Here is a 72,089-nt window from a genome sequence, read left to right as displayed (position 1 = left end):
GTATTGGCTTCAACTTCAAGTCGCCAGCTGCACAGTCCCTCACAAGAGAGGCAGCCTGTTCTGTGTAGCTATGAAGCCAGGCATTGACTTCTCTTTTCCAGCTGTTGAACTCCTAGATGGCATCTTCTTTTAATAGTAGGCTATATCATTTATTTTGAAAATCTGTGGTTTAGGGTAACAGCCTTTATTAATGATCTTAGCCAGATCTTTTGGATAATTTGCTGAGCTTCTACATCAGCACTTGTTGCCTCCCCTTGTACTTTTAAGTCATGGAGACAGCTTCTTTCCTGAAACTTTATGAACCAGCCTCTACTAGCTCAAACTCTTTTTTTCCCTGAAGCTTCTTCACATCTCTCACCATTCACAGAATTGCTGTAGATTAGTCTTTGGCTTAGGAGAATGTTGTGGCTGGTTTGATCCTCTATCCAGACCACTAGAGCTCTCTCCATATCAGCAATAAGGCTGTTTCACTTTATTTTTGTGTTCACTGAAGTAGCAATTTTAATTTCCTTCAAGAACTTTTTCTTTGCATTTGAAACTTGGCTGACTGTTTGGCACAAGAGGCCTGGCTTTCAGCATCTCTTGGCTTTGACACTCCTTTCTCACTAAACTTAGTCATTCCTAGTTTTTGATTGAAAGTGAGAGACATGTGATTCTTTCACTTGAACACTTAGAGGTCATTGTAGAGTTATTAATTGGCCGAATTTCAATATTGTTGTGTCTCAGGGACTAGAAAGGCCTGAGAGGAAGGAGAGAGTAGGGGGGATGACCTGTCACTGGAAAGATCAGAATTAAGCTCACTCTCTTTATGAGTGCAGTTCATGGCACCTCAGAACAATTAGTAGTAACATCAAAGATCACTGATTAGAGATCACCATAACAAATCTAACAATATTGAAAATTTTGAAATATTGCAAGAATTACCAAAATGCGACACAGAGACACGAAGTGAGCAAAGGCACTCATAGACTTGCTCGACATAGAGTTGCCACAAACCTTCAATTTGAAAAAACACAGTACCTGTGATGCACAATAAAACAAAGTCCAATAAAATGAGTTATGCTTGTGTATTAAGAAAGAATTGAGGCTGCATGTATATTCACTGGTATGTGTTTATCATCCTGAATTTAGACCTAAGTGTTCTCGGTTTTTGAATGTTTAAGCCTCAGAACATAAGAAAGGCTGTAAAGGATTACAAAGCAGCTGACTTTGTGGGGAAATATAGATGTTAATTTCATATTAGGCACCTAGCGCTCTCTGGAGAGAAGTCCTCTGCCAATCTAATGAATAAATAAAACACAAATAAAGCTTCACATTCAAGTCTGTATGCCCCAGGGAGATTAGTCTCTTGGAATTCAGTCATCAAGATGCCTGGAACTCTGTGCTGGGCCATCAAGGAGACCAGGCTGCATCGTCGGGGCCCAAATTCTCAGTGCCTTGCGGCAGCAAACCTGACCCCAAAGAAAGCAAATAATTAAGCAGGTCATTAGGAAGCCTATAAAAGTACGGATATGCAGCTACGCCCTGCCGTTAACTTCAAAAGGTGACCAAAAGGCAGAGATACTTTGTAGCAAAGGAAAAAGCAATGGAAAAAGTGAAGTCTCGTGACACCTAAGGGCTTACCCGGGTAGGAGTTCATCCCATAAAAATCTGCTCTAGCCCAAGCAGACCAGTGTCTTCCCCATTTGTTGGTCTGTGCTTTCAGAGTCCACCCAGGCTGCCGCTGAGGTCTGTTCTACTTCATAAGTAAAGAGGGGCTGGAGGAGGACAGGGCTCCCCACAGGAGGCCAGCAGACCTGGGAGCCCCAGAGCTTGCCCTTTGGCCTTGGCGGGGCAAAGCTATGAAGTGTGTGCCTCTCTGTTTCCTTCCTTTAGGGCCCTTCCCACTTACACGCCTGGTGACCTCAGGTGCCCAGGGTCTTCTTGTTTGGGCAGGGGAATAGAAACGATTAAACTCACTCACACTCAAATGTAAATGACCCTATCTTCTTTATCCATTCTTCTCTTGATGGACATCTAGGCTGCTTCCTTGTCTTGCCTATTGTAAATAGTGCTGCTATGAACATTGGGGTGCACGTATCTTTTTGGATTATAGTTTCCTAGAGACGTGGATGGACCTAGAGACTGTCATACAGAGTGAAGGAGTCAGAAAGAGGAAAACAAATATTATTTGTTAATGCATATATGTGGAATCTAGAAAAATGGTATAGCTGATCCTATTTACAAAGCAGAAATAGAGACACAGATGCCGAGAACATATGTGTGGAAAGGGGGAAAAGCGTGGGTGGGAGTAATTGGGAGATTGGAATTGACATATATACACTATTGATACTGTGAATAAGTTAGGTAACTATTGAGGATATACTGTATAGCTCAGGGAACTCTACTTAATGCACGGTGGTGATCTGAATGGGAAGGAAGTCCAAAAGGGAGGGGATATATATGTATGGCTGATTCACGTTGCTGTGCGGTAGACACTAATACAACATTGTAAAGCAACTGTAATCCAATAAAAATTGATTTTAAAAAAGCAAAAGTAATTTGTTACATGTGACTAGGGGGGAAAAAAAATGTAAGCCAAGTACCCTGTTTAGGCTCACTCAAAATTTCAATAGTTCTCCAGAAAGAGGACAATATTTAATGATAGAATTTTGGGTACCATGGGCCTTATGTGGGGGATAATATTTTAGACTTAGAAGTCTGTTTTGTCTTGTCCCCACATCATGTTTCCCATTCAAGAAAGGTGAGGCCACGCCTCTCTGCCCTAACGGAATGCATACTCAGAGCTCCAGGTCAGCGTGACTGTCTCTGGGTTCCTTCATCATGGGCTTAAAACAAATCCTTGCGGTTGGACTGGGTCGTATTGGTCCTGGGACATCCTCTTGTCCCTCTCAATTCTAATCTAACCCCGTTTGGTTTGGAGATGGTGAAAAAGAGTGTGAAACAAATAAGAGTGAATTAATTTGATTGAGGTGAAGCTACTCTAAGTGATCATTTGGGAAAATAATCAGAGTAGTTTCATTAATTCTTCCTTCTTCTCTGTCCGCCCTCCTGCCAACCACTGGAAATAGCATTTCCTTGGTACAGTTTTTCACTTTTAGAAGACCTGTGTTCCTTTACTAAATTTATTTATCTAGTAGAGCCCTGATGCGATGTAATTTTGAGGTAGGACAACACTGAGTTGGTGTAATTATTTCTTAATATTTAAAAGCTCCCTTGGTTAATGTGTTTTTGGGAACAAGCTGTTAAATCATTAGGGATGGTGTTTTGCAGCCTCTTACTAAGCAGCAGCTACTGCTGACTTGAGCTGCTGGGCTTAAAGACCACCCCAGCCTGAACTCCCCATTAGCGTGCTGGTAATGGAATGGTCAGCACCTAACAGGTCAATTTACTAAAACTCTGCTTGATGGATGTAATCATAATTGAACATTTTTGTTTAAAATAGAAAATGAAAGGAAGTTTTCTCGTCAAATTTTATGGTGTTCTCTAGGAACTGAGAGAAAGAGAGGAAACTTCTAGAAGGTAGAATCCACACGTGACTTAAGAACTCCTCCAGGACTTCCCTGGTGGTCCAGTGGTTAAGAATCTGCCTGTGAATGCAGGGGGTCATGGATTTGATCCCTGGTCTGGGAAGATCGCACATGCCACGGGACAACTAAGCCCACCAGCCTAAACCACTGAGACCACGTGTGCAACTACTTAAGCCCAAGTGCCCTAGAGCCGGCACTCCACAACAAGAGAAACCACTGCAGTGAGAAGCCTACAGCCATGAAGACGCAGTACACTCCAAAAGAGAAGAATCATTTAAAAAAAAAATCTCCTTCAGCTGTGCTTATTTATTGCAAAGAAGTAAATGATGGAGTTGACAGACGTTTGAGATAGAACAGGACAAAAATGATCAGTTGTGGTTCCAGAGAGGAGAAAGGAGCTAAGTATGCTAGACACAGGGAGGGAAATTTTAGCTCTCTTTGAGGATGACTTTTCCTACAGACAGGCTTCCCAGCTGACACAGGGAGGTGCCCCTGTGATAGGGAATTCCATGTCATGAGTGGTGTTGAGAAGAGTCGAGAAGAATACAGCCCTTGTAGAAGAAATGTTCATATCGAACAGGAACTTGGAGGGGTTTACCTCTGATTTCCTTTCCAAAGCTGACGTTCCCTTAAGTATTCTCTGATTCAATATAGAAAGGGGGAAAATGGGAGCCATGGATTTAGATTGAGTTATCAGCAGAGGGATCATTACCATGGATAACATTCATGGTCAAGACTACTTGCTTGGGCAAATCTGTTGATGGGACGTCATAATCTCACTGTGCTGTTCATATGTGGGTCATCTGGATACTGCGGGCAAAGAATAGTTCTCCTGATGGACTAGATGGGCGAAAAAGAGAGGAGCCATAAGCTGTGGAGCAACACGGTTCAAAAGTGTCATTCAGTTCAGTGCAGTTCAGTTCAGTTCAGTCGCTCAGTTGTGTATGACTCTTTGCGACCCCATGAATCGCAGCACGCCAGGCCTCCTGTCCATCACCAACTCCTGGAGTTCACTCAAACTCACGTCCATCAAGTCGGTGATGCCATCCAGCCATCTCATCCTCTGTCCTCCCCTTTTCCTCCTGCCCCCAATCCCTTCCAGCATCAGAGTCTTTTCCAAAGTCAACTCTTCGCATGAGGTGGCCAAAGTACTGGAGTTTCAGCTTTAGCATCATTCCTTCCAAACAACACCCAGGGCTGATCTCCTTTAGAATAGACTGGTTGGATCTCCTTGCAGTCCAAGGGACTCGCAGGAGTCTTCTCCAACACCACAGTTCAGAAGCATCAATTCTTTGATGCTCAGCTTTCTTCACAGTCCAACTCTCACATCCATACATGACCACAGGAAAAACCATAGCCTTAACTAGACGGACCTTTGTTGGCAAAGGAATGTCTCTGCTTTTCAATATGCAATCTAGGTTGGTCATAACTTTTCTTCCAAGGAGTAAGCGTCTTTTAATTTCATGGCTGCAATCATCATCTGCAGTGATTTTGGAGCCCCAAAAAGAAAGTCTGACACTGTTTCCACTGTTTCCCCATCTATTTCCCATGAACTGATGGGACCAGATGCCATCATCTTCGTTTTCTGAATGTTGAGCTTTAAGCCAACTTTTGCACTCTCCACTTTCACTTTCATCAAGAGGCTTTTTAGTTCCTCTTCACTTTCTGCCATAAGGGTGGTGTCATCTGCATATCTGAGGTTATTGATATTTCTCCCGGCAATCTTGATTCCAGGTTGTGTTTCTTCCAGTGCAGCATTTCTCATGATGTACTCTGCATAGAAGTTAAATAAGCAGGGTGACAATATACAGCCTTGATGTACTCCTTTTCCTATTTGGAACCAGTGTTATTGGTCTTTCTTAAAAGACAGGAAACCCTTTCATCTTTTCTTCTTTTAATCTCAGAGGCAGCAAAACTACTGCAAAAATTCAGTACCTGAGCTGGGGGAGGTGATTTCAACTTCTACCGAAGTCTTACTTGCTCAGCATCTTGTTGTGATTAGAAGTGAACCAATGTTTTTCCAGACACATGATAGTGGACTTCAGCTGATGGGGCGGGATGACTTTATGAAACTCACACTGAAAGCCTCCTGAGAGAAGGTAGCAGTCTTGGCATGACTATTATGGCCCAAGGTGTTTCTTCCTCACAGACCTGGGGTCCCAGCAGTCTTGACTCCCACTCCTTTGTCCCAGGGAGCTAATGTGGGGTACAGAGACTTCTGCTGACTTGAATCTCTCTTCATCACCTGGTTTTTCTCTTGAAATTGCTGTCATCTTGTCATCTTAGTGGCATCTTAATGCAGTCCCGTCTGCATGGATCAGTGACAATGACATGATTCTGGTATTCTTTCAAGAGATGAAATTGTATCCAAGGGAGAAAGAAGGTAGCCTTAACTCTTGAAGAAATATACACAACCTCACACATATGAAATAAGTTTTAAAATTTTCAGTTTATTTTCCTTTTATCACATTTCAAAGTCATAATTGTGATTCTGTTTCCTTTTCCATGTAATGTTGTAAATAAAACCTTGATTGAATTTATGGCATGTATGTATGGGATTTTCCAGGCAAGAATACTGGAGTGAATTGCCATTTCCTTCTCCAGGAATGCCATATATAGGATGGTATATATGTTACAAATTGAATATACACAAATACACAGGAAGAAAGTAAGAAGAAAGGATAAAACTCTCTTGAAATAAGTTGCATTGTTAGGGAGAAAGAAATGACACAGGCAGGTGGATAAAAACCGTATTTAGGGTTTTCAGAGCCCATCATTACATAAGACAGTCTTCTCTGAGCTGTGCTTTGGGAAGAGAATGGACAACATGAAGAGAGGAAGGGACTGGTTAAAGATGAACTTGCTAAGACATTGTGTGTTGGAAAACATGTAGGGAAGACAACTGCCCGCTAGATTAGATTGGTGGTAGCGGTTTAGTCGCTAAGTCATGTTTGACTCTTGCGACCCCATGGACTATAGCCTGCCAGGCTCCTCTGTCCATGGGATTTTCAAGGCAAGAAAACTGAAATGAGTTGTCATTTCCTTCTCCAGGGCATCTTCCCAATCCAATGATTGAACCCATGTCTCCTGCATTACAGGCAGATTCTTTTCCACCGAGCCACCAGGGAAGCCCCCTGGATTTAATTATTTGTCCCAGATTCAGTTTTCAAACAAGGGCAAGATATGTGAATGTAAGAACTGCAACATGTATTCAACCACTTTGGTGACAGTAGTCCCAGTTATTTTATTAGTCGGCACCATGCCACAAATTGGGAATTTGAATACAGGACAAGTAATGGTGACTCTTTAGCTATGAAGAAGGAGGTATGCCTCTCTAATGCATTCTAAGAAACATAAAAAGCAAATGATTGGGAAAGACAAGTTGTGTACCAACTGTAGTGGGGATGGACCTATGAAATTGAATACACCAGCCGTGAGCAAGGAAACGCCAGATTAATTTAACTGCTGCCATTTTATGTATTCTTAAGTCATCTCGTACTGGAAAAAGCAAATCCAATGAACTTAGAAAAGGAGTGTTTAGAAATTCAATCTGTTGTTGCTGCATTATGAAGCTAAACATAAATGATTTTTAAACTGTTTACTGCTAGAGATTTTCTGTACCAGTAAGACTTCCAATAGATTGATAATAGAAAATGAACTTGATCTTCTTTGTAGAGATACACCTTTGGCTACCAGAGAAAATATGGATATGTGTATCATCTTCCTGGCTGGCAGAGCTGTATCTCATTTTCATGGCATAGATTTTTGTGTTTAGGGAGTATCATTTGATGCCTTTGGGGTACAAATCTTTATCAGTTCAGTTCAGTTCAGTCACTCAGTCGTGTCCGACTCTTTGCAACCCCATGAATCGCCACACGCCAGGCCTCCCTGTTCATCACCATCTCCCGGAGTTCACTCAGACTCACATCCATTGAGTCAGTGATGCCATCCAGCCATCTCATCCTCCGTCGTCCCCTTCTCCTCCTGCCCCCAATCCCTCCCAGCATCAGAGTCTTTTCCAATGAGTCAACTCTTCGTATGAGGTGGCCAGAGTACTGGAGTTTCAGCTTTAGCATCATTCTTTCCAAAGAAATCCCAGTGCTGATCTCCTTCAGAATGGACTGGTTGGATCTCCTTGCAGTCCAAGGGACTCTCAAGAGTCTTCCCCAGCACCACAGTTCAAACACATCAATTCTTCAGCGCTCAGCCTCCTTCACAGTCCAACTCTCACATCCATACATGACCACAGGAAAAACCATAGCCTTGACTAGACAGACCTTAGTCGGCAAAGTAATGTCTCTGCTTTTGAATATACTATCTAGGTTGGTCATAACTTTTCTTCCAAGGAGTAAGTGTCTTTTAATTTCATGGCTGCAGTCACCATCTGCAGTGATTCTGGAGCCCCCCAAAAATAAAGTCTGACACCGTTTCCACTGTTTTCCCATCTATTTCCCATGAAGTGATGGGACCAGATGCCATGATCTTCGTTTTCTGAATGTTGAGCTTTAAGCCAACTTTTTCACTCTCCCCTTTCACTTTCATCAAGAGGCTTTTTAGTTCCTCTTCACTTTCTGCCATAATGGTGGTGTCATCTGCATATCTGAGGTTATTGATATTTCTCCCGGCAATCTTGATTCCAGCTTGTGTTTCTTCCAGTGCAGCATTTCTCATGATGTACTCTGCATAGAAGTTAAATAAGCAGGGTGACAATATACAGCCTTGACGTACTCCTTTTCCTATTTGCAACCAGTCTGCTGTTCCATGTCCAGTTCTAACTGTTGCTTCCTAACCTGCATACAGATTTCTCTAGAGGCAGGTTAGGTGGTCTGGTATTCCCATCTCTTTCAGAATTTTCCACAGTTTATTGTGATCCACACAGTCAAAGGCTTTGGCATAGTCAATAAAGCAGAAATAGATGTTTTTCTGGAACTCTCTTGCTTCTTCCATGATCCAGCAGATGTTGGCAATTTGATCTCTGGTTCCTCTGCCTTTTCCAAAACAAGCTTGAACGTCAGGAAGTTCACGGTTCACGTATTGCTGAAGCCTGGCTTGGAGAATTTTGAGCATTACTTTACTAGCATGTGAGATGAGTGCCATTGGGCGGTAGTTTGAGCATTCTTTGGCATTGCCTTTCTTTGGAATTGGAATGAACACTGACCTTTTCCAGTCCTGTGGCCACTGCTGACTTTTCCAAATTTGCTGGCATATTGAGTGCAGCACTTTCACAGCATCATCTTTCAGGATTTGAAAGAGCTCAATTGGAATTCCATCATCTCCACTAGCTTTGTTCATAGTGATGCTTTCTAAGGCCCACTTGACTTCACATTCCAAGATGTCTGGTTCTAGATTAGTGATCACATCATCATGCTTATCTGGGTCGTGAAGATCTTTTTTGTACAGTTCTTCTGTGTATTCTTGCCACCTGTTCTTAATATCTTCTGCTTCAGTTAGGTCCATACCATTTCTGTCCTTTATTGAGCCCATCTTTGCATGAAATGTTCCCTTGGTATCTCTAATTTTCTTGAAGAGATCTCTAGTCTTTCCCAATCTGTTGTTTTCCTCTATTTCTTTGCACTGATCGCTGAAGAAGGCTTTCTTATCTCTTCTTGCTGTTCTTTGGAACTCTGCATTTAGATGCCTATATCTTTCCTTTTCTCCTTTGCTTTCCGCCTCTCTTCTCTTCACAGCTATTTGTAAGGCCTCCCCAGACAGCCATTTGCTTTTTTGCATTTCTTTTCCATGGGGGTGGTCTTGATCCCTGACTTCTGCACAATGTCACGAACCTCCATCCATAGTTCATCAGGCACTCTATCTATCAGATCTAGGCCCTTATATCTATTTCTCACTTCTACTGTGTTAAAGGTAGCAACTGGTATCAGACTTTATTTTTTGGGACTCCCAAATCACTGCAGATGGTGATTGCAGCCATGAAATTAAAAGACGCTTACTCCTTGGAAGAAAAGTTATGACCAACCTAGAGAGCATATTCAAAAGCAGAGACATTACTTTGCCGACTAAGGTCTGTCTAGTCAAGGCTATGGTTTTTCCTGTGGTCATGTATGGATGTGAGAGTCAGACTGTGAAGAAGGCTGAGCGCCGAAGAATTGATGCTTTTGAACTGTGGTGCTGGGGAAGACTCTTGAGAGTCCCTTGGACTGCAAGGAGATCCAACCAGTCCATTCTGAAGGAGATCAGCCCTGGGATTTCTTTGGAAAGAATGGTGCTAAAGCTGAAACTCCAGTACTTTGGCCACCTCATGAGAAGAGTTGAATCATTGGAAAAGACTCTAATGCTGGGAGGGATTGGGGGCGGGAGGAGAAGGGGATGACAGAGGATGAGATGGCTGGATGGCATCACAGACTCGATGGATGTGAGTCTGAGTGAACTCTGGGAGTTGGTGATGGACAGGGAGGCCTGGCGTGCGGCGATTCATGGGGTCGCAAAGAGTCAGACACGACTGAGCGACTGAACTGAGGATTTATCCAGGACATTGTTTAAGCTGGTTTCTCTTTGCCCTTCTTCATCTAAAATCTTCTCATTTCCAAAGGCACTAGGAAATTATAACAAACCCCTTTTAACCTTCCTATGTTTTCATGGAAAATGCACAGTACAGCATCTGACAGAGAATAAGCACAAATAAAGTAAGTATAATTTGGGAAGAACCTGGGGTTCATTCATTAACTTTCTTTTCCCTGTTGCAGCCCACCTACATTCCTTTCTAAAATATTTATTTATTTCTTCATTTGACTGCACCAGGTCTTAGTTGCAGCTTGTGGGATCTAGTTCCCTGACCAGGGATTGAACTTGGGGCCCCTGAATTGGGAGCCTAGAGTCTTAGCCACGGGACCACCAGGGAAGTCCCCCAGCTGCATTCTTTACTTTGGAAGTGGATCCTCCTTGTCTGAAATCTAGATCTACATAAAAACAGAACTTCCATGGAATCTTGAGTATTGAGCTCTTATATTATCAGGAACTCTGGGAGAATAATTCTTATGGAAAGTGGTATTTTATGTCCCATTGCCTGCACCCTCCCCCTCTACCCCCCCCCACCCCCACCCCCTTTTCCTCTGTTTCTGCATATCTATGCATGAATCCTGTTGATGGATTTCTGGTTGAATTTGACACCTAATAGTCATCAACTGATTGCATTCAATTAGCACCCATTATATTCTTCAGTTACTGTCTGTTTAGACATGAGTTTATTGATATGGTAAGATCTTATTCTTCAGAAACATAAATGCCATGTCATTTAATTTGGCTTCACTACTGTCTCTAAGCACCACAGGAGAGGCATTTAAAGAAGCGGTGTATGGAGGGGGGAAAGGCTATCTCTCTTTTTCTAAGAAGAAGGGGAAGAAATCGGGTTAAGCTTTGATCACTATCATCTCACCTTTGGACTTTTATTAAAACTGTTTGACACAGTCGTGCTGGCAGATAGAGTAGGAAGATAAATGGGCCTGTGTGAATAGCTTTAATAACAACCGTGGATATGAGACATGGCAGGTTATTTCATCCAGGAAATGTTCACGTCCTACAAGATTTGCAGGTTACTGTTAGTGATCCTTTCGGGCTTGGGGGGCCAAAAGGTGAACGTGATTGAGGTACCTTTTGCCATGAATATTTCACAACTTGGGTATCCTTTTTTCACTTGGGGCTGTGCTGACTGAGGCCTTCTTCAGGATGAGTCCTCAGTTGACTGATGAATACAAAACGCCTCTCTGAACAAAAGGCATTCAAGATTCGCTGAAGACAAGACAACCTACTTTGGTTTCTGTGTCTGGTACCGGGGTATCAGCGGAGATAAAACACTGAGTGACAGGGAAGCGAAATACAGAATAACACGACCTATTGTTCTCCCTTTGACTGTAAGGATAATGGGAAAGTTAGCGAGTCACCGTAATGTCATGGACCGCTGTGAACTTGGGAGAGCGCAAGGATCAGAAAGTAACATGAAACAAGGAGGGAAACGGAGATAATATTGGGTTACTGAGCATTCTCAAATTGTACTGAAACGCATCCCGTCCCTTTGGAGGGGGCATGTTTTTGACAAGGAAGACAATGGGAAGAAACTGGCGGCTGTAACAATATCACCATTTTCTTTTACAGTGGGCCGTAATGTGAACTTCTTAGAAGACACCTTCTTTCACCACGGCTTTGTTGTTTGGTCTATTGAGGAGCCCGGAGACCAAAGTCGCTGCCTTGTTCCGGGGCCGTCTAAAACCAAGGAGCCTGGTTCTCCCAGCCAACGACAGCTGCTCTGTTGTGAATGACAGAGTCGATTTGCAGCCAGGGGCAGAGGAAAGGAATTGAGAGGGAATGAGAGAAGCAAAGACAGGGAACAGCAGGGGGAAGAATTTGGAGCATACAGGACAAACTCTAGGAAGGAAAAAGTTAGGAATGAGAAAGGAAATTTTCTTGGTAAGTGGTGATTGGGTAGGAGTTAAAGAGTATGGCTTTACATTCCAGGGTCTGAACAAGGTTCCCCTCGAAAGAAATAAAAACAACAGCAAGAACAGAATCGCCTTTGGAGTGATTTTGTTGGAACCAGAAATCCACCTTTGGATTAACTATTTTCTGGGAGAAAGTCAGCTAATACTTGGTAACTTTTTAAAAATCTGTGATATTTTCTCACTAAAGCATCCTTGCTAAGCACCTACCATGGAGAAAATATCTACTTATCCTGAGTCTTGATTTAAGGTCTACTTATAACTAACAATAGTGCTGATGAAGGTCATGGACTCTTTTCTTGCAGGAAAATAAGCATAAATATACAGATACAAAATTCTGCACACTAACTCTGTGGGTTCATGTGCTCCTGAAGTCCATTCCTAAATCTCTCCGAATTCTACAGACATAGGTTAAGAATTGCGACTTTAGAGTATCTAACAAAGAACTTACATAGAGTAGATGATTAATAAAGTCTCACTATTCCAAATTATGGAGAAGGCAATGGAGCCTGTTAAGTGAAGTGAAAGTTGTTCCGTTGTGTCCGACTGTTTGTGAATCCATGGACTACATAGTCCATGGGATTTTCTAGGCCAGAATACTGGAGTGGGTAGCCTTTCCCTTCTCCAGGGATCTTCCCAACCCAGGGATTGAACCCAGGTCTCTGCATTGCAAGCAGATTTTTAACCAACTGAGCCACAAGGGAAGCCCATAATTACTGAATATTTTAGTTGCCCAAAGTTTACCATATGTGCCTTCAAAATAACTGATTTTCAAGGAATTAAAAATAAGTGCAATAATTTCAATATCAGAAGTATACTCATTGCCTTGTTATCTCTTGTGGTTTTGGTTTTTGATGATTAACTGCTGCTAAGTCGCTTCAGTCGTGTCCGACTCTGTGCGGCCCCATAGACGGCAGCCCACCAGGCTCCCCCATCCCTGGGATTCTCCAGGCAAGAACACTGGAGTGGGTTGCCATTTCCTTCTCCGATGCATGGAAGTGAAAAGTGAAAGTGAAGTTGCTCAGTTGTGTCTGACTCTTCATGACCCCATGGACTGCAGCCTTCCAGGCTCCTCTGTCCATGGGATTTTCCAGGCAAGAGTACTGGAGTGGGGTGCCATTGCCTTCTCCGTTGATGATTATCTAATAAGGGCTTTTCAGGTGGCACAGTGGCAAAGAATCCATCTGCCAATGCAGGAGACACGAGATCTCTCCCTGGGTCTGGAAGTTCCTCTGGAGGGGCAAATGAAAACCCAATCCAGTATCCTTACCTGGAAAATTCCACGGACAGATGATCCTGGTGGGCTACAGTCCATGGGGTCACAAAGAGTCAGACAAGACTGTGTGCACGTGCTGTACATAGAGAAGATGAGTCAGATGGATCTGAATCCAATGTTAGGGCTTTTCCAGTGGCTCAGCAGGTAAAGAATCTGCCTCCAATGCAAGAGGTACAGGAGATGCAGGTTTAATCCCTGGGTCAGGAAGATCCCCTGAAGGAGGAAACAGCAACCCACTTAAGTATTCTTGCCTAGGAAATCTCATGGACAGAGGAGCCTCGTGAGCTACAGTCCAAAGGGTTGGACATGACTGAGAGACTAAGCAAGCAATTCAATATTACCCTAATACATTCTCTAGAAGTAATTTTTCTTGATTAATTCTACTTATCAGTGTTTTCCCTTGCGTCTTCATCTTTCTTAGTAAAAATGGAGTTGAGAGTAGCTTTGCATTTTAGCTGTTAGCTAATGTAAGTATTGGTTTAAAAAGGGTGTAAATACATCACAAACTGCCTTTCTCCTCCCCTCCATGAATAGCAACCCTTCCATCCTCCACCCTCACCATTTGATCTCTTATCATTGGAACTGAGAGACATTGGAGGGCCTGACTGTTTAATGGTCAAGATAACTTAGAAGTAGGCAGGTTGCTTCCTGGAGAGTTAACTGTGGCACAGAATGAGTCTGAAGCATGGCTGAGAAGGAGAATGTCTGAACTAGCAAAGCAATTGTGGAAGCTGACCTCAGTGAATCAGTAAGACGTGTCAGTAATCCAGGGAGGAGGACTCATTCCTGGGGATACCAAGAACACATAGAAAAAAAAAAAAAATTTAGACAAGACAGAGAGAGAAGTGTCAAAATTATTCATAAGAGTATCACTCTTGTCCCTCACTGCATGCTTTGCCCTGCAATGGGTCATCTAGGTTTGATGACACAGAACTTGGTTGAATAGGTAAAAGGAGATTCAGAAAACTATGATGAAATGAATTTCTTTCTGGCTTACCAAAATGCTACAAAGGGTTAGCTAAGTATGGAAGCGGGAAGCTCTGGAAGCTAAAATTGCAGATGCTTCTCAAATTATGAAGGGGATAAATTAACAAATGACCACATCAGGGCATAAGCACCATTAGTAGAAAGTTCATTTTAACTTTTAGGTGTGCTTAAATTATAACATTTACTCCCATCACCATCACCACCATCACCACTACCAACACTAACCAGGGGGCAGCGGCTGGATTCATTTATTTTCTATATTAATTTAATTCATATGTTAACATAATCCTCATTATAGCCCATGAAGTAAATAACACCATCTTCATCTTACAAATGAGGAAAATGAAGTTTACAGGTAATTAATTCTCTTATCCCGAGGCATCCAGCTGAAAGTATTAGTCGTTCAGTCATGTCTGACTCTGCGATTCCATGGACGATAGCCTGCCAGGCTCCTCTGTCCATGGAATTTTCCAGGCAAGAATCCTGGAATAGGTAGTCCTTCCCTTCTCCAGGGGCTCTTCCCAACCCAGGGAGTAAACCCGAATCTCCTGCACTGTAGGCAGAATCTATACCATCTGAGGCACTAGGGAAGGCAGGATAAGGGGCTGATACAGAATTCAAATCTGGGTTTTACTGAGGCCAAAGAGTGGCCCCTCATAAGAAATGGTGTTTATTTCCATGGGCAAAAATGGACTTCTTGGGACCAAGGGCAACTCTGGATTTTAGGGAAAATAAACAAACAATAGTCCCCATGCCTTGTCTTCCCAGCTGGACTTTCCAGTTTTGTTTGTGGTTACTTACAGCACTCTGCCTAAAACCCTGGAGTTGCTGGTGATCTTGGACATGCTAAGTAACCTGTTTGAGCCTTAATTTCTTCTTTTCCTAGATGAAGGAATAACATTAACATTCTGAATTTTTTTTATCTTTAAGACTCTTTGGTTTTATTAGCATCTATATCCGGTGTGCATGGAAATTGTAGACACAGCTGGAGATATAGCACTGTCCATGGTGGGGCTTGCCACCTCAAGGGTCCCCTCCAGGCTCTGAACTCCTCCAGAGCAGACACCATGTCGTTCATCTCTGTACCGCTGCCCAGCATCTCCCCATGCCTTGCTCTCTGTTCACATATTAGAGATGCTCAACGAATGTTTATCAAAATTATATGAAAGATGGGAGCTAGTCATGATAGGTAGTTATACAAAACAGAATGTGGCAAACACCTTAGAAGCGACACAGCGTAATGAGATAGATCACTGGACAGGAACGAAATATCAGCTGGAGTGATCAGGAGGCCTTCATGGAAGAGCTGGCTTCTCTCTTTGAAGCATGGCAAGGCCTTGATAGGCAGACAGGGGCAGCGTGAGGAATTTGAGAGACACGAAAGTTCCCTGCCATCTAGTTTTATCTGACAAGTGAGGGTATAAGATGGTAGTAGCAGATAATACTAGAAAGGAGAGTGGGGTTGAATTATTAAACACCTTAAAGTTTTGAGCCTTAGCTTGTAGGCTGTTGTGTAGGAAACGGGGAGCCAGTGAAGGTTCTTAAATGAAAAAGTGGCATCAGTGGTGACGTCATACGTATAACCCAATGGACATTGGACATTGTACAGAGGGACTGCCACGTTTTCTTTGATTTAATCTTATTTAACTTATGACTCAAAACAACTCTGTAAATTAGATAGCTTTGTTGTGTGATAATTATATCTCAGTAAAAATATGTAATGAATAAAATCTCCAATTTTGAAATGAGGGTGTACAAGCTTCCACCCCCAAAACCACCAACCAAAACCAAAACACTGTCATCTCCTAAAGCTTCATTTTAACTTTTGTGGGATACCATTTTTACCCTCAAAGATAAGAAAGAAGGAAGAAAGAAAGAAGGGAGGGAGGGAAGGAAATCTCAAGTTTGCACACATACTTTTCTGGCTGGATGAGGAAAAAAAAATTGTAGTGGACTCTAAGCCCAACATCTGTCCAAATGAAGTCAGATCAAATGACCCATTATTGAGTTTCAGGCTTGTATAAGACATCTGTTACTCCCAATGCCATCTCTTTTACCAAGTATATGAAGATCTTTTTAGGTTTCTGAATTCAACTGGGCAGTTTTTAAACTCTGTGTATACTATGTCTCCAAGCAACCCATCCCTGACACACACACACACACACATATATATACGTGTGTGTATATATATATATATATATTCCGCCCCCTCCCCCGAAGGTAAAAGTTCCAGGACTGACACTGTTGCTGCTAAAACCTTTCTTGAGACAGTTCATTTAAGAAGATTGGTTCCTGTGGGACACACCTCTTGGAGTTAGTTGAGTGTGTTAAAGAGATTTATTTCCAGACGAATTGGCTTATAAATATGAATCAGCCCATGAAAGGCAGTCCATAGGGCAAGTCTTGAGGGAACTATTTTTTTCTATGTTAGGGATTGGTTTTATGAAATATCTGATAGGTAGTTCCTTTTCTTGCTCCCAGCCTTGGGTATTTTAGCTCACACAGAGCGCGACCATTCTTCTCAGGGTACTTAAGACAGCCGTCCCCAGGGTCTTGTAAATTCGTAATTAGACAGTTGAGATTAGGAGGTTAAGAAAGCTGACACAGAGAGAAGACTTATACCTCTGTAAGCAACTTTTTATTGGCTGAGGATTTCTTAAAGCACCATTTTAGTTGTCTCTTGAGAGCCACTTCCCTCCTCCCATCATCCACCAAGAGATAACTGACAAGACAGAGCTGGCAAGCATGCCCCATATTGAGTAAGCGTGGGCTTCAGCCTTCAACTCTTCTTTACAGAAGGACTTCTTGGAACTGAATGGAGAAGATAAAGTTGTAGTCAGGTTAACATGAAAGAAAAAATACACAAAGCCACTCCAGGACTATAACTCAGATTCTAATGCAAACCTCTTGTTTGAAGTGCATCATTTAAAGAATCCTGAAACACTGCAAGTTTCTCTTTGTTTCTGGAAGTTTTATTGACTGCTAGCTCCTGACTGCTATTTACCCTAAAAACTATTAGAAAAAAATGCAAAGCTATGTTCTTCTGAGGGAGGTGGGCAGGGAGCCTGTTCTGTGGTGTTAATGGGAGATGGCGCCATAGATGGTTCTGGAATCAGGAGGCCAGATTGTAGGGCTGGGGCAGAGTTGGTCTGTGACCAGCAAGTTTATCTCTAGGAGCCTATAGCAAAGAACAACCCAATGATCTCTTCTCCCCACCTTGAAGCCCTGGGTCTGAAGCTCTTTACAGATTGAATGAACCTCAGATTCACCCAGCAGCTGCTGTCAGGGCAAAGACTGGGGTTAGATCAACCTGAGAGGCCTATTAAGTTGATAGAAACTTCCAAAAGGTCTCTGCAGCCAGGAAACCTTGCTCCTGGATTTGTACAGAATTTGAACATGTGTGCGTCATTCTCAAGGGCTGTCAAGGAACCCCAGAGGCAGGAGGTGAGGTTGTGAGGTGTAGCCTGGGTCCTTCTGCCCAGACATCCTCCTCACCCTCCCCATTGGAAGTGCATTCTTTCCTGCCTGAGTCCTTTGTAGCATTTTCCATTCTGCAACACTCCTGCTTATCTGTTCTGCGTTCCAGAAGGGCCTAGAACCCCTTCTTGGGACAAAGACATCCTGGGGGATTTGCGGAGAGTTTTGGAGTGCCATAGAGAGGTGGAATAGCACACCCACTGGGGCTGATGCTAGCAAGTGCCAGCTCATGGGGCTTCCTCCAACTAAGAGGAAGAGGCACTATCATTCTTCCTCTGAGCTGGCTGGGGATATGGCAAAGACAGGTGCAGAGAGCAGGATGAGCATCACAGAATCTGATAAGCAGAAGCAGATATATCTTCTCATCTACTTGTTGGTAAGGACTTCAAATCATTTCCATTGTGGATCTCAGTATAAATGCTTTGGAATCAGCCAGGCCTGAGCTGAAATGCCAGCTCTTCCACTCACCTCCCTGAACCCCCATTTCTTTATCCTTCCTTATCCCATCTTGCTAACTTAGCATCTGAATGGCTACTCAAGGTGAAGCACCCCTAGAAGCTATTTATACACATTAACTCATTGCATCTTCACAGCTATTCTAGAGTCTGTGAGCTCCCATCCAACCAATGAAGACACTGAGGCACAGAAAGGCTGAGTAACTTACCCCAAGTCACACAGTCAACAGACAACTGAATAGAGATTTGGATCCAAGTTGTTGTACAGCTCCAGCCTCCATACTGTGGACAATTTAGTTTGCTTCTGCAGGATTAGGTGAGAGAGCAAAGCCATGGATATTCCTTGGGAAACCATTATTACCGCTCCAAGTCATCAGCAAAGTAAATGAATCAGCACCTCCTGAGCAATGTTTTTTAAAAGTTAGAAATCCAAGTAAGCATCTTACCACCTAAAGCCCAGTGGACTATAAACTTTTTGACCATGACCCCCCCTAAGTTGGAAAATATTCTTGAACACAGGAACGCGCATCCCATAAATACATATACTTGTATAATTTGTATACAAATTAGTGGGATGGGGGAGCCTGGTGGGCTGCCGTCTTTGGGGTCGCACAGAGTTGGACACGACTGAAGCGACTTAGCAGCAGCAGCAGTTAAACATATGCTCATTATAAAACACAAGGAAATCAGAAATTCAAAAGAAGATTGAAAAATAGAAGTTTAATCATCTATGGTCTCCAGGAGATGATCTTGCTCACTCTACTTTGAAGACCACTGAGAAGCTCATACCTTCCATCTGGCGCACAGACCTGAAGAGGGAGCCCAGGCCATCAGATTACCCCACCCCACCACACTGACTCATTCTTGATCCTTTCAGTCCAGGTTCTAAACCCAGCCGTCTCCTAGTGCGGTTCCAGGGCCGGTCATGGGCAAATCTGTGAGCTCATCAAAACAGCATCTTCAGACTCTCATTTCTGTTTCTTCCTCCCCTTATGACACCATGCTCCGTGCCCTCTCAGTGCCTGGTGGTGACACACTCCTTCTACTTGAACAAAAATATATAATTTCCATCAACCTATGTGAACTTGTCTCTCGTAGGGTTATTTGCATTTCAAACCTTATCTGTGATGAAATTCAAAAGCTCATTTTCCTCAACAGCCAAATGGCAATGAAAATTCCTCGTGTAAACAAGTACCGTCACGTTTAGATGGGGAATCATGATCATGTCCAGCACAGAACCTAGAGGGCATTGAGCACCCCATATGGCACGCATGGCGATGGAGTCTGAGTCTAGAAGGGAAGACTCTATTCTTCTTTACAGGGAAGCCAACTAAGAGAGGTTATTACCCTAAGATGACACATTTGTTGTTGTTCAGTTGCTAAAAGTCATGTCCAACTCTTTGCGACCCCATGGAAAGCAGCACACCAGGCTTTCTTGTCCTTCACTATCTCCCATAGTTTGCCTAAACTCATGCCCATTGAGTCAGTGATGCCATCCAACCATCTCATCCTTTGTCACCCCCTTCCCCTCCTGCCTTCAATCTTTCCCAGCATCAGGGTCTTTTCCAATGGCTCGGCTCTTCACATCAGGTAGCTCAAATATTGGAGCTTTAGCTTCAGCATCAGTACATGTAATGAACATTCAAGGTTGATTTCTTTAGGCTATATCCTGCCAAACCCTACCCAAGCCAAATGATACTAGGTTGGCTGTTAACTTCCCGGATCTTCCACCCACCAAGAGACTTGGGGTGAGTGGTACCAAGATGGGGATGCTGCCTTTGGCTTCTTCATTGGAGGGTGGTGTCCTAATATTGACTCCCTGTAGCTTATTCTCTCCAACCCCAGGGCACACACAGGCCTTAGCTCCCCTCCTCCCCAAAGCCCCTTTCTGCTCCTGGGCCTCCCTGACCACTCATGAGAGAGCCACCAGGCTGAGGCCAGAGACGTGGGGGAGGGAAGCTTGTCCCATGGGACTGAAGGGCAGCTGTTTATATTATAATTAAGGTTTTATAGCATAAGCTGAAATGTAGCTTGACTATTCCAACAAGGCGCTGGAGGTAATTACCACTGCTAGAGGCGTTCTCCACTGCCAATTATTTCCCTCCTTAATTGAATAACTCAGGCTGCATTGTAGAGGGGCAGGAAAAGGCAGAGGTTGCTCTGGAAGAGGAGGGCAAAAAACAGAGGCTGTTCCTTCAGAGACCATAGGACAGCTCAAAGTTTAACACACCTTTCTCCTAACATCCTTTCCCGGGAGTGTGGGATGCAGGAAAAGAACGTAGGTCCTCTAGTTCGACCATTGACTGGCTTGGGCAGATTACTTAAACTCCTTAAATCTGTTCTTTCATCCATAAAATGGGTCTAATTGAAGTGGAGACTTCACAGTACTCTTTTGATGATTAAATAAATGGTAATTATCTGGGCACACAGAGAATATCAAATAATTCTGGCTTATGGAAATGGCACCAACAGAGGGTATTGCCATGGAGGGGGAAGTACTTTTGTCTTCTCTAACCAGAAGGGGGAAATTGAGGCAGAAAGCACATCTTAGTCCATGTGAAAGAGCTTGGTAAGTGAGGGCCAACACCAGGTAGGAAGTGCTTACAGGGAGTAAATTCCTGTGAGTTGTAAAGGAAAGGGCCCTTCCCAAAGAGGTTAGACAGGTCCCGAGATGTCCAGTCCCCAGGAGGGTCCACTGCCCTCTCCCCCTTCTCTGTGGCTACACAAAGTGCCCAGCATTGGGCACAGAAACCTGGTCACTTCCCCAGATCCAAGCAAACCTGTGATTAATATCACATACATTTGCAGAACACTTTCTCCCTTTTAAATATTATTCTACTCCCACATATGCTATCTCTTTTAATTCTCATAAGCACCTTGAAAAGAAAAGTATCATTCCTGGTTAATAATCTAGGACATGGAGGCCAAGTGAGATTAAATAAAGAGCATAAGTCAATCAAGGGCTAAAACACAGGTCTTCTGCCTTCAACTTCCCCGCTGCTCCGTGGGGGGAGGGGCAAGTGTACTCCCACTCCCTTCTCCAAGTCCAGATTCTTGGCCATTGAGATCACAGAGTGTGTTTCAAACATCTCAAAAGTCAGAGATGAGAGTGAGTCTCAAAATTTGGTGCATGTTGGAGTCTCTTGGGGAATGTGTTTGCAAATACATATTCCAAAGCCACCGTCCCAGGGATTCTGACTACCTGAGTCCAAGAGGGGCCCAGGAATCTGAAGTTATAATCCCTGAGTCTTTCTGGTTTCAGTGGTTCAAAGGTCACCCTCTGAGAAACACTGGACTGAGAGAACTCAGTGGGTACCTAAGAGGGGACCTCTGAAGTACCACCGATTTGACCTCAGTTAGTTGACTTAAACTTTCTGAACATTAGTTTCCTTAAATGCAAATAAAGACAATAATATTTACCTATGATTATCTTGTGAGAATTAAATGAAATAATGCATGTAAGGTGCTGAGCATGATGGCCAACACATGTAAAGTGCTCAGCTATGTTAGTAATTATTGACATTATTGGGGCTGTTGTCATTAATATTGAAATACAGCTAAGCCTGGTGCTACTCAAAGGATATGTTACTATAGCTTAAAACTTTATCACCTTAAAGGAAATCAGTCCTGAATCTTCATTGGAAGGACTGATGATGAAGCTGAAACTCCAATACTTTGGCCACCTGATGCAAAGAACTGAGTCATTTGAAAAGACCCTGATGCTGGGAAAGATTGAAGGCAGGAGGAGAAGGGGACAGCAGAGGATAAGATGGTTGGATGGCATCACCGACTCGATGGATATGAGTTTGAGTAAACTCTGGGAGTTGGTGATGGACAGGGAGGCCTGGCGTGCTGCAGTCCATGGGGTCGTAAAGAGTCAGACACAAATGAGTAACTGAACTGAACTGAACTGAAAACTTAATCATTTGGAGTCATTAAGTCTATAGAAAATTGGGTTATATAAGGGACATAAGTAGGATTTGATAAATTTAAATCATTTTTAAATGAGTGACTCAGTTATAGTCATTTAGTTGCCTGGGGGTGGGATGCTGGTAGACATGCAACTATTCGGACAAATAGTAGTTTGTTCTCTAATTTGCAGATGCTGATGAACAGTAGGAAAGGGAGGCAATTGGTAGATAAGCCAAGAAGGATTTCTTGAGAACTGGCTTTCAACTGATGTGCTCGGCACTTTCAATCAATAGCAGAAAGCACTGATGTGGACAAGAACACTGGGACCTGTCCCCAGTCACACCAAATTCCTCCTAATTATCCCCATTCTCTGACACTTTAGCAAGTGCCTCTGAGGACCCCTGTTGTTATTTAGTCTCTATGTCTGCCCAACTCTTTGCAACCCCATGGACTGCAGCCTGCCAGGCTCTTCTGTCCATGGGATTTCCCAGGCAAGAATACCGGAGTGGGTTGCCATTTCCTTCTCTAGGGAAGGCAGCGGTTGAACCCATGTCGGACCCAGCAGTTGAACCCATATCTCCTGCATTGGCAGGCAGATTCTTTACCTCTGAGCCACCAGGGAAGCCCATTCTGGGGACCCCAGGTGCCTTCAAATAGGTCTGATGTCTGAGCGGAAGGGGACTCTGTTCTTCTGGGAAAAGCTTGCCCTGAGGCTGTCCTACAAAGTCCTAGGACAGCTTCCTTCTGGAGGAAAGAAGAAGAAAGAGCAGAAGAAAGTAAAATAAATGGAGCTAAAATGGACATGAACTTGAGCAAATTCTGGGAGATAGTGGAGGACAGGGAAGCCTGGTGTGCTGTAGGCCATGGGGTTGCAAAGAGTCAGACACAGCTTAGTGATTGAACCACAAGGACAAGAGATGACCTAAGACAGTCTGTCTGTCTCCCAGTCTCCTTTGCGTCTCTGAGGCGTGAAGCGGCGGTGTCAGCAAGGACTACAAGGCTCCCTCAGCCGACCATGGGGGCCTGGACTTCATCAGAGAGCCTCTCAGAAATCTATCATTTCACCCGGTCCCCCTCCCTCCCACATGTTACTGTGGCCAACTAGACACATGAAGCCAAATTTCTGATTAGAGAAGGCCCAGAGACCTTCTCAGGTGCATTCTGGCATCTCAGGAGCTGTGTCCAGAGAGAGGACCCTTAGCATTTGCACAACCCAGTGGGATGGGGGCAGGCGGGCATCACCGCTGAGTGGAAGGCTTTAGCCTCCGCCCTCCCTTTGGAAACCTGGACCCCACAGGACATTTCTGGGTGGCAAAAATCTACTCCAGAGAGTTGCCTTATGTTTAAGCTATGTGGGCAGCGGCCTGCATATTGGGAATTGAGAGTCCCTGAAAAATCTTACCCCCAAAACCCCCAAAATGGTCCTCTCGCGGCCCAACATAGTCAGTCCCTCTCCACCCTTTAGGATCTAAGACCCCACGGTGACCCAGGAGCAGAAAGCGTCCTGCCGTGGGGAAAAGGCTACAGAACCTGAGACTTGAGTCAGTCTCCTGCTGAGATTTCTCTAGAATACTGTCTCCCTTTTCCGGGGACGATCCTTTAAGACCTTCACTTGTCTGTGCCACCTACTCATCTCTGGATCCCGTGTGATGCCAGCTCGGTGCTGGGCACACAGAGGGCTCATGAATGGATGAACAACACAGAGGGGCTCAGGGAGCACCAATCGGGAGAGGGGAGCAGCATGTTCGTTCCTGGCCTCCTATTGCCCCCGTGGAAGCCCAGAAGGAAGCAGACACTGTAAAGAAAAGGCTGTTAATGTTTTACCCAAAGTCCAGCTCCACAGTAACGTTCTTTGTTTGTGCTAACTGGTGGCAGTAAGTGAGGTAAAAGCCCATGCTTGCCTGGAAATCTGCCGCCTTTTCTATAAAAAGAGTCAAGACTGCCTCTATAGTTCAGTCCTTGTTTTCTCTCCCTTCTCCTGTGTCCGTGTCTATAATCTGGTCATCTCCCAGGTCCAAACAACTTAACCAACCAGCGTCAGCTTGGTGCCCTGCAATATACCTTGCCCCTTGACTGTTTCCTTCCCCATCACCCCCCCACCCCCAAGCTAAAAGGGCAGCAGATTAATAAGGCCACCTTCCCTGGCCCACTCAGATCTCAGTTTTCAAAGATGATTCATATCCTCGGAGGTAAAACGATCGGGGCTAGGAAATGCACAGGTGATACTGCTGCTTCAAACATGACAGGGGTGGGCAGGATGGAGGTTGCCTGCTTCACCAAGAGCGTGGAGCTGGGAGAGGCTGCCCTCAATGGGGAATTTTATATTTGATTTAATATGATCATTTGGGGAATAGAAGGTGATCGTTCTCTTAATTTCCCTCAAGAAGAAACTTCTCCATGATAGGTCTGTCTGCTCTTGATGAGTTGTTAACCTCCAAAAGGAAAACATCAAGGTTGCATTCAGGCACTAAAAAACTGCTGGACACAGGAAGTGCCTCTGTTGGTCAGACAGCTGCTCATGGTCAGGAACTTTCGCTGGTGACCCAGGGGTCAATGTCTCACCATCCGCTGTGTGTCCTCTGACCACTCAACAGCGTTTGACAGTACACTCCTTCTGTTCTGCTCGAAGAGCTTTCTTTATTTGGTTTCCAGGGACTCCTGGCTTTCTCCTGATAGCCCAGACACTCCTTTGCTGAGTCTTCCTCCTCTTCCTAATTCTTAGTAGTTGAAGTAACTCAGACTCAGTCCTTGGAACTTTTTAATTCTGCTTTTCTTTGTCATCTGTCTCACTCGTGGAGTTAAGGATCTGGTTGCATCATAAGAAACATCTGATCGTTAATCTTTTTCACCTATGGAAATGGAGATGTCACTGGTCCCACCTAATGCTAAGTCTGTGTGTGTGTGTGTGTATGGAGTCGCTCAGTCGTGTCCGACTCTTTGTGACCCCGTGGACTGTAGCCCACCAGGCTCCTCTGTCCATGGGATTCTCCAGGCAAGAATACTGGAGTGGGTTGCCATTTCCTTCTCCAGGGGATCTTCCCAGCCCAGGGATCAAACCCAGGTCTCCTGCATTGCAGGCAGACGCTTTATCTTCTGAGCCAGCAGGGAAGCCATGCTGAGTCTATGATAACTGCCAAATCCCTACCTGTATCTCCACCCCTGACCTCTTCTTTTGCTCCAGGCTCACTTATCCAACTGCCTACTTGACCCCTCCTCTTGGATGGCTAATAGACCTCTCCACCCTAACCGAAGCAGTTCAGAGCAGGAATCCAGGCTTCCCTGCCATGTTTGGTCCTCTCCCAGTTCCCTCATCTCAGCTAAGGGACAAGTCACTCTTTCAATTGTTGAGGTCAAAAATCTAGCAGGCATCCTCTCTTTTTCTCACTTGCCCCAGAATTAAATTCTTCTACCTCTAACCTCACATCTCACGTCTTTACTCCTAGCACCCTGTAGTTGTTGCCTGGATTTGTGTAGCAGCATCCTAACTGGTTTCTGCTTTGACTCTTGGACAGCTATAACCCAGTCTCTGTTCATCAACTGTCACTGTGATCCTCCCAAAGCATAGAGTCATATCACGCAATTCTCCCCACCCTAACCCCAACCCCAGATCTTCCAGACGCACTCAAAATGAAATCTAATCCCCTTGAAGTGAAGTGAAGTGAACTAAAGTCACTTAGTCGTGTCCAACTCTCTGCGACCCCATGGACTATAGCCTACCAGGCTCCTCTGTCCATGGGCTTTTCCAGGCAAGAGTACTGGAGTGGATTGCCATTTCCTTCTCCAGGTCTAGACCCCTTACCCTGCCAATTTTCTGGCCTCTGCCTATCTCTCTAGCCTCCATCCACTTCACCTTCTTGACTCGGCTGTCAATCAAGGCCTTTGTACCTCCCATTTTCTCTGTCCCTGACATCTTCACGCCATTCCTTCAAGTGTCTGTTCAGACATCACCTCCTCTAGGAAGGCTGTCCCAGACCATCTTATTCTCATGTAACAGCCTACTTCACCTACCAGGTGATACAAATCACCTGAGCAGCATGGGGGTCCCCATGCTCTATCCCTTCTGGGTTCTGGGTACGTGGGTCTGAGTGAGAGCCCAGGGATCCAGCTTTTTAAGAAGCCCTTCAAGAATTCTGATGTAAGTGGTTCATTCTGTGGGAAACACCATCTAGAAAATGATGGGAATGTTCCTAGAGGAGAGTTAGCGATCACTCCCAGCCATGCTTCCTTCTCTAAGAGCAGAGCGAGCGGCAGTGCCACTTTTAGGAGAATTTAAGCACATCAGATAACACATGATAAAAAGGAGGGAATATTGCCCTGATGCTCACAAGTGGGTGGTAGATACTAAGACATTTTTTCTTCCTTTGGCTAATAATCTTGTTTTTAAAAAAATATTTTAAATTTAAATTGGAGGAAAATTGCTTTAAATGTTGTGTTTGTTTTTGCTATAAAACAATGTGGATCAGCCAAAAGTATACATATATCCCCTCCCTCTGGAGCCACCCTCCCACCCAATCCCAGCCCTCTGGGTCATCATGGACTACTGAGTTAAGGTCCCTGTGCTCTACTGCAGGCTGATAATCTTCATATTTTTCTTTTCCCTGGGGAATAAGTCACTCCCCATACCATGACTTGCCATCAACAAAACAATGAGGCTTTCTCAGGCAAACTTTTCTCCTGTAAATGGCTTTCTAGGACACCCCCACCTGCTGTTTCCTTTAAACACCGTTTAGCAGGACTTTCCTGGTGGTCAGCGGTTAAGACTCCACACTTGCAATGCAGGGGCCGTGGGTTCAATCCCTGGTCAGGGAACTAAGATCCCACATGCCCCACGTTGTGGCCAAAATAAATAAGGAAATAAAAGTGAAAAAAAAATACTGTTTAGCTTCTAAGGCTCTAATTTTGAGGAAATTCCTTTCTCTCAGAATAAATGAGAGTCATCAAATGTTGCTGCTGAAACAGAACTTTGGGAGAAGTCTATCCAGGATGATCACTCTACAGACAGGGAGGCCAGACAGCTGACTAGTTACAGAGACTGGATCCACTCTTCCAGGGATGGGTGTGCCCATGTGAGCACACCACATAGACCCACAGTTCACAGAGCACCCAGCGTGTCCCTTCTCCCTGCAAGGCCACATCACACAAGTAAGCTGACCCTGCAGGCATGTCTAGACTCTTTTCACTGGATTTCCCATTAAAGAGATGCTGGAACAGTTTTTTTTTTTAATCTCCAGAAATAAATGGATATATCATATAGCAAAAATACAGCAAAGAGACTGGAAAAATCCTCTGTGCACATATTTTTTAAAGTTATAAATAAACAGGATAGTTAGAAACCAGATTAAACTCCCAATTTGAAAACGGGAAGTGGAAGATAAAAGCCCGGACCTACTCGTGACTTCCGCTCTGGCTCAATGGAGAATCCTCTCCTGGCTACACAAGCCCTATGGACTTTGATAGAATCGTGGCCTTTCAGGACTGGAAAAGATTGCAGAGATCAGACACTGTCTAGGCCAACTTCTAACATTGGAGATGGGGAAACTGAAGCTCAGAATTGTGCTTGCTCGAGGTCACACAGTTCGAATGTGTTAATCAACCAGGGCTATTCTTCCAGCCACTGAAGGGACCACAATGGATGGGTTATTCCGTCTCAGGCAAAGAAAACTTATTACCTAATAGTTTGATGTCTTTTCTGTATGGTATAAAAACTCAAACGAATCACTTAGTAGGGAAATGTAATCACAGTTTTTAATTAACGTAAAGTCTCTGCAACATTTTTTGGTTGTTGTTATATTACTTCTATACAGTGTAAATCAATTAGGTGAAATGGGCTAGTGGATCAGAGTGGAGGTCAGTCCCTGGATGAGTAATTGCTCTGTTGCTGAGATTAACACCTTCTCATGCTATTAGGACTGCTGATGTATCTTGCAGTCTGTATAAAGACTACAATTTAGAGACTATCCATTCCAGCTGTCTCCATTTCTGCAGCCTCCTACATGCAAACAATTGTTGCACTAAGTGCTGCATTTAATTAAAGGCCCTTCCCCTGTCATGGGTATAGTCAGAGGAAAGACAAGAGACCTCATTTGTTTAAGAAACACACACACACACTTCTTACTGGTGATTAGTTAGCCTTAAAGCAATCAGGATTTAAAGTCAGGGAGGCCACCAAAGAAGGATAAGATATTGATGACTTTTGAATTGGAAATTGCGAAGTGTACATCACCCTTCCTTACAGGACTTAGTAACAAGCCACAAACGAAGAATACGACCCTGGGTTTCTTCTCACTTTAAAGGATCACTTTTCAAAGATTGGCTTTCTCTGCCTCTTTCCAAAAGTCTGACCAAGCCTCTCACCCGAATTGTGTTTAACTACTAGATTCTGGGGTGAGAGGCCTGAATTCAGTGATGGATGGGACAGGTTGGGTGAGGCATGGACAAAGGCATTCAAGTTGGTTATAATACCGCAAAGAGAAATTCATCTACAATGTAGCTTTGCTTCCACTTTAACAAAGGGAAGCTTTTCCTGGGATAGTTCTTACTAGAATAGGAGACAACCAAAAAAAATCAAACAGGCAACAAATAATTTTACCATTACCAGGTAATATGTGTTAATTGCTCAGTTTATATACTCAGAATGACATACCATTAGAGACTGTGTATGCATTGTAACTAGAGCATTAATAAATTTAAAATGTGCCTATTAGGATGACAGCTTTGGAGGTGCAAAGGAATAACAGTTATCACTTGGCAGAAGCCGATCTCACCCCATCTGCCGAGACTTTGCATACATTTTCAGCTTCCTGAGCAATGATTAGGCCTGTCAGAACCTCTTTAACCTTCTAACTGCTGGTCCCCACTGGCCGTAATTAGAGACTAATGAATTCAGAAGATGCGGGCCGTGAGGAAAACTGCCTTGACAGTTTGTGTACAAATTAAGCCCCAATTACTTCATGCATCTTTTGCATCGCTGATACAAGTCTCTGTTATTATTTTTGAATATGGTCATTTTAGCAGAAACGAAGAACTTGGCTAATGTATTTTGTCATTTTTATGGCTCGTCATAAAGAAAAAACATACTGGGCGGGTCATGAATATGTGAAATAAACTACAGCGGATTATAAAAAGAAATTAATTTTCCTCTTGGGAATACCCTGCCACCCTTTTATCCCCCCTGGTGGATATGCTTATTAACATGGTTATTGTTATTCAGATAATATCTGCCATGGAAGGAGCCTGACTAACCAGCAGGTTGTTAGGCTCAGGTTTAGACCCTGAGTAAAGAGCATTTGAAGAACGAAATGGCAATCCACTCCAGTACTATTGCCTGGAAAATCCCACGGACAGAGGAGCCTGGTAGGCTACAGTCTATGGGGTCACAAAGAGTCGGACACGACTGAGCGACTTCACTTTCACAAGGAGCATTTGAAAGTGCTGTCCCCCACCTTTCCTCCTGGCTCTAAAGACTGCGTGGCGCACGCTGGCAAGAAACTGTGTCGTCTGCCTTTACTTGCCCTGCACCGTCCGTAGCCATGGCAAACGTCTGTAACTCCAAAAGGTGTGACTTTAAACCAGTACAAAGCTTCAATGTCACATTCCCTTCAAAACTCTTGAAATGATATTTAATCTTGTCTCGGTCCCCATGGGTCAACCCAACCAGATAGTCAATCTCAATCATTTGGGGGATCCCTTCCCTTACTCTGTGAGGTCACATGAGAATCCTGGCTTCAATGTCCCCAGAAAGGCAGAGGAGGACGTGGTCATTTGTACAGGATGGTCATCACTTTTATGGCCTTTATTTGGCCGTAAGATGCTACTGCTGAGAGCTGGTCCCGCCATCTGTCTGTGGGCCCTACTGCTCCAGGCAGCTCAGAGATTCCCTAGGCCAGCCGTCTCTCCCCACTGAAAGCAAGTCTTCTGCAGCCATCCTCCACTGATGTTCCTGTGTGCTGAGGGACTCCTGTCTCTGCCCCCTGCCCCTGTTCTGCACTGATTTCAGAGAAAGTTAAAACTCTCTCTTCTGTCCCACCTCCTCAGCTCAAAGCACTTCCCTCCATCCCCTCCCGGGGTAGGTGGAATAATCCTCTCCCACCCAAGCAGCTACTTCCTAATCCCTAGAACCAGAGGCTACGGTATTTTACATGGTAAAAGGGAATTTGCAGATGTGCTAAATAAAGCATCTTGAGATGAGCAGATTAGCTGGGTGGGCTCAATTTAATCACAAGAGTCCTTATAAGAGGGAAGCAGGAGGATTAGAATCAGCGGGAGGGGATGTGAAAATTGAAGCAAGAGGTTGGCATGATGAAGGAGGCGGCCATAAACTAAGGAAGGCAGGGGACTTCTAGAAGCCACAGAAGGCCAGGAAACTGATCTAAGCCTCCCGTAAGTCTCCAGAGGGACCTCCTCGGTGGCTCCGTGGAAAAGAATCTGCCTGCCAAGCAGGGGACGCAGGTTCAGTCCCTGGGTCAGGAAGATCCCCCCTGGAGAAGGGAATGGCTACCCACTCCAGTATTCTTGCCTGAGAAATCCCATGGACAGAGGAGCCTTGCAGGCTACAGTCCATGAGGATCTCAAAGGAGTCGGGAACAACTTAGTGACTAAACAACAAGAACCCAGAGGGAACCAGCCTTGCTAATGCTTTGCTTGTAGACTTTGGACCTCCAGAACTGGAAGAGTATAAATATGTGCTTTTTAAGCCACTAAATGTGTGGTAATTTGTTACCGCAGCAATAAGAAACAAATATACCTTCTAGGTTGCCAACAGCATATTGTAATGGTGGCTCTGAGTTCTGATTATTAAAGAGAAAGGCTAAATAAAAACTTGGGCCATGGCCTTAACATCGACTGAGACTGCTCAGCCATAGAAAGGAATTTGAATCAGCTGTAGTGAGGTGGATGAACTTAGAGCCTCTTATACAGAATGAAGTAAATCAGAAAGAGATAAACAAGTATTATATATTAACGCATATATATGGAATTGAGCAAAAGGGCACTGATGAACCCGGTGGAGAACAGACTTCTGAATATAGCAGGGGAAGGTGAGGGTAGGACAGATTAAGCAAGCAGCCTTGGAGTATATACGCTATCATGTGTAAAATACTGGAAAGTTGCCATCTAACGCAGGGAGCCCAGCCTGGTGCTCTGTGATGCCCTAGAGGGGTGGGAGGAGGGAAGGGAGGGAGGCTCAAGAGCAAGAGGACATACACATAATTATGACCGATTCAAGTTGTTGTATGGCAGAAAGTAACATAACATTATAAAGCAATTTTCTGCCAATTAAAAAACACACACACACACACTGACTCAGAAACTCACTTCACTACAGAGATTTATTAAAAAGCAATACTTAGAGCAAGCATAATATCAATTTCTTTAACATTGATCTATTTTACCGTGAAAATGTGGTGTGAATGGCCACGGCATAGCTTCTCCTGGCTCAAAAGGATTCATGCTAGGTGGGGTGGTTTCCATTATTCTCAGGGTGTGCAACAAAAGATTAGGTTAACCACATGAAATTGCTGATATTCAACTGTTTTTGACTTACTGAAACAGCAGTTTCATATGGTTCAACTGAGAATAATGTTGTTCGCTCAAGAGCAGAAGACGATGCTATTCGTTGAGAATGTTGCAGATTTGCCAGTGAAACTAACCTTGTGGACTCTTCTTTTCCTTAAACATGGTAGCAGGTCAGATTCAAAATTCCTATAGAGAAAGTAAAAACTAAAATAGACAAAAGTTACACAATTAGTGTACTGCCTTCACACTTGGATATCCTGTTTCTGGCTTTGTCTGGTCACTGATATAAAACCCATGTTGCAGAGTTGACTGCTGTTAGCTGTCGAAAGCCAATGGGATCATAGTCCTTCCCTACTTGAGCGCCATGCAAGTGTAGCCCAGGTGTGTGTGGTGATAGACACAGCTATCCACCACTAGCCGCAGAGGGCATCTCAGTAGCGAATTTCCCTTAAGTCTACTCTCACTGATTTTGCACAAAAATTTCTCTAATCACCATCCAGAAGCTTTGCCAAAGACAGTTTATGAACACTTGGATAGTTTACAAATAAAAATGATAAGATGTGTATACACAACTGCAGCTAAGCAATGTCCAAAACAGCATGATCTCAGAAACACCCATAGCGGCCCTCTCTCAGTAGCTGAAATTCCCATCATTTAATATTCTCCTTAATTAAGGGTTTGAGGGCTTAATAAAATTTCAGGTATGTCATATGGAAGAGTTACCACATACTTTTATAGCCAGATATTATTTGCACCTTAGTGTGAATTGTTTAGTGTATCAGCTATTTTGATAATCTGATATGATAATACACAATACATAGTTAGGGGTAAGTAAGTAGAGAGTGAGTGGAAAGATCTCTATCCCAAGATAAGTTTAACTGGTATGTCACCACGGAGGGCCTATGGTCGTTGGAATTAAGGGCAGTGGATTGCAGAGAATGGAGATTCCAGAATAGTAAATATTCGATCAAGTGTTCCTATATCACAATGTGCATAAAGTTCAACTCTTTTTCATGTTGGGTAGGCTGCCAGCCCTATAAAAGCTGCATATTTCAGAGGAATGGATCTTCTGAGCCATCTAGACACAGTTGGGTCATCTAAAGTCAAGGCACTGTGATGAACATCTACTAAGAATTCATGAGGGACACTTGGCACCACCACGCAGGGGAGACATGCGAAAACCCAAGAGGAGGATCAAGGGTCCCATGTTGCACTCACTTGCATTTGAATAATTTTTTTCTAGTGATATTTTGGAAATAGGTTTACAAAGGAATAGACTCAGCCTAGTGGAAAACTATGCCCAGAGACCTGGCCTGCTGTGACAAGGCATAGATGCCACTGACTCCATGCTTCTCATAGACCTGGCCTTTCCATGAACTCTGAACTTGGCCACTGCTTGATAGGATGGCAATGAAAAGGTTAGAGTTGGGGAAGGGGTCAAGGCACAGCTCCCTGACTTTCTTCGGACAAGCTCTAGGGAGGGCTGAGGAGAAGAGGGAAGACTAAATGACACAGTCCAGAGCTGTTTGCTAGATTCACAGAATGCAGGATGAAGACTGTGACCCAGAACAGCCAAACCGTGACCACTTTTTCCCCGTCTGTGACGATGGAGGTAAAGCAGGCTCCCACTCCTTCGCTAAATACTTGGTACTTAACTGGCCACTCGAGACACTGCTCATGTAATCACATCTTCATGAAGATGGCCTTGAACTTCAAGAAGTGATATTGCAGGCTGGGGTCAGAAAACTACACCCCATGGCTACTGAGAGCACTGAGTTCTTAGACAGTTCCCAGCAAGCCAGGTGTTATACCTTCATTCTCCCTCTAGGAAAATGAAAATTATCTCAGATAGTTTCTACTCAAACCTGGGATCACTCATTCATTCGTTAGACTAACATTTGATAGACTCCTGATTGACCTCAGGCACTGATGAAGCCCTGCGGTAATGCCCGCACCCCCATGCTGCCTGGAATCTGGAAGAGCTTCTCTTTGCGCCTATTCAATTGCCCATCTTCCACCTCTTGGTTCTGAGACTTCCACACTTAGTTGACCTAGGATCTTTCACCTGGCCCCTCCATACTCTGGCACCACCCTGCCAGAAACATTATCCAATTCCAGGCTAATAGGCTCCTCAAGCACTGATGTCAAGTGAGAAGTGGCAATATACATGCTGTGTGCTGTGTCAGATTTCAATTCTATTTCAGCCACGGGAATGTGTGATAAGCCAGGGCAGCCTGCTACTGTGTGGTGTGTGTGTGTGTGTGTGCTCAGTTATATTTGACTCTTTGCAACTTCAAGGACAATAGCCCACCAGGGTCCTCAGTCCATGGGATTTCCCAGGGAAGAATACTGGAGTTTGCCATGTCCTACTCCAAGGGATCTTTTACCCACATCTTTTGTGTCCCTTTTACATTGGCAGGCAGTGGATTTTTTAGGACTGCACCACCAGGATGAGAAGCTTTTGATTGCATTCAAGCTATATTCATTTTGAGAACATACCAAGGATTTTCTCTCAGAAAGGCTCATATAACCTCTGGGTTAGCTTCTGAATTATAGATCAAATTACCATAACTTCTTTCAGTGGGGGGGAATGTCAGCTTCACCCTAATTGTGTTTAAATGAATTCAAGTGTGATTGGTCAGTAATGGTTTACTATGAAAAAGCAAAGAATGTTCACCATGATGCTGGACCAATCAGAGCCATAGTATGGATGTTCCATAACTGCCCTCACAGATCATCCTTTCTAACTCTGTTCAAATCCATCTCCTTACTGTGTTGTTAAAAGTTCTTTTATCTCTTAAAAGCATCCTCCTTCAAGGAAGGAGACTGTTTGTTCACTTGAGTAACTCTCTAGTGGTTCTGGATTTACCTATAGCGAAGTCTCCAAAATACACTGTAAAATCAATTAACATATATCCTTAGCAATGAACATATTCCTAACAGTTAAAATATATCTTTAACATTAGTGCCTTTGTAGGGATGGGGAGATAACAGCCACTGACAAAGTCTCTGCTCCCCTGGAGTTTGCATTTTAGTGTGTGGTGGGTGAGTAGAAAATAGAAAATTAAGAAAAGCAAATAAGAAAATAGCCAGTTGTAAGGAAAGAGCAATAAAGCCTTAAAAAGAGAAGGGGTAGTGGCACCAGATGGTCAACACCGAAATCAGATTTATTATATTCTTTGCAGCCAAAGATGGAGAAGCTCTATACAGTCAACAAAAACAAGACCAGGAGCTGACTGTGGCTCAGATCATGAACTCCTTATTACCAAATTCAGACTTAAATTGAAGAAAGTAGGGAAAACCACTAGACCATTCAGGTATGACCTAAATCAAATCCCTTATGATTACACAGTGGAAGTGAGAAATAGATTTAAGGGCCTAGATCTAATAGATAGAGTGCCTGATGAACTATGGAATGAGGTTCGTGACACTGTACAGGAGACAGGGATCAAGACCATCCCCATGGAAAAGAAATGCAAAAAAGCAAAATGGCTGTCTGGGGAGGCCTTAAAAATAGCTGTGAAAAAAAGAGAGAGGCTAAAAACAAAGGAGAAAAGGAAAGATATAAGCATCTGAGTGCAGAGTTCCAAAGAATAGCAAGAAGAGATAAGAAAGCCTTCTTCAGTGATCAATGCAAAGAAACAGAGGAAAGGAACAGAATGGGTAAGACTAGAGATCTCTTCAAAAAAATTAGAGATACCAAGGGAATATTTCATGCAAAGATGGGCTCAATAAAGGACAGAAATGGTATGGACCTAACTGAAGCAGAAGATATTAAGAAGAGGTGGCAAGAATACACAGAAGAACTGTACAAAAAAGAACTTCATGACCTGGATAATCATGATGGTGTGATCACTCATGTAGAGCCAGACATCCTGGAATGTGAAGTCAAGTGGGCCTGAGAAAGCATCACTATGAACTAAGCTAGTGGAGGTGATGGAATTCCAGGAGAGCTATTTCAAATCCTAAAAGATGATGCTGTGAAAGTGCTGCACTCAATATGCCAGCAAATTTGGAAAACTCAGCAGTGGCCACAGGACTGGAAAAGGTCAGTTTTCATTCCAATCCCAAAGAAAGGCAATGCCAAAGAATGCTCAAACTACCGCCCAATGGCACTCATCTCACATGCTAGTAAAGTAATGCTCAAAATTCTCCAAGCCAGGCTTCAGCAATACGTGAACCGTGAAATCCCTGATGTTCAAGCTGGTTTTAGAAAAGGCAGAAGAACCAGAGATCAAATTGCCAACATCTGCTGGATCATGGAAGAAGCAAGAGAGTTCCAGAAAAACATCTATTTCTGCTTTATTGACTATGCCAAAGCCTTTGACTGTGTGGATCACAATCAACTGTGGAAAATTCTGAAAGACATGGGAATACCAGACCACCTGACCTGCCTCTTGAGAAATCTGTATGCAGGTCAGGAAGCAACAGTTAGAACTGGACATGGAACAACAGACTGGTTCCAAATAGGAAAAGGAGTACATCAAGGCTGTATATTGTCACCCTGCTTATTTAACTTCTATGCAGAGTACATCATAAGAAAGACTGGACTGGAAGAAACACAAGCTGGAATCAAGATTGCCAGGAGAAATATCAATAACCTCAGACATGCAGATGACACCACCCTTATGGCAGAAAGTGAAGAGGAACTAAAAAGCCTCTTGATGAAAGTGAAAGAGGAGAGTGAAAAAGTTGGCTTAAAGCTCAACATTCAGAAAACAAAGACCATGGCATCTGGTCTCATCATCGGATATAGAGGTATCCCATCATCTGGGAAATAGATGGGGAAACAGTGGAAACAGTGTCAGACTTAATTTTTGGGGGCTCCAAAATCACTGCAGACGGTGATTGCAGCCATGAAATTAAAAGACGCTTACTCCTTGGAAGAAAAGTTATGACCAACCTAGATAGCATATTCAAAAGCAGAGACATTACTTTGCCAACTAAGGTCCATCTAGTCAAGGCTATGGTTTTTCCTGTGGTCATGTATAGATGTGAGAGTTGGACTGTGAAGAAGGCTGAGCGCCGAAGAATTGATGCTTTTGAACTGTGGTGCTGGGGAAGACTCTTGAGAGTCCCTTGGACTGCAAGGAGATCCAACCAATCCATTCTGAAGAAGATCAGGCCTGGGATTTCTTTGGAAGGAATGATGCTAAAGCTGAAGCTCCAGTACTTCGGCTACCTCATGCGAAGAGTTGACTCATTGGAAAAGGCTCTGATGCTGGGAGGGATTGGGGGCAGGAGGAGAAGGGGATGACAGAGGATGAGATGGCTGGATGGCATCATGGACTCGATGGACGTGAGTCTGAGTGAACTCTGGGAGTTGGTGATGGACAGGGAGGCCTGGCGTGCTGCGATTCATGGTGTCTCAAAGAGTTGGACACGACTGAGCGACTGAACTGAACTGAGTGACTGGGTGTATAGAGAGTATCACTTTCTATTAGGGCTCACAACAGAACTCTCAAAATCAAAATTAAATAAAACATTTGTTTTGTATCCACATGATGAGAAGGAGTTAGCCATGTGATCAACATCTGAAGCAGGAGCATCCCAGGACCACAGGAAGAAGCAACAGCCAATTATGAAAGGAAGGACAGGGCTGGAATGTTCAGGGCTTGAAAGAAGGCCAGTGTGACCGAATCATCACACACAAGGAGGAAAAGTTCAGGAGATGAGGTTGGAGACATGGGCAGGAGCCCTGTGGGTCTTGAAACAAGTTTGGAGTTTTGCAAAGGCAATAGAAACCTTTGGAAGTCTTAGAGTGGGAAGTAACATGATCTGATTTTTGTTTTTCAAGATCATCCCAGTGGTTATATGGGGAATATTGGCTAAGTAAGAGGAGAAGCTGAGTGATTAGGTAGGGGCTATTGAGCAGTACTTGCCTGGGGTGGGGCGGTATGCAGCCGAGCAGAAGTAGCAAAAGCAATAACATCCTTCAGAAATCCAGGGCAAGTTTTCTGCACGGAGAAACTGCACGAGCAGAGGCAGGCACACGTGGAAGACACCCACAGGTCCTATGAGCCTGAGAGTTCAGTACATCTGGAGAAAAAGCTGTCAAATAAACAAAACAAAAGCCTATGTGTTTGGCATGGTTTAGTTCTATTGTGAATGAATATATAGAGGTGTCAAGTAAAAAAAAGAAAAGCTTGTTAAAAAAAATAGTATACCCAGAGTTAAGGGACCTAGAAAAAGACTAGAATAAGCGTACATATACCCCACATACTTGGATTGGCAGATTCAACCAAGTAAAGATGTTGACTCTTCCACCAAGTTATTTTATAAACGTCATGCCATCCCAGTCAAATTCCATATGCTGCTTTTGGATGAGTAACTTGGCATAAATCTCATCTACTTCGTGTGGAAGAATATCTGTGTGCCAATAATGAGGATGTCCACACCCACTGTCATCTGTGCTACCAGCCACGGCTCGTGCTAATGGGGACAAAGGAGTCTTGAGATTCTACATCCGCCCTTCCCCACCTTCGTCTCCTTCCAGTTGACGTTGTAAGTAAAGAGCAACTGCCTTTTCACGATTAGCCCTGCAGCAATATTTTGAAACTTTTTTTGACGATGACAGATGTAAAGAAATGATTTATATAAGGACATACATGTAGTGTTGAAGGGCTTTGCATGTGGTACTAGTGGTAAAGAATCCACCTGCCAATGCAGCAGACGTAAGAAACATGAGTTTGATCCCTGGGTCAGGAAGATTCCCTGGAGTAGGAAGCAGCAACCTGCTCCAATATTCTTGCCTGGAAAATTCCATGGACAGAGAAGCCTGGCAGGCTACAGTTCATGAGGTCACAAAGAGTCAGACATGACTGATCCTGTGCACACGCGTGCACACACACACACACACACACACACACACAAGTTGCTCTCATCACCAAGGCTATCTAGCTGTCAGAGCAGCGACCCCTTTGGCTGAAGTCTCACTCACTTTGCTTAAACATGAAATTCAGAAAACATTTCCTTTAGATTTCCTTCTAGCCTGAGAATGGAAAAAGTCAGTCAGTCTCAGCTGATTGGGAAACAAAGGAGGGGAAGTGGAATTTATGATGTTTTTTTTTTTAATATAATGATGATAATGATGATGATGAATGAATAAAGCTCCCAGTCCTTGCTTCCAGGGAGCCTTGGCTCCCATCTCTGTGTGAGAGCTTTTCCCTCCATTTGGTAGACTCATTCAGCTTTTCTATTCCATCCATTTTTCAAAAAATAGAAGGTGGATTTAAGAACATATTCAACATGATTTCATGGAAGATTGCATCCTTCTAATGCAAAATATTTGTTTTTAACTGCACAGAACTAAAGTGCCTTCTAAAAAAAGTCCAAGCTACAACTCTGTTCTCTAGCCATAAAAATTTAAAATCACATTGATTACCCATCTGGCATATCTCCTAATTATGCATCTCTTACAGGACTAATACTCCCTTCAGAAGCAAAACAGTAAATATACAAAGGGAAACATGATTAATAATTTCTTTGTGTTCTGTTTTTCAGGACAAGTCCCCGCTTATTCATGCTCTCCACTGAAAATGTTTCATAACTATACCCCAAAACAGATATGATAAACTGTCCCCTGACTATCTGCTTAAAAGGAAGGGAGAGACATGGGAGCGTCTGTTTGTGTATTTTTAAACACGTTTGACTAACTTCTGCGTCTACTCCGTCAGATGTCTTAGCAGTTCAGTTCTGCTTCAACAAATCAGTTTTCTGGATAATCAGGCAAATGTATTTGATTGAACAAGCTATACAGCCTACACTTGAAACATACTTTTTTAAGAAGTTCTTCATCCTATTAGACTCATTTATTCCAGGATACCTGACATCTTATTAAACAAATTATGTACACTCATTCAAAATTGCATGGAGTATCCTATGAATTGCCAGTAATTCATCTTTATTGCTTTCTATCATTTTCTTTATACCTCTGTCCCCTTTCAGCTTTCTTTCTCCACCAACAACCTACAGGAATCTAGACTCCCTTGCTCCCATCAAAAGAGAATCACCAATTTCCTAGTAAAATTTTATATGTAATTCCTATCATGAAAACTTCAAAATGTGATGTTTTCCTTCATGAAGTACATAAAGAGAAAAATCAAGCTATACCTTATATTGTTAGCTATCCAGTAGCCACACCAATAGCTTTTCCTTGAGAATAGAACTCCAATATTCTTTAAATTGGCAACATGGCTAACTATTCTCCCAGAATTCTTTGTGTCTTAGAGTGACCATGTGACATATTTCAGTCCAATGAGCCCTAAACAGAAGTCTACTGGAAGTCTCCAGGAAACCCTAAAGGTTTTCATTTCAGTTCAGTTCAGTCACTCAGTTATGTCTGACTCTTTGCAGCCCCATGGACTGCAGTATGCCAGGCTTCCCTGTCCTTCACCAGTTCCTGGAGTTTACTCAAACTCATGTCCATTGAGTTGGTGATGCCATCCAGCCATCTCATCCTCTGTTGTCTCCTTCTTCTGGCTTCAATTTTGCCCAGCATCAGGGTCTTTTCCAGTGGGTTAGTTCTTCACATCAGGTGGCCAAAGTATTGGAACTTCAGCTTTAGCATCAGTCATTCCAATGAGCATTCAGGACTGATTTCCTTTAGGATTGACTGGTTTGATCTCCTTGCAGTCCAGGGGACTCTCAAGAGTCTTCTCCAACACCACAGTTCAAAAGCATCAATTCTTCAGTGCTCAGCTTTCTTTACGGTCCAACTTTCACAACCATACATGGCTACTGGAAAAACCATATTTTGACTAGATGGGCCTTTGTTGGTAAAGTAATGTCTCTGCTTTTTAATATGCTGTCTATATAACTTTTCTTCCAAGGAGCAAGCATGTTTTAATTTCATGGCCGCAGTCACCATCTGCAGTGATTTTGGAGCCCCCCAAAATAAAACCTGACACTGTTTCCACTGTTTCCCCATCTATTTCCCATGAAGTGATGGGACCGGATGCCATGATCTTAGTTTTTGGAATGTTGAGTTTTAAGCCAACTTTTTCACTCTCCTCTTTCACTTTCATCAAGAGGCTCTTTAGTTCCTCTTCACTTTCTGCCATGAGGGTTGTGTCATCTGCATATCTGAGGTTATTGATATTTCTCCTGATAATCTTGTTTCTAGCTTGTGCTTCATCCAGCCCAACATTTCACATGATGTACTCTGCATAGAAGTTAAATTAACAGGGTGACAATATACAGCCTTGGCATACTCCTTTCCCAATTTGGAACCAGTCCTTTGTTCCATGCCTGGTTCTAACTGTTGCTTCTTGACCTGCATAGAGATTTCTCAGGATGGGCTTTCCTCATAGCTCAGTTGGTAAAGAATCTGCCTGCAATGCAGGAGAGCCCAGTTTGATTCCTGGGTTGGGAAGATCCGCTGGAGAAGGGAAAGGCTCCCCACTCCAGTATTCTTGGGCTTCCCTTGTGGCTCAGCCGGTAAAGAATCCGCCTGCAATGCAGGAGACCTGGATTTGATCCCTGGGTTGGGAACATCCCCTGGAGAAGGGAAAGGCTACCCACTCCAGTATTCCAGCCTGGAGAGTTCCATGGAATTGCAAAGAGTCAGACACAACTGAGTGACTTTCACTTCACTTCAGGTAAGGTGATTCTTGATTTTTAGGAAGCAGAAATGGCTGCCACTTTCTTTCCATCTTCTTATTGCCCTGAGCAAAAATGTGATGTCTGGGGCTGAAGCAACCTTCTTCAGATCATGAGACTAAAAGCAAGAAACTCACAAAGACCTTAGCTCTGAGATCTCTGAGCCACTGAGCCAACCCTGGCAGCCCACTGCCCCCCAGAAATCCATTTTTATGAGAAAAATGAAACCTTATGTGCTTAAGCTGTTAAGTTAGTCAGATATTGCATGTTAAGTGAGGTGCAATGTGAAAGACTTCATGCTAAGTTCCACTGCCCAGAGACTCTGCAGCAGTCTCAGGGGCTAAGGTGGAGAACCCAGCAAAGGCTAAGCCACCAGAGAAACCCTTCTTTTATTGGTACCTGATTTCCCCAGGGTAATTTACCTTTTATCTTACCTACTGAGGCTATAATTAAGAATTCACTTGAGAAAAATAAATTATTCTGTTTAAGACTCTATGCTTAAAACAACTGGATTAGATACATTCAGATCAGAAAATTCGTTGGCTTTATTACAGAAAGAAACCCAAAGGAATGAAATCATTACTAATGGGATATTAGCAATACAGTGTCCATAAGGGGATGGTATTTTGATAAAGAAAAACCAGCCTGGATCCTCTCTGATTCCTTCTCTCTCTCTCTTCCTGTTCTGAGTACCAAACTGATGTCACGTATTTTTTCCAATTAGGCTGGTTGGTTGTTCTACCAAGAGGTGCAAAGACAGCACACATAATCCTGTATCTTCGTGGAATTCAGGGATCTAAGTCTGTGTAGGACCTTAGGAATGTTTTAGAAACTAATAATAGGTACTTCATAAGAGCAGAAGCTGCAGAGCAGTGGGGAGGCATCACTGCTTTTGTATCTCTCTTCTCCAGTGACCCTGGTCCTGGGGGAAGGCTGGACTGTTGCAAAGTCTTGAGACGTACATTCAAATGAGTTTCCTTCTGTACCAAAGTGAAAGTCACTCAGTCATGTCCGACTCTTTGTGACCCATGGCCTATACATTCCATGGAATTCTCTAGGCTAGAATACTGGAGTGAGTAGCCTTTCCCTTCTCCGGGGAATCTTCCCAACCCAGGAATCAAACCCAGGTCTCCTGCATTTTTGTCGGATTCTTTATCAGCTGAGCCACAAGGGAAGCCTAAGAGTAATGGAGTGGGTAGCCTATCCCTTCTCCAGTGGCTCTTCCCCCAGGGTCTCCTGCATTGCAGGTGGATTCTTTACCAACTGAGCTGTCAGGGAAACCCAAAGGGCTGATGCATGTTTTATGTAATGTTGGTGTTCTGAAATGGTCTGCATACCCTGAACTTTGGTGTTTGGACTTGCATTTAAAATTCATCATGGTCTTTCATGAGTTAAAACCAAGAATTGTTTAAAAATGAGAAGAATGCCTGCCCACCTTCCCTCCCCTCTCACAAGCACACCGTCCCCAACACTGAGACCTCACCCCTCCTGCAAAGGCCAATATTATTTTACTCACCACCCTGCTGCTCTCCTCGGACCTTCCATACTGTACTGTGTGGGCTTTAGGATGAGAGAGGCTTGGGTTTCATCTCAGGTCAACCATTTACTGCCTCTGCGACCTTGGGCTAATTGCTTAACTATTCTGTGTTCCAGTCTCCTCCTGCTTAAACGGGACATGAGTGCAGTACCTACCTGGTAGGATTGTTATGAGGCTTAAATAATTTAAAATATGCAAAGCACCCAGAACAGTTCCTGGAACTTGTTAAGTGTTAAATGAGTATTAGCTATTATTGTTGTTGTTACTTACCTGTCCCCAAGCTTCATCGCCCCATTGGTAAATGGGAATAACAATGCCCCATACAATCAGCTCTTAGCAAGTGGATGGACAGTCTGCTGACACAGTAACCTTTGTTGGAGGCTCACGGTTTTCTCCACTGTTTCCTCTTGGGTTCTGTCTGCTCCAAGCTTCTCAGCATCTTAGATCTTGCTGCCTGAGCGAAATTTTCTCCGGCTTCAGGAGTCCACCCTGTCTTCTCCTATACAAATATCCACAGTTATTCATATCTGTACCCTGCAATTTAGTACCGAATCATAGGTTGTCTTTTTTTACTTCAATTTCCTATGAAGACTTTAAACTTACTACATGCAAGGTTTCATTCCTCCATATTTCGCTTTTTTTCCTTTTGTTTTTTGGATGCTCTGTGCAGCACTCGAGATCTTTGTTCCCCTGCAAGGGATTGAACCCATGTCCCATGCACTGGGAGCGTGAAGTCTTAACCACTGGAGCACCAGGGAATTTCCTACCATACACTTTAGTATCTTATCCAGAGGCGAAGACATGGGACCTGCTTAATAAAAGTTTGTGATTTCTCTACTTATCCTTATGCTCCTATTTTTATATGTATGCATGGAGTTCCTTTCAAAGCAGGTTACATCTGTAGGACAGCAAAGTACCAGAAAACGCATTCACTTGCTCTCACCTGAACTAGAATTGGGCATAAACCCAGTAGCAGAGGAAACTTGGAAAGAGTTCCCTCTCTCTGTGATGTTGGAGGGACACAGGCTTCATACTCCCTGAAACAGCGGGACAAACACGAGAGAGGCAACATCTTCTTGATCTTATTTCATCAATTGGAATTGCCCCTTCCCCTAGGCTTTACCTTGGCCAAATTCAAGAAACAGATGTTTGCATAAAAAAGAATCTCCCTGGAGTCAGTGTGACTGTTTATCCAATTTTCACCCTGCCATCCAGACTTAGGTCATTTCCAACAGAGCCCAAACAACAAGTTGGACTGTACGAACTTCAGCCTGTGGAAGAGGTCAAGGAGAGGTGAGAGGGCCTCACATAAGGGGTGCTGGAGAGGAGATCTCCCCTTCGTGAGAAATGGGACAAGAGAAATTCATTTCCCATGAACAGAGAAACTTTTCTCAGCACTGGATCCATAAACCTTTTTTTAAATTGAAGTATAGTTGATCTACAATGTTGTGTTAGTTTTAGTGTACAGCAAAGTGATTCAGTCATATATATATATCAAGAATCTGATATATCAGATACATATATATATCAGATTCTTTCCCCTTATAAGCTATCATAAAATATTGAATATAATTCCATAATCCTTCATTTATACTATTTTCTATGTGAACACACTGGTCCCCCAGCACAATGTTTAAAATTTTCTAAACCTTCTAAGTCCACAGAGCTGTTCTATATTGATGAACTAAGGATACGCCTCTCATCTCTTTTCTTTTTCTTTCCCTGTTGAGTCTGCATATGTTGATCATCTCATGAGCTTTGAGTAATTGCTTCAATGCTGATGACGGCTCTGTCTCAGAGAACTCTACATCTGTTAAATCTTGTCTAGTTCAACTTCTTTCCTCCAACATTATCTTAGGGAAGTTTTATGTGAAATATGAAGAGAGCAGGAGAGATGCTGCTTCATGAGGTTTACATCTCAGAGGTGAGAACTGAAAGCCCGCCTCTGATGGCAACATCTGCTCTGAACACGGGCATCGAGGGACCTGCCATCAGACTGTTTTGTCTTAAGGATGATCACCGTGTATGTTCACAAATAAAAACATGAAGCGTTCTGACAGCCAAGCAAACCATGAAGAATTAAACTTCCCAAACAGGAAAACACACCTCAACATCTTGCTGCTCTTCATTTGAAGAAACTACTTCATTCAGAATCTCTTCACTTCCTCCTGCTTGACTGCCCTCCCAACCCCCTCAGGTTCATCCCTTACGGACGTGTTTCTGCACACGGGCAAGTTTCCATTAGGAGTGCGACTGGTCCGATGTTGAAAAAATCAGTTTCCTAATGATAAAATCAGACTTCTCTAGTAAAGATGTTTGAGGCAGTGCATCAGAAGCAGTGAAAGGAGGTTTATAAAATAACCAGCACCACCCAAGACAAAAGTTTTCAGTGACTCACCATTGCCTTCCTATCAAGTCCCTTGAAATTTCAGTCTCTCTGCTCTCTGGCCTCATTCTCTGGTCTCTGGTCTCTGGTCTATCCATCTTAGTACAATCCCTGCTATATTTCAGGAAGCTCCAGACAACCGAAACCAGCTATCTTCCTTGACCATGTCCATTCTCATGTTCTTCCCCAACTGCTTTTCTTATGCCAGCATTTAAATGCAAATCCTCTCTCCATCCTGTCACTACATGACAAAGGTCTGTGTAGTCAAAGCTATGGTTTTTCCAGTAGTCATGTATGGATGGGACTCGATGGACATGAGTTTGAGCACTCTCCAGGAGTTGGTGATAGAAAAGTCTTGTGTGCTGCAGTCCATGGGGTCGCAAAGAGTCGCACGTGACTGAGTGACTGAACTGAACTGAACTCAGTGCCTAATGGAAGGGCAGGAGCTTCTCCTGATCGTTCAGCTGGATGTGACCGCCCCATCCCTTACAGTGTTGTAGACTCTTGCTTTGAGCATCACATTCAGACTCATGGTGTAGACCTCTGTACACTTGCTCAATCCCCCCTACAACACTGTAGTCTCAGAAGAATACTTGATAAAGAAATGCCTTGAGTACAAAACAGAGAGCCTTGTTGCTATGGACTGAACTGTAAACCCACTGCACCAAATTCATGTGTTGACGTACCAAGCCCTAGTATGACTGTATTTGGAGACAGCGCCTTTAGCAGGTAATTAAGGTGAAATGAGATCATAAGGGTGGGGTCTTTCCACATACACGCACTGAAGAAAAACCATATGAGAACACAGCAAAAAGGCGGCCATCTGCAAGCCAGAAAGAGAGTCCTCAAAAGAAAACAAACCCTGCCGGTCCTTGCTCTTGAACTTTCCAGTTTCCAGAACTGTGAGCAAACAAATTTCTGTTGTTGAGCTGAGTAAGACATTCATTCATATGTGATGAGCCATCAATAAACAATGATTTTGAAGACCGACTCCATGAATGGGGAAGGTGGTATCTGAAGGGTTGCATCCCCTCTACTGACCATATCTTACCCCTTTCAGTGGCTAACTGGTAGTAGGAGAGTGGCAATGAAGTGTGGGCTAAAGGGACTATTTAGATGCCTTTTACTTAATTTCAACTTTTAAAACACACAGTTCAAAACTTAACATAAAAAGGTATGTGTTACAAATGCAGTGTAAGAACAGCTTCTTTTCAAAAACCAAGCTTCACTGGGGTGATCCATCCCTTTCCAATAAAGCTACACAATGCTTTATCTGAAAGAGGCTTCCCTGGCCTCTTCAGATATCAAAAACTGCACACAGTTGACAAATTCTTACAGATTTACCCAAACCAGATTTATGAGTAAAAATCACTTATGTATTTATCAAATAGGGTGTCTGGTATCATGTAGACAAAATCACAATGTGATGATTGTGATCACTTTAATCACTTTGATTAAAGCTCTTTAATCACTTTGTTACATCATGAAAACCTGGCTTAAAATCCAGTTCTATCTTACAGGTCAAGCAGCTAAGAGAACATGTTTTATACTATAAACTTACTACTAATTTTACTTGAATGATGTATAGGATTATTCAGGGTTCTCCACAGAAAGAGAACCATTAGGATAGAGATAGATAGATAAATTTATTTTAAGGAATTGACCCACTTGTTTGTGGGGGCTGGCAAGTCAGTAGAACAGGTCATCAGGGAAATTTAGGGAGGAATAAGTATTACATACCTGTATGTATGCAGGTCAGGAAGCAACAGTTAGAACTGGACATGGAACAACAGACTGATTCCAAATAGGAAAAGGAGTATGTCAAGGCTGTATATTGTCACCCTGCTTATTTAACTTCTATGCAGAGTACATCATGAGAAACGCTGGACTGGAAGAAACACAAGCTGGAATCAAGATTGCTGGGAGAAATATCAATAACCCCAGATATGCAGATGATACCACCCTTATGGCAGAAAATGAAGAGGAGCTAAAAAGCCTCTTGATGAACGTGAAAGAGGAGAGCGAAAAAGTTGGCTTAAAGCTCAACATTCAGAAAACGAAGATCATGGCATCTGGTCCCATTACTTCATGGCAAATAGATGGAGAAACAGTGGAAACAGTGTCAGACTTTCTTTTTTGGGGCTCCAAAATCACAGGAGATGGTGATTGCAGCCATGAAATTAAAAGATGCTTACTCCTTGCAGAAAAGTTATGACCAACCTAGATAGTATATTCAAAAGCAGAGACATTACTTTGCCGACTAAGGTCCGTCTAGTCAAGGCTATGGTTTTTCCTGTGGTCATGTATGGATGTGAGAGTTGGACTGTGAAGAAGGCTGAACGCCGAAGAATTGATGCTTTTGAGCTGTGGTATTGGAGAAGATTCTTGAGAGTCCCTTGGACTGCAAGGAGATCCAACCAGTCCATTCTGAAGGAGATCAACCCTGGGATTTCTTTGGAAGGAATGATGCTAAAGCTGAAGCTCCAGTACTTTGGCCACCTCATGAGAAGAGTTGACTCATTGGAAAAGACTCTGATGCTGGGAGGGATTGGGGGCAGGAGGAGAAGGGGACGACAGAGGATGAGATGCCTGGATGGCATCATGGACTCGATGGACGTGAGTCTGAGTGAACTCTGGGAGTTGGTGATGGACAGGGAGGCCTGGCGTGCTGCGATTCATGGGGTTGCAAAGAGTCGGACACGACTGAGTGACTGAACTTAAGTATTACAGTCTTGAGCCCAAAATTGGCAAGTTTTGAAATCAGACAGAGTTTCCATGTTTTAATATTGGGGCAGAACTTCTTTGGGAAACCTCAGTCTTTGCTCTGAAGATCTTCAACTGATTGGATGAGGCCTACCCTCATTTTTAAGGATAATCTGCTTTACTCAAAATCTACTGACTTAAATACAAACCACATTTAAAAAATTCATCATGGCAACATTTAGACTGGAGTTTGACCAAACAAACTGGGTAGCAAAACCTAAAGGAATCAATCAAACCAGTCAGTCCTAAAGGAATCAGTCCTGAATATTCATTAGAAGGACTGATGTTGAAGCTGAAGCTCCAATAATTTGGTCACCTGATGTGAAGAGCCAGCTCATTAGAAAAGACCCTGATGCTGGCATAGTTTGAAGGCAGGAGGAGAAGGGGATGACAGAGGACAAGATGGTTGGATGGCATCATTAATTCAATAGACATGAATTTGAGCAAGGTCAGGGAGATGATGAACGACAGGGAAGCCTGGCGTGTGGAGGTCCATGAGGTTGCAAAGAGTTGGACACAACTGAGCAACTGAACGACGGCAACCATAACCTAGCCAAGGTGATATGTAAAATTAACCATCACAAATGGAGACAAAGCTCCACACAAAAGTATTTAACTTAGAGACATTTTCAGCATTGGGTGATATTCCCAACAGCCCTTGGGAATCCCTGCATCTTGGCTAAGTTGCTTGAAACACCTAAGCCAAAAAAAAACTACTGCACCCAAAACTGAGTGATGAAACGTTCTGGAAGTTCCTCCCGGGCAGAACAGTAGAACAAAGTCCCCAAATGCTTTTATTTATTTGGAACAGTTCAGGGACCATCCCAGGGAATCCTAGAGAAGAATTGGCAAGTCAGTTTTCAAAGAACAATTCACTGATTTCATCTGAGATTATGTCTAACAGTTTTGCTAGATAATCTTTCAACACTATAACAAGAAGTTGATGAGAAAATAAAACTTAAGGAGTGGATGTACTGCTCAATAACAGAAAGATTGTTTTCTCTTTTCTACCTCTCTTACTTTTAAATACTACTTTTTATAGCTCCTTGGCAGGAGAAAAAGACTCTTTAAAACTATGACCCAATGTCAGAGAGAAAACAGACTAGTCTCTTAAACTAATGGCTGTTGTTGAGGACTCCTTTAGTGATAGTCAGCTGGGGAAAAAAACAGTGGTGGGGGGGCGGGGATGAACTTTGCAATAAACGACCTTCACAGAAGAAGACTATTCATGTTAATTAGTAGTTCTTTTCAAATATGATTCATATATGCATTAGGCCATGCCATGCCGAACAATGCAGGCATTGTAGTAAACATCAAGATAAGTCTCAAGTATGGTTATCAAAATTTTAGAAAACTCTAGGGAGCATTTTTTTTTTTCATAAGATTGTGACTTGCTGCTCCTAGTACATTGCACAATGGTATCTCTCCTAATGGCTTTTAGCTTTTGCCACTGCCAACTTTTATATTTAAAATCCATACAATTATGGACAATTTATGAACATTACGAGGCTTTTCTTTTTTTGCACTGATTCTTACTAATTCAAGCCAGCTTTTATCCTTTGCAAATCAAATGCATTTTGCTTACAACACTAGATTCATTCTCACATATTCCACTTTATTCTTATTATTAGTATTCCTTATTATGCATATTTAATTTAAGAATGCATTTTCTCCATTAAAAAATTAGAATATGCGGAAAGAAGTACCAGAAGGTGATTATTTGCTTTAGCTTGCTTTTATCAACTATTGAAGCCCTCAGATGGTCTTCCCAAAGTTCCAAGCAAGAGACAAACATGCTAAAGGGCAAAAAAAAGAAAAAAAAAACCCACACACACACACAAATCTGCTCTCATAGAACTAACTTCCTTATGGTATATAAGATGTCAAATTCAATGAAGAGAATACTGAAAATTTCTTCATTTTATGTGACTGGAAAAAGGATATAAATTTGCAAGTATTCGTTAAGCAACTACACGATTAAGTATGGTTTTTTGGAGGTTAATCCAGCAAGATGTACCAAAAAGTATGAAGTCAAGTGAGCACCTTACCCACCTTTACACCCCACACCATCTCCTCATGACACTCTTTGACTAAAACAGAACAATTAATGGGCCAAACCTCCGCATATGTTTTTATGTAAAACTCCTTCAATAAAATAGCTAGGACTTTAGAGTCTGCAAGAAATAAGCAACAGGTTGGAGTTCCTTTCTTAATTTTGCAGTCATTGATTGGAGGCTATCAGCCAACTGATTTGATTTTTTTTTTTCCATGTGTTGCCTAACAAGTTTGAATCTTCCCACTTCCACGTCAAACTTATTGATTTAACTGGTTGTTTTAAAATGGTGAGGGTAAAGCAAAGAACTCTATGTGACTGATGAAAGCAGTCTCCTCTTTCTTGCCCTCCTTACCCATCCGGGATCTCCAACAAACACACTGTGTAACTTTTTTGCTGAGTAGAGTCTTCTATCAACCACACTGACTGCACAGAACAGGAAGAACAGAGTATGTATGTTAATTTCCCCTTTCAGTTCAATTCAGTTCAGTTGCTCAGTCGTGTCCGACTCTTTGTGACCCCATGAATTGCAGCACGCCAGGCCTCCCTGTCCATCACCAACTCCTTCACTCAAACTCACATCCATCGAGTTGGTGAAGCCATCCAGCCATCTCATCCTCTGTCGTCCCCTTCTCCTGCCCCCAATCCCTCCCAGCATCCAAGTCTTTTCCAGTGAGTCAATTTTTTGAATGAGGTGGCCAAAGTACTGGAATTTCAGCTTCAGCATCATTCCTTCCAAAGAATACCCGGGACTGATCTCCTTTAGAATGGACTAGTTGGATCTCCTTGCAGTCCAAGGGACTCTCAAGAGTCTTCTCCAACACCACAGTTCAAAAGCATCAATTCTTTGGCGCTCAGCTTTCTTCACAGTACAACTCTCACATCCATACATGACCACAGGAAATACCATAGCCTTGACTAGACAGACCTTAGTCGGCAAAGTAATGTCCCTGCTTTTCAATATGCTATCATATTGGTCATAACTTTCCTTCCAAGGAGTAAGTGTCTTTTAAATTTCATGGCTGCAATCACCATCTGCAGTGATTTTGGAGCCCCCCCAAATAAAGTCTGCCACTGTTTCCACTGTTTCCCCATCTATTTGCCATGAAGGGATGGGACCAGCTGGGATCAAGATTGTCGGGAGAAGTATCAATAACCTCAGATATGCAGATGACACCACCCTTATGGCAGAAAGTGAAGAGGAACTAAAAAGCCTCTTGATGAAAGTAAAAGAGAGTGAAAAAGTTGGCTTAAAGCTCAACACTCAGAAAACGAAGATCATTGCATCCGGTCCCATCACTCCATGGGAAATAGATGGAGAAACAGTGGAAACAGTGTCAGACTTTCTTTTTTTGGGCTCCAAAATCACTGCAGATGGTGATTGCAGCCACAAAATTAAAAGACGCTTACTCCTTGGAAGAAAAGTTATGACCAAGCTAGATAGTATATTCAAAAGCAGAGACATTACTTTGCCAACAAAGGTCCATCTAGTCAAGGCTATGGTTTTTCCTGTGGTCATGTATGGATGTGAGAGTTGGACTGTGAAGAGGGCTGAGTGCCAAAGAATTGATGCTTTTGAAGGGTGGTGTTGGAGAAGACTCTTGAGAGTCCCTTGGACTGCAAGGAGATCCAACCAGTCCATTCTGAAGGAGATCAACCCTGGGATTTCTTTGGAAGGAATGATGCTAAAGCTTAAACTCCAGTACTCTGGCCACCTCATGAGAAGAGTTGACTCATTGGAAAAGACTTTAGCGCTGGGAGGGATTGGGGGCAGGAGAAGAAGGGGACGACTGAGGATGAGATGGCTGGATGGCATCACTGACTCAATGGACGCAAGTCTGAGTGAACTCTGGGAGTTGGTGATGGACAGGGAGGCCTGGCGTGCTGCGATTCATGGGGTCTCAAAGAGTCAGACATGACTGAGCGACTGAACTGAGCTGAACTGAAGCATAACATACCTAAGAGAGTTCCAGCTCACATTGTACAGATGAAAATTCTTCTTCCTCCATTTACTCGCTTTGTGAATATGCCCGTATTTTCTCTCTGGGCCTCAGTGTTCTTACCTGAAAAATAGAGGCAATAGTAATACTGTCTTATAGAGCTGCGAGAATAAATGTAATGCATTTAAAACCCTCCAAACAGAGCTTTCCAAGCCTTATTCTCCCATGTGTGTCTTAATCCTATGCCTCTAGGGACCCTTGGGATATTTTTCCTATTAATCCCTAGTATTTTGGAATCTTCAAGCTCATTCTTAGTTTTGAAAGCAGGATAGAGTACAGTCAGCTTGGCAGGGCCCCATACTCCTGCTCTTCCAGCTATCAAAGTGTGCCTTTACTTGCTTGCCTCACTATCCCTTCATCATCCCTAATATCTTCAATGAAAATAGAATCTTATAATTAAGACCAATAAATGCCTTGAAAACAAAACTATAAACAGACCTTAATTAATTAGCCTCCTAATTATTCTCTCCTGAGCCATTTTTTTCAGTTCTTCTACAACCATGATCAGAAATAAAACATCAAAAAATAGTAAGAGTGCTCTTTTCATCGCTATCTTGGCAACTAAGGTTAATCAAGTACACAACTGACCGTACAGAGATCGGTTACTAATATTTGCAAAGTATCATTCAGCAATATCATATGTAAGTTTCAACATAGGTTTGAAAAATATAAGGTGCGGGGGGTCTTTCTGTATTCTCAAGAATGATGCAATGATGAGTATCAGCAATCTCAATTCTGAAATCCCAAATTAAAATATCAGAAGTGTGCCCTGCTTATAATGTTAATTGCCCTCTTTATCAGGGTCTAGAGGGCTACATATGTATTTCCACCAGGCGTTATTTTTAACAGTGTGTTTTAGGATTGATGCTTTACCCACAAATGCCTTGTTGATGGATCATTTGACATTAGTTATAGCAGCCTGTGGATCTGCACCTCTTCACCCTCCCATGAGGGCTAGGTCAGATTAATCACGGCATTATTATGTCATTCATTCCAACAGTCTGCCTCTGGAAGGAAGTCATGTCAGCTGTGGTACAATTATCCGAGACTGATGATACAGACCAAAGTCATTATAATACATTTACTTGGCACGGATCTTCTTAGCTACAGTTCCAAACTCACAACCCAATTAGTAGGTGAAAATGTAGTCCTTAGTAGGACTAGGACTACATCTTCACCATGCCAGTAGAAAGCAAAGGATGTCAGTAGACTTGTTATATGCAAAATAACGCATTCCTTTTACAAGGAAAGATCGAGCATGCTACTTACTGGAGATGGACCTACATCATGAGTATCATACCTCCATCAGCTGGAAAGAGACCACATATGGTGATTCTTAAGAAAATCAGACAAAGAACTATCAATAAGCAGGGCAGAAGAAACTCCATTTCCTAATTTCTTCACTTTGAAAGTCAAGAAAGTTGAGAAATATTTGTGAAGTTCGGATCTGAGAAGTTAAGGTGGGCTGGTAATCAATGGTCAGCGTTGCACTCTCCCTCATGGACATCGTAGAAGATGGGGTCTAAAAGCCGACAGAGAGTAGAAGAGGCTTCCCCTTGTCCTGGAGTTACCTGCACTTCCATTGACCCTTCCCTATTTCAGTTTAATGTTTTATTCATTTCTTACTGACTTCTATAGTGCAAGCACTCTCCTCAACTATCAGCCCATCCAGGACCATCTCTCAGAAGATATTATTCTTCATTTGTAGAACATCTGAGGTTATTGGACAAGGCTACTTGAGACTCTCATGAATTCAGTTCAAATTTCCCAGTATCCTATCTTCACTTGCTAAGTCCCATAGCTCTACCTGTCCTCTGGATTCCACACCTCTGGAACTTTCTCTTTACCAACCCCTCTCCCCCCAGCATTTTGGAATCTTCAGTCTCTTCTTTCTCATCTCTGTCTCTGCCTCTCTCTCTCTCACACACACACACATGCACAGAAGCATTTGTAACTGTATCCCTAAGTCTATTCTAGCAATACAATAATAAGTAGGAGAAGAGGTAATAAGCAAAGGAGTAATCAAGATTGAGTAGATCTCAGTCAGCTAGGAATGCAGAAAGAATCTTTAAGTAACTTTATTGACCTATAATTTACATGTTATTAACTAAATTCATTTAAAGTGTACAATTCTATGAGTTTTGACAAATATATGTATCCATGAAACTGCTTGCATGTGAAATGAGTGCAGTTGTACAGTAATTTGAACATTCTTCGGCATCGCCTTTCTTTGAGACTGGAATGAAAACTCACTTTTTTCAGTCCTGTGGCCACTGCTGAGTTTTTCAAATTTGCTGGTATATCAAGTGCAGCACTTTAACAGCATCATCTTTTAAGATTGGAAATAGCTCAGCTGGAATTCCATCACCTTCACTAGCTTTATTTACAGTAATGCTTCCTAAGGTCCACTTGACCATTATTGTATAAATATACACCTATTTGCTTATTTATTCACCTGTTGATGGATATTGGATTATTTCCAGTCTGGGGCTTTATTTCAAATAAAGTGCTAGGAACATTGCACACAATATTTTGTATGGATATATATTTTTACTTCTTTTGGGTAAATACTTCTTTTAAATTACTTCTTAGAAGTAGAATGGCTGGTGGTATGGTATAAACATGTTTAACTTTTAAACAAATGGACAGTCTTTCAAAGTGGTGACATCATTTTATATTCTCACAGCGATGCATGTGAGTTTTGCCTGTTCCACATACTTGCCAACAATTCTAATGGCTGCTGCTGGTGGTGGTTTAATAGCTCAGTCGTGTCTGACTCTTGACCCCATGGACTGTAGCCTGTCAGCCTCCTCAGGTTCCTCTCTTCATGGGATTCTCCAGGCAAGAATACTGGAGTGGGTTGCGATTTCCTTCTCCAGGGGATCTTCCTGACCCAGGGATCAAACCCAGGTCTCTTATATTGCAGGCAGATTCTTTACCAACTGAGCCACCAGGGAAGCCCCATTCTAGTGGGTATGTGGTTTAATTTGCATTTCCACGATAACTGATGGTTTTGATCTTATTTTCACTGCTTAGGCCATTTGTATATCTTCTTCTTTAAACTGTATGTTTAAATATTTTGCCTATTTTCAAAAGTGGGTTATCTTCTTACTGAGGTATAAGGATTCTTCATCTATTGTAGATAAACTTTTTGTGAGAAATATGCATTGAAAATATTTTCTTTCATTGTGGCTTGCTTTCTTTATTTCTTAAAAGTATATTTTGAAGAGCAAAATTTTAATAAAGTCCAGTTGTAATTTTTTATTCTAAAATTGTAAAGTGGTTTGAGATTTTTATGTCCTAAGAAATCTTCTCTTGTCTCAAGTTCCTATAGATTTTATCTTATGTTTTATTCTAGAATTTTTATAGTTTCATGTTTTACATTTAGGTCTATGGCTCAAAATAATTTTAAAATAATATTTTATGATTAAGAAATTAGCAAAAATTATTCTAGAAAAAACACACTTAGTGATTCATTCATTATTTTTTTTAATGGTTGTGCTTCTAAACATTCCAAAGATCCTGTTGAGTTTAGTTTTGCTTTGTCTTGGAGAAGATGTTGCTGTGTAAATTCTTTGGGTTTTTCTAAATACTTAAATCTTTATTTTACATTATTTTATAAGCAGTTTTTCATATTTCAGTGTATGTGGAGGGCATTTTCCCACAAACTTTTCATATATGAAAATATGAAATAAGTGAAGAGAATTCCATCTTATTAACACTCAAAAATCTATTTATCCAGTCCCTTTTTTTGGTATTTGTCTTGTTTCCAGCTATTTACGACAACAATAAAAAGTCATATTGCTCTAAATGTCTTTCAACATAAGTCTTGGACCTCTGATCATTTCCTTAAGATAAACTTTTATATGTGGATTTATTAGTTTAAAGGATAAGAACAAATTTAAAGCTTTTGATATGTATTTCCAAAAAGAATGTACCAAATTACAGACCTCCCAGTAGTTTGTGAAAGCATGATTGCACCCTCCCCGATTTGGGCCACTGCCTTTGGTTTTAATCTTAGCAAATCTGTTAGAGGAAAATAATAAATTATTGTTGTTTTCATCTGTATTTCCTTGATTTTAGTAAGCCTGAATTTTTTTAATATGCTTTTCAATCCTTTCTGTTTCTTTGTGGATTACTTGTTCAAATTCTTAGTCTATTTTTTCCTGATAAGATTTTCAAAATGTAGTTATTAAGTGTTTTTTACATTTTAACCTATACCAATCTATTAATACATGTTAACCTATTTCTGCTTAAGGCATTAATATTTTCTTGTTTGTTTGTTTGCAATACTTCTGCAAAGGTTTAAGACTCTATAAAGTCAAATCTATCATATTCTTAGATTAGAAAGATTTTCCATACCTCCATAACTTACATCTTTATAGGCAGATACACTAAAGTTTTCTGTTTCATCTTTTATGCACTATTTTTATGTTGTCGTGCTCTGATCCATCTAGGATGTATTTTAGGATGACATGTGAAGAAGGAATGTGTCTGAGTCCCGGTTCCTTGCCAAGCAGAGCCTGAGGAAAAGCTTACATATTCGAGGTTTGCGGGGAGAGGGATCCCAGGGCATCAAGAGTGAGAAAAGGAAAATGAGGAAGTGAAGAGGGGAAAGAAGAAAGAAAATCAAAGGTGGTGCCTTGTTACCAGGACAGCAACAGTTTCAGAGGAAAACACTGCCATATTCCAGATGCAGGATGTCAGCAGAGAGGCTGACACAGCCATCTATAAGTCCAGTGTGTGTGTGGGGGGGGGGGGGGGGGGGGGTGGGGGTGGGGGGGTCGTGAGGAGAAAGGACCTGATCTGTCAATTCTCCGGCTCCTTTCTTTTGATGGTCGAGGTTTGTGCTTCTGAGTTGCATTATGCAGACATTCCGGGCAGCTGCTGGGAAGTCTGGGCTCCATGGACTCAGCTAAGTCTTACGTGGCTGCTAGAACCTCTATGGTTTTGTGCAGCAGAAAGAGCAATGGAGGCTATGCCTGGAAGCCTCGGGGAGCTGGACTGTTAGATGAGGGACAGCAGCTCAGGAGGAAGGGGAGCCTGGCAAACGGAGCAGGCACTTAACACTGGTCTAGTAGACGCTGTAAATCCAGTAGTCAGCCATTTATCTTGTCTCATCTAGTGGGTAATCCACCATTTTCTCACCCATTTGAATGTCAACTTTACCATATTCTAAGTTCTTAATTGTACTAGAGTTTATTTCTGGTTCTATCTCTATCTATGAATATACAAACGTACATTTATAAGTTATAGCTTTCTGATGGTACAAATTCCCTGTCATTTTTTTCAGTTTTCCCCCCACGCCCCTGCCCCTTGACTTATATAAGAATAAGCTCATGTATGTAGGTAAGGTCATAATTCTAACTAGATTTGGAACATAATTGGGGATTTGTGTATAAATACATCGAATTGGGGACTATTGATATTTTTATGCTCTTCTAGTGACTTCCCTGGTGGCTCAGATGGTAAAGCATCTGTCTACAATATGGGAGACCCAGCTTCGATCCCTGGGTTGGGAAGATCTCCTGGAGAAGGAAATGGCAATCCACTCCAGGACTATTGCCTGGAAAATCCCATGGACAGAGGAGCCTGGTAGGCTACAGTCCATGGGGTCGCAAAGAGTTGGACACAACTGAGCGACTTCACTCATTTCACTACTCATGAAAACAGCAGCAGCATCAACTTATTTAAGTCTTTTTAACATCTCTCAGTAAAATTTTCCAATTGTTTTTCATGTAGTTCTAACAGAGCTTTTATTAAATTTATTCCTGGATATTATAACTTCTGCTACTCTGGTGGGCAGAGCTTTTTCCATTGTGCTTTCTTAATTGATAATTTCTGGAATCTAGTAAATTTTTCTATGTTAATTTTTGTTACTGATCATCTTTTTAAACTCTCCAACTAGCTCAAATAACTTTAAAATTTATTCTCATGAGTTTTCTAGATAGAAATACTGTCTGTAAATACTAATTTTTCTTTCTTCTCCAATAATTGTATTTCTTATTTCTCTTTTCTGCCTTTTGCCATTGGCTGTAACTTCTGAATAGCATAAAATCAATAGCTATAATGTTATCCTTCTTGGTCTTACCTTTAAGAAGAATATTTCTGCTGCTATTTTACTTTTGCAAGCATGGTTGGTCAGTTGCTTCTGATATTTGCGACCCTATGTAGCCCACCAGGCTCCTCTGCCCATGGGATTCTCCAAACAACAATACTGGAGTGGGTTGCCATGCCCACCTCCAGGGAATCTTCCTGACCCAGGGATCAAACCCCTGTCTCCTGCATCTCCTGCACTGCAGGCAGATTCTTCACCGCTGAGCCACTGGGGATGTCGCTATTTTACTTTTAAGTATTGTTAAGTATTGGCTGCTAGTTTCAGAGAGAAATCTTAAATCATATCATTGTTGTTACTCAGTCACCAAGTTGTGTCCAATTATTCATGACCCCTTGTGGCTCAGCTGGTAAAGAATCCACCTGCGATGCAGGACACCTGGGTTCGATCCCTGGGTTGGGAAGACCCCCTGGAGAAGGGAGAGTCTACCCATTCCAGTATTCTGGCCTGGAGAATTCCATGGACCGTATAGTCCATGGGGTCACAAAGAGTCGGACATGGCTGAGTGACCTCCTTCACATTCGCAACCCCATGGAATGCAGCACGCCAGGCCTCCCTGTCCCTCGCCATCTCCCAGAGTTTGTGTAGTGCATGTCTATAACAAGATTACAAAGAGTTTATTAAATTGATGATTGATGTTTAATTTCTATCTTTTCATCTTGATTAGACTGACCAGAACATTGTCTGTTTTACTAGGAAAAAGAAGTTGGAGATTTTGATCCAAAGCTCTTCTTAGTTGGACACTGGCCTTCCACTTAGGGCTCAGCTGCTTCTCCAGGGAAGGGCCCTCTGCTCTGTCCTTCTGCTACACAGGGCACAAAACTCCTCTGCTTTGGGTCAGATTGGCCATCTACCATCTGACACTGCTCTTATGGGCTGAGCTGCTAAACCCTCCCATGACTGTTTAAATGTCTGTCACCTCAAATCTGTGGCTTGCAAATCTATCTTGCTGCAAGCATAGCAGTGCAGTCTATTTAACTTTGGGCATGAGATATTTTTTGCCTGTTTATTTGTCAGAGGGATACCATAACATTGATTTTGATTCATGGACTATGCAAGTTCTTTCCCTCATCTTTGACCTTTGAACCCTAGCAATTCTAGTCCCAATGCTTCGTTGGCTTGGCTTTTATTATTTTTTTTTATTTTGATATTAAAAACTCAGTAAGCATTCATACTTCATTAAAATAAAATATAATCACTGTTTCACAATTTATTTAGCTGATTTCATGTATGTTGGAAATTTTTATTCTTTTTCTGACAGTTAGAAACATGTTTTGCCTCAGGAAATTAGGAGCGACACAGGACTCTTTTAAATCCCTCCATTTCTCTGTTAGTCTTATATACGGTCAAGTCCTCTCCCAATTCCCAAAGTTGCTATTCTTCCCCTTTACCCATTTTCTTATTTCTTTGCCACCATCAACCTTCCTCTTTCAGCAAATCAATTTATCTCTACTGAGAAAACCAAGGTTAACAGGTGGGAATTCTTAGCCTTGAGTCTATAATTCATTCTGGAGTCTTCCCTATCCCCTCCACGATTTGCTCCTTTTCCTCCAGTTTCCTGGGATTCACAGGCTGTCCTTCAGTCTGAGCTCAACCCCTCCAACTATTCTTCGTCCAGTTCCATACAGTATTCCATCCACTCTTCACATCCAGTATTCACCTCTGCTGGACTTCTCACGTCTCCCTCTCTCTGTTGACTTTTCATTCCTTTAAGTCTCCAGTCAAACACGTAGAATTCTAGCAGTTTTTTCTCTGACTCTTTTCTCCTGACTGATTTGTAAGTACTGACACCCTCCCTCTATCCCAGGATTTTTATTTTTTAGTACTGCTTTTATTTCACCATACATTGAGTGAGATTTTCCCCAGGTAATAGCTTTTACTCCCTGACTTCTGGTCTCTGTGCTATTGAGGAGAGCGTTGCCATTTCTATATCAAACCTCATTTCTAAATTGCATTTTGCCTGCTGAACCATCTCAGCCTAGTGTTCCACAAGCATCTCCAAACAACCTGTACCAAATTGCTCTGATCAAATTCCCCTGACAAAATCTGCTTCGTGTGCCAGCTCTTTTATCGTCAGGAGTGGTATAAGCACCCTCCAGTCACCCCGGCTGAACTGGGAGTCACGGACCCCCCGCACTCACCCACATATCCAGCCAGCGCGGGCACTCTGTCTTTTCAAGTTCTCTGTGTCTCTTCCCCTCTCTGTGCCCCCTGCTGCAGCTTGACCCTAATCGTTTCTCTTTGGAACTCCTGGTGTGGCCGCTCTGCTCGAAGCAGTTTTCTGTGAACCACGCTCCTTCTGATCTCTAGCTGTCCCACATTCTTCCCACTGTTTTCCTCTCCTTGAAACACCGCCTACTCTGATATTGATCGCGTCAAAAATTCCCGAACACAATCATCAACTGAGATCTTCCTTAACAACAACACAAAAAGTAGTTCTATTTAAACCTCTTTTGTGCTTAAAACCCTCTAACAAACGTCCATTGCCCTTGAGATAAAGTTCAAACCTCTTAACTGGTATATCCATTCTCTTCTCTAGACTGTTCTCTCACCAAACTTATGTCCACACTTGTGTATCCTCCTCACAGGAAACTTTTGGAGAAGGCAATGGCACCCCACTCCAGTACTCTTGCCTGGAAAATCCCATGGACGGAGGAGCCTGGTAGGCTGCAGTCCATCGGGTCGCAAGGAGTCGGACATGACTCAGCAACTTCACTTTCACTTCACTTTCATGCATTGAAGAAGGAAATGGCAACCCACTCCAGTGTTCTTGCCTGGAGAATCCCAGGGACGGGGGAGCCTGGTGGGCTGCTGTCTATGGGGTTGCACAGAGTCAGACACGACTGAAGCGACTCAGCAGCAGCAGCAGCAGCAGCACAGGAAACTTTACACACCTCTTATCTCTGTCATTTACCATGCTATTCCATGCCACCATGATCCACACCTTTGCTTAACTTTTTATCCTTACCTGCAATGCTTCTGATATCTTCTCCCCTTTCTCTGTCTTGTAAACCAACATTTATTTATCTTTTTAAAACCTGGAAGAAATAAATAAATTGCCAGACACATACAACCTACTGAGACCAAACAATGGATAAACAGAAAATCTAAACAGACCAATAATGAATGAGGAGATTGTACATAGAAAACTCTAAATTTTTTTTCCTAGTGTTAGAGCAAAAATTTATTTAAGTCTATTTATACAGTGTTTTAAATGGCAACCCACTCCTGTATTTTTGCCTAGAGAATCCTGTGGATGAAAGAGCCTGGCGGGCTGCTGTCCATAGGGTCTCACAGAGTCAGACATGGCTGAAGCAACTTAGCATGCATGCATGCATTAGAGAAGGAAATGGCAACCCACTCCAGTATTCTTGACTGGAAAATCCCAGGGATGGAGGAGCCTAGTGGGCTGCTGTCTGTGGGGTTGCACAGAGTCAGACCTGACTGAAGCAACTTAGCAGCAGCAGCAGCACACAGTGTTTCACATACAAAAAAATAGAGTCCTTAACATTCAGGCAATGAGTTCTATTCTCAAAAGTGCTTTATGAGAAGACAGATTTCTTTTCTTGTCCTCTAAAAAGATACTTCTATTTGTTTTCCTAAAAATGATGCATTTATCACACCATTTCTCATAAGAAGAGTCCAGTTGAGATCACAAGATTTCTGCAGAGAGTGAAGTGATAGTAGCAGAGCATCTTCTCCAGAATGCAATGCCTCATCAACAGAGGTATAATGCAAGAGATACATAAAACGGTAGCTGCATCAGAGGAGTGTATGTACGCCCAGCAGGTGGGCCATGAGAAAAGCTTGAGGTCCAACAGGGTGGCCCCTAGCTGCTAAGCACAACCAACTGGGAGGCATGGCCTCCAGGGCCTCTTCTCATTCTTTATCTTCTGAGGTGGCTATCATTTCTGGAGATTCAGGCTCCATAACAGCATTGATCGTTTACCAATTTTGCTTTGCTCAAGGCCCCTGCTGTAATTTCAAATAGAATTTTGTCAATTTCCATTTCTGCTGCTTCTTCCATTTCTCCTTGATCATCCATGCTTTCAAAGGTGTCCTCTAACATCCCTCCATGTCCTCAGCCTTCATCAGCTCTTTGGACAATGTATGCATTTCTTCATCTATTTATTTTATCTGTATTCTATAATCTATTTGTTTGAACTAGATTTATGGAATCTGAAGAAGCTGAAGTTGAACGGTTTTATGAAGACCTACAAGACCTTTTAGAACTAACACCCAAAAAAGATGTCCTTTTCATTATAGGGGACTGGAATGCAAAAGTAGGAAGTCAAGAAACACCTGGAGTAACAGGCAAATTTGGCCTTGGAATGCGGAATGAAGCAGGGCAAAGACTAATAGAGTTTTGCCAAGAAAATGCACTGGTCATAGCAAACCCCCTCTTCCAACAACACAAGAGAAGACTCTACACATGGACATCACCAGATGGTCAACCCAGAAATCAGATTGATTATATTCTTTGCAGCCAAAAATGGAGAAGCTCTCTACAGTCAACAAAAACAAGACCAAGAGCTGACTGTGGCTCAGATAATGAACTCCTTATTACCAAATTCAGACTCAAATTGAAGTAAGGAAAACCACTAGACCATTCAGGTATGACCTAAATCAAATCCCTTATGATTATACAGTGGAAGTGAGAAATAGATTTAAGGGCCTAGATCTGATAGATAGAGTGCCTGATGAACTATGGAATGAGGTTCATGACATTGTACAGGAGACATGGATCAAGACCATCCCCACGGAAAAGAAATGCAAAAAAGCAAAATGGCTGTCTGCGGAGGCCTTACAAATAGCTGTGAAAAGAAGAGAGGCGAAAAGCAAAGGAGAAAAGGAAAGATATAAGCATCTGAATGCAGAGTTCCAAAGAATAGCAAAAAGAGATGAGAAAGCCTTCTTCAGTGATCAATGTAAAGAAATAGAGGAAAAGAACAGAATGGGTAAGACTAGAGATCTCTTCAAGGAAATTAGAGATACCAAGGGACCATTTCATGCAAAGATGGGCTCGATAAAGGACAGAAATGGTATGGACCTAACTGAAGCAGAAGATATTAAGAAGAGGTGGCAAGAATACACAGAAGAACTGTACAAAAAAGATCTTCATGACCCAGATAATCATGATGGTGTGATCACTCATGTAGAGCCAGACATCCTGGAATGTGAAGTCAAGTGGGCCTTAGAAAGCATCACTACGAACAAAGCTAGTGGAGGTGATGGAATTCCAGTTGAGCTCTTTCAAATCCTGAAAGATGATGCTGTGAAAGTGCTGCACTCAATATGCTAGCAAGTTTGGAAAACTCAGCAGTGGCCACAGGACTGGAAAAGGTCAGTTTTCATTCCAATCCCAAAGAAAGGCAATGCCAAAGAATGCTCAAACTACCACACAATTGCACTCATCTCACATGCTAGTAAAGTAATGCTCAAAATTCTCCAAGCCAGGCTTCAGAAACATGTGAACTGTGAACTCCCTGATGGTCAAGCTGGTTTTAGAAAAGGCAGAGGAACCAGAGATCAAATTGCCAACATCCACTGGATCATGGAAAAAGCAAGAGAGTTCCAGAGAAACATCTATTTCTGCTTTATTGACTATGCCAAAGCCTTTGACTGTGTGGATCACAACAGACTGTGGAAAATTCTGAAATAGATGGGAATACCAGACCACCTGACCTGCCTCTTGAGAAATCTGTATGCAGGCCAGGAAGCAACAGTTAGAACTGGACATAGAACAACAGACTGGTTCCAAATAGGAAAAGGAGTACGTCAAGGCTGTATTTTGTTACCCTGCTTATTTAACTTCTATGCAGAGTACATCATGAGAAACGCTGGACTGGAAGAAACACAAGCTGGAATCAAGATTGCCGGGAGAAATATCAATAACCTCAGATAGGCAGATGACACCACTCTTATGGCAGAAAGTGAAGAGGAACTAAAAAGCCTCTTGATGAAAGTGAAAGAGGAGAGTGAAAAAGTTGGCTTAAAGCTCAACATTCAGAAAACGAATATCATGGCATCCGGTCCCATCACTTCATGGGAAATAGATGGGAAACAGTGGAAACAATGTCAGACTTTATTTTTGGGGGCTCCAAAATCACTTCAGATGGTGATTGCAGCCATGAAATTAAAAGATGCTTACTCCTTGCAGAAAAGTTATGACCAACCTAGATAGTATATTCAAAAGTAGAGACATTACTTTGCCGACTAAGGTCCGTCTAGTCAAGGCAATGGTTTTTCCTGTGGTCATGTATGGATGTGAGAGTTGGACTGTGAAGAAGGCAGAGTGCTGAAGATTTGATGCTTTTGAACTGTGGTATTGGAGAAGACTCTTGAGAGTCCCTTGGACTGCAAGGAGATCCAACCAATCCATTCTGAGGTAGATCAGTCCTAGGATTTCTTTGGAAGGAATGATGCTAATGCTGAAGCTCCAGTACTTTGGCCACCTCATGCGAAGAGTTGACTCACTGGAAAAGACTCTGATGCTGGGAGGGATTGGGGGCAGGAGGAGAAGGGGACGACAGAGGACGAGATGGCTGGATGGCATCACCGACTTGATGGACGTGAGTCTGGGTGAACTCCAGGAGTTGGTGATAGACAGGGAGGCCTGGCGTGCTGCGATTCATGGGGTCACAAAGAGTCGGACACGACTGAGCGACTGAACTGAACTGAACTGAACAAGAATCTGAATAGCCTTCATCACTTCTGTGCTCTTCTGTAAGAACCAGTCACTTGTAAGACTGCTAACTTTTTCTTCATCCCAATGAGTACAGAGTTCATGTGAGCCTGGGATGCATAAAACTTGCTCACAACCTTCCTTGACCTCCTCACCTCCACGGCCAGAACTACACAGATAGCCCTCTGAGCCTTCTTAGCAGCATGTTTCACAAATAGTCTTGGTTTTTCTGTTTCTCCTTGAATGTTTCAAGCTTGCCTGTTAGCAACTCTAATTTCCTTTCTTAGCCAACAAAATCAACATGCAAAAATTAGTTACATTTCTATATATTAACAACAAACTACGTGAAAAAGAAAGAAAACAATCCCATCTATAATAGAATCAAAAAGGATAAAAATACTTAGGAGTAAATTTAACCATACTTTGGCCACCTCATGCGAAGAGTTGACTCATTGGAAAAGACTCTGATGCTGGAGGGATTGGGGGCAGGAGGAGAAGGGGACGACAGAGGATGAGATGGCTGGATGGCATCACTGACTCAATGGACGTGAGTTTGAGTGAACTCCGGGAGTTGGTGATGGACAGGGGGGCCTGGCGTGCTGCGATTCATGGGGTCGCAAGGAGTCAGACATGACTGAGCGACTGAACTGAACTGAACTGAAGGTGAAAGATCTGTACACTGAAAAGTATAAAACATTGATGTAAGAAGTTGAAAACAAAAATAAATAAAAAGATAGTTCATGTTCTTGGACTTGAAAGAATTAGTACTGATAAAATGTTTATACTACTGAAAGCAATCTACAGATGGAATGTAATCTGTACCAAGATTTTTATGTCTTTTAAAAAATAGAACTAAAAAAAAACAGGAAATTTTTCAAAAATAGAAATAAAAAACCCTGAAATCTGTCTTTTGAAAAATAGGGGGAAAAAACCTTGTAATTTGGAACCACATGAGAGACTCTGAATAACCAAAGCAACCTTGAGAAAGAAGAACAAAAGCTGGATGCTTTACATTTACTGATTTCAAACTATTTTACAAGGTTACAGTAATCAAAATAGTATGGTACTGGCATAAAAACAGTAGACCAATGGAACAGAATTGAGAACCCCCAAATGCACCATTCGTATGTGGTCAACCAGTATTTGTTATGGGAACCAAGAATATTCAGAGGATAAGATAGTCTCTTCAATAATGAAACTGGACCCGTATCTTACACTACTCACAAAAATTAACTTGAAATGGATTATGACTTCACTGTAATACCAGAAACTACAAAAGTCCTAGATGAAACCATGGGGGTAAGCTCCTTGACACTGGTTTTGACAATAATGTTTTTTGTTTGTGTGTTTGTTTGGATTTGATACTTAAAGTACAAGCAACAAAAGCAAAAATAAACAAGTAGGATTATATCAAACTAAAAAGCCTCTGCACAGCAAAAGAATTAGTAAGATGAAAAGGTAGCCTACAGAATGGGAGAAATATTTGCAAACTATATACCTGATAAGGGGTTAATATCCAAAGTATAGTAGAAGCTCATAAAACTTAACAGCAAAAAAAAAAACCCAACCCCAAACCAAAGCAAAACCCCCAAATAACCCAATTAAATGTAGGCAAAAGACCTGAATATAGATTTTCCCAAAGAAGCCATACAAATGGCCAACTGGCACATTAAAAGGTACACGACATCACTAATCATCAGGGAAATGCAAATAAAATCCACAATGAGATATTACCTCATACCTGTTAGAATGGCTATCATCAAAAATACAAGATATAAGGCTCGCAAGGATATGGGGGAAAGGGAATCCTTGTACACTGTTGCTAGGAGTGTAAACTAGTGCAGTCACTATGGAAAAGAGTACAAATTTTCCTCAGAAAATTAGAAATAAAACTGTCATATGATCCAGCAACTTCAATTTCAGGTATATATCCAAAGGAAATGAAATAACTATCTTGAATAGATACCTGCATTCCATGTTCAAAGCAGTGTTATTCACAAAAGCCAAGGTATGGAAGCAACCCAAGTTGTTTGTAAATGGATGAATGAATTTTAAAAATGTGATACAGATAGATAGACAGATATAGAGACATACACATACAGGAATATTATTCAGCCATAACAGAAAGGAAATCTTGACATTTGTGACAGCATGGATGTGAACCTTGAGGGTATTATGTTGAGTGAAATAAGTCAGACAAGATAATACTATTAATAGATGATCTCACTTATATGTGGAATCTAAAAAGCAAACTCACGGAAACAGAGTAGTTTGGCGGTTGCCCAGGGGTTGAGGGGGGTGGACTGGAACGGATGAAGGTGGTCAAACGGTACAAACTTCCAGTTTTGAAATGAATGATTTCTGGGGATCTAATGTACAGGAGGGTGACAATAGTTAACAGTATTGTTATATACATGAAAGTTATATATATTATTGTTATATACATGAAAGTTGCAAAGAATAAATCTTTAAAGTTCTACACACACACACACACGTGCATAAAAGGTAACTGTGAGGCGATGGATGTATTAATCAACTTTATTATTATAATCATTCTGAAATATACCGATATCAAACCATCACATGTACACCTTAACTTATACAATATGTCAGTTATATCATGATAAAAGTGGTAAAATTCAAGCAAATATGAACAAGGATAAAAGAAAAGAGAAAGAATAAGGCAAGAAAGGATGAGATATATTCCATGAAAGTCTGCACCTTTTCCAGGACAAGGGAAAAGAAACCAAAAAACTGCCCCTTCCTCTCCTCCACCTCAACACAAATAAAATAACTTATCTCCTCTAGGAGACCAGACAATTGCTGCCTCCAGCAGGAACTGTATTCCCCACTGATCTCTGAGACTGTGCATTTTTGTAACTATTCTGAACAAATCACTGAATTAATTTCCTTTTTATTTCCTTACAAGAAAACTAAACTACTAATATACCAAAACGTTCTCCCTCACTGGAAAATTCCCCTGATTCTAGTATTTGGGCTTATATGACTCCATTTAGAGTTAGTTTTAGGAGACTTTTTATTTTTTTAAAGGAAACATTTAGTACTACAGTTGGTCTAAGTGTTCTGTTCTGTATAGGCAAATATAAGCCTGTTTTCCCCCTCATTCTTTGCTTTCTTCCTCTCATTTTTATTCACCCTCTGCTTTCAAAGTGCTACTTTTCATACCAAACTTTTCATCCTCAAAAATGTTACAGACTTTTCAAGATGAATGTTGGTTCCCCAAACACAAACCCTGGGACTCAGATGCATCATTGGGGGATAACGTCTCAGTACCATACAGAGAGACAACGTTTTACAAAGAGTCTCTGACTTGACAGACTTACCTGAGCACGTTTTACAGGAGACTGAGCAGGTAGATGTTGAAGGCGCCTTATCCTCAGCGCCCCTGCCCGTATCGTAGTCTGCGGGGGCTGCCATAACAAAATACCATGCCCTGTGTGGCTTAAAAACAGGAGTTTATATTCTCAGACGTTGGAGGCTGGGCAGTCCAAGGTCAAGGTGCTGGTTTCTGCTGAGCTCTCTCCGGGCTAGTAGATGTCTGCCTCATGCCATGTTCTCACACGGAGAAGAAAGAAAGGGCATGGGCTCTCTCGTATGGTCTTATTAGGACGCTAATCCCCTTGGATGGATCAGGGCTCCATCCACCCTTATGATTTTACTTCATTTTAATTGCTTTCTTATTCCAAATATAGTTACATTGGGGGATTAGGGTTTCAACATAAGACTTTCAACAATTCTGTCTATAGGACCCTTCCCCAATACTATAAAGTGAAAACAGACAGAAACTCACAACAAATATCCATTTCTACCTTCATTACCCATTGGCAGAAATTAATTATGAAAAAGAATTAGCAAGTTGTATCATCGACCACTACTCCTTCTGCTACTCAGTAGGTTGAAAATAACTTTTCTTGTGCTTCAAAGCACTTTAGGAGAGTTCCTTTTCTTTAACATGAAGGTTAAAATGGTTTGGTAGCTGGACTTCAGGTGATAATCACTTTGTAGTACATACAGATGTTAAATTTTAATGCTGAAAACCTGAAACATATAATAAAAAAGTGTTTTTAAATGAAAAAAAAAGATTTCATATAATCCCATAACAACCCTTTTATCCCTCCCCTTAAGTTACCCCTCCTTCTTCCTTCTCCCTCTGGGAACCACTAGTTTATTTTCTATTAACTGTGAGTCTGCTTCTTTCCGTTTTATTCACTAGTTTCTTTTTTAGATTCCACATATAAATGATGTCGTACAGTGTTTGTCTTTCTCTGTCTGACTCAGTAGCTTCTTATTTAAAAAATATTGGGGACTCTTGGCCGGAGAAACATGTTGAAACATGTTTTGACAGAGCCTTTATAAGCAATTACCCTTCCCCCCTGCTGAAGCAAGCATTCCTCACATCTGCTGAGCTCTGCAAATTCACAGAGCCCTTCAAAATCAGTTATTTAATCTTCACAGCCACCAAGCAAGACATATCAATAATCATGACAATATTAATAATAAAAACTTTTATTGAGGGCTGACTTGGTGTCTGTTACTACACCAAATGCTTTGTATGAATTAGGTCAATTGTTATGACAATAACTCTGACTATTCCTATTGAAAGATGAGGAAACCAAAGCTCAGAAAAAGTAAGTAAATTGTCCGCATTTTACAGACCCAGAACCCAGCTTTCTAAGACCCTTTCCAAGGCACCATGCTGTTTCTCAGCATCTCCAAGTCACCCTTGGGGGCTGAGACCATTTTGGTGCCCTTTAGGGGGCTCACCATCCCAGCCTGGAAGAGCTCAGTCACAGTGGTCTATCAGCTGTGCCTGTAAGCCATGGTTTGAACACTCACACAAAGATATCTCAAAAGTGAAGGCAAAGGGCATGATCCCAGTTGGAAACGACTAATGGGGATCCTTTGCCTCTGAGGCAAGAGCTCCAATCTACAACGAGAAGCGCCAGTTCCACTGGCACGCTGTCTACATAATGCGAACCATGGCGTTTGGCAATGGCTCTTAAATTTGGCACACGCCACACTCCTCCTGGACCCACGAGATAACATAACCAAATGTTTTCTGAGACTGTAAGAAATGCATGCTTTGCAGGTAGGAAGAAAGGCAAACATCAGCCCTTACAGGGGGCTCGCTTCATCTGATCCCAAGGGCAAAACGGCTCAGTCCCTGCCGATCCTCCAAAAGGTTAAATGTGAGCAAGGACCCAGATAAATGGTCACAATGCAAACAAAGTCATGTAAATAAATGCATCTCTGATCGACGCGGGCTGGTGATGCCAAATATACCATCTGCACCATTTCTCATGATGAGTTTTTTTTCCCCCTGCAAGTCCCAAGCAGCGAGAAGATGACCGTGTTTATGCAGACCAAGGTACGCTTCATTTGACACCCTTGGAAATTTAAAAAAATTTTCAGATCCACAGAGAATCAATAGCATTTATATTTTTATAGGTAAGTTTGAAGTTAGAAGAAAGAAATCTTACTAGAAAGTATAGGGCAAATGTCTGGGGCCTGAAAAGGCACTTGTCATGCACTGTGATTTTCAGAGGACTCTAGTTACATCTGCAATCTAAGACTCTTGAACTTGCCCATTCACTTATTCACTTAACAAAAGTATTGTTGTCGTTTAGTCGTTAATATCATGTCTGACTCTTTTGCACCTCATAGACTATAGCCTGCCCGGCTCCTCTACCCATGGGATTTATCTGTTGACTCAGATGGTAAAGAATCTGCCTGCAATGCAGGACACCCAGGTTCGATCCCTGGGTCTGGAAGATCCCCTGGAGAAAGGAATGGCAACCCACTCTAGTATTCTTGTCTGAAGAATCTCACGGACAGAGGAGCTTGGCGGGCTACAGTCCATGGGGTCGTGAAGGGTCTGACACAGCTGAGAAACTTTCACTTTCATTGCTTTGTTTAATCTCTGTATCATGTTGCCATGCCCTCCTCCAGGAATATTCCTGGCCCAGGGGTCAAACCTGCATCTCCTGCTTCTCTGCACTAGCAGGCAGATTCTTCACCACTGAGCCACCCGGGAAGTCCCAACGACTTTGGAGTTAATGTTCTAACTCTTGCATAACACACAATTCAGTGGGAGAAATAACAAAAAACACCTGTAGATGGAGTGATAGTTGTGATAGCCAAGGAGCCACAGCTAGAGGAGGGATGATCCCCACTCTTCTTGAGGGGGACAGGGTGGAGGATGGAGGAGAAAGCACCAGGGAGTTCAGGGGAAGCCCCAGAGGGGAGGGCATATGAGTTGGGCACTGAAAGATGAGTAGGAGCTCTCCATGCAGGCAAAGGGCAAAGGAGGGGATGTTCTTGGAGCAAGGAAACAGGGAGAGGAAAAGCACTTCTGTTCAAGGAGTGATGTCAAGGCTACTCTGGCATGAGACCAAGATGTCTGAAAATAGTGGAAGAAAAGGAGAAGATATAGCCCGGGGGCTGGTCTGGGGTCAGAGAGTGAAGGCAGAGTTGGTAATGTGAAAGGCTTGGGATTTCTTTTAATAGGCATGGGGAAATCGTTTGTTTACATTTTAAAGCAAGGCACTGACCTAATCTTATTTGAGTTTTAGAAAGGATATACTGGGCTAAACAGAGTAGGCCTTGAGGCTGTCAAAATGTTCGTAATTTGCCCCCAAAACAGGGGTGGTGGAATCTTTCCCCAGGAGGTTAAACAAATTTCCCAAATGCCAGGAGGCTGGGGAATTGCATTCGGGGAGCAGGCCCCCACCCTCCCCTCAGTAGAGGGCAGGGTACCCACTTGGGCCCAGGGCCCAGCTCTGTTGCCTACCTCTCCAGCAGCCACAGGTGGAGAAAAATGTTACAAAGCAAGGAAAACAAGTAAACCAACTGGCAAAAACCTTTTCAGTACGCCAAGAAAGAGAATTTTCAAACACAAGACTCTTCCCTATGAGAAGGACAGAGGCTGTGGTCCCTGTTTTCTCTCCTTTCAAACCCAGACCCAACCACCTCCACAAATGTAGTCAGTTTGCAGATGAAAACGCTTTTGCTACCAACGCTTCTGTCAGGCACAGGCTTCAGTGTTTTTCAAGCTTTATGTTTTTAATACCCTCATTAATATAACATGCCCTTTGCTGTTGGTATGATGCAAGCACTTCACTGGTATCTTTTTTTTTTCCTTTGCTGTGCCACACAGCATGTGGGATCTTAGTTCCCTGAGCAGGAATTGAACCCAGGACCCCGGCAGGGGAAGTGCAGAGTCTTATCCACTGAACTACCAGGAAGTCTTCAGTGGCTGCTGCTGCTGTTAAATTGTTTCAGTCGTGTCCAACTCTGTGCGACCCCATAGACGGAAGCCCACCAGGCTCCTCT

General features: G+C 42.5%; 1 pseudogene; it reads right to left on the bottom strand.

The window, feature by feature from the left end:
* Window positions 1-61,813: 61,813 nt before the first annotated feature.
* On the bottom strand, window positions 61,814-70,052 carry LOC128061307 (charged multivesicular body protein 3-like; annotated as a pseudogene).
* Between the last annotated feature and the right edge of the window lie 2,037 nt (window positions 70,053-72,089).

This window comes from Budorcas taxicolor, chromosome 16 (genome assembly GCF_023091745.1).
Source record: "Budorcas taxicolor isolate Tak-1 chromosome 16, Takin1.1, whole genome shotgun sequence".
In the NCBI taxonomy this organism is placed as follows: Eukaryota; Metazoa; Chordata; class Mammalia; order Artiodactyla; family Bovidae; genus Budorcas; species Budorcas taxicolor.
This window is presented reverse-complemented; position numbering and strand designations above follow the sequence as displayed.